The sequence below is a fragment of the Quercus suber genome, unplaced genomic scaffold, assembly GCF_002906115.3.
Source record: "Quercus suber isolate HL8 unplaced genomic scaffold, Cork oak 2.0 scaffold_868, whole genome shotgun sequence".
NCBI lineage: Eukaryota > Viridiplantae > Streptophyta > Magnoliopsida > Fagales > Fagaceae > Quercus > Quercus suber.
The window spans coordinates 1-54,446 of record NW_027070298.1 but is presented as its reverse complement, the minus strand read 5'-3'; the positions used below and the strand labels follow the sequence as shown (position 1 = coordinate 54,446).

Here is a 54,446-nt window from a genome sequence, read left to right as displayed (position 1 = left end):
GTTAAGCTTCAAAATTTGTGGAGAGACTTTGATAATTTGACAATGAAAGAAACTGAATCTGTCAGAGATTTCAATTCAAGAGTTGCTGAGATTGTTAATCAAATCAAGAGCTATGGAGATACTATTCAAGAGCAGAAACTTGTTGAGAAGATACTCCGGAGTTTGCCTCAAAAATTTGATCATGTAGTAGCAGCAATAGAAGAATCCAAAGATCTATCAGTTCTTACCATGTATGAATTGATGGGGTCTCTTGAAGCACATGAAGGAAGGATGAGCAGATTTTCAAGCCAGCCATTGGAGCAAGCATTTCAATCAAAGCTGAATGTTTCTCATAATGATTTTTCCAAAGAAGAACAAGGGAAAAGAGGAGGCAATTACCAAAAGAAGGGTCAGTATGGAAAAGGCCGAGGCAACTTCAAAGAAGGGCAGAACAGAGGACGAGGAAAGATTGGACAAAAATACCAGCAAATACCAGGTACCTCTCTAGTGGTCAATGTTTTATTTGCAAGAAACCTAGTCATGAGTCAAGGGAATGTCGTTTCAGATGCACTAGATGCAAAATTCCTAATCACTCTAAAAGAGATTGCTGGTACCAAGACAAACAAGAGAAAAATGATGCAAATTTTGTAAAAGACAGTCAAGAAAATCAGTTATTTTATTCTTGCTTGAATGCTCAACATGAAACACAAGATACATGGTTTCTGGATAGTGGATGCAGCAGTCATATGACAATGAATTCCAAGTCTTTTGTGGAACTTGATCGGAGCTATACTTCTATAGTAAAGCTTAGAGATGGAAAGCTAAAGAAAGTTGAAGGAAAAGGAACCATTGCTGTCCACACTGAAGAAGGTAACCAAAAATTTATTCATGATGTTCTTATGTGCGCTAGCTAGGCATTTTGTACAAAAAGGAGAATGGCAACAATCTTGTTGGTTTCACTGACAGTGATTGGGCTGGATCACTTGATGACAGAAAAAGCACGTCTGGCTACATCTTTTGCTTGGGATCAAATGTGATTGCTTGGAGTTCAAAGAAGCAAAAGACAGTTGCCTTATCTTCAGCAGAAGCTGAATATATTGCAGCAACTGATGCAGCATGTGAAGCTATTTGGCTAAGGAGATTACTTTCAGATTTGCAACAAAAAATTGAAGAACCTACTGTTATTTGCTGTGACAATATGTCAGCTATTGCAATGACTAAGAATCTTGTTTTTCATGCAAGGACAAAGCACATTGAGCTTAGGCACCATTTTATTCGAGACTTGGTTGGTGAAGGTAAAATCCAATTGCAATTTGTCAGTACCAATGATCAGCTAGCAGATGTTCTCACCAAAGCAGCTACAGTTGACAGAATGGAGTGGTTCAGGAAGCAATTAAAGATTACAAATTAAGAAGGGGTGTTAGAATTAATTTGTAATTTTAATAAAGAAATTTCTAGATAATGGCTGTTAGTATTTCAAGTCTGTTGGTGTTCTATGTTCCTAAGGGTCAGTTACTTGTATCTAGAAGTCTAGAAGGCTCTTTCAAGTATAAATAAGTCCTATTGTACTGGTTTATGCAGATCAGAAAAATCTGCCTAGCATTGTGCAGGAGCAGCAGCTCTGCATCACAAAAAATAAGCCTTGTAATCCATTGCTATTTATCAATAAAAATACCTCATATGCCAACATAAGAAATAGGCAACAGTACAAAGGGAAACAGATTTTCCACATCTCACCCCCAAAAATAAAGAGAAAGATATTGTTATGGATGAAAAGGCGTGACTTCTTCACCAATGACAACTGGGTCTTTGTAAACCAATTTATTTCATAAATAGAAATCCGGTTGCTCTTTATTTTTTTTTATTTTTTTTATTTTTTTTTTTTTTTTGGAGAAAAGATTGCTCTCTATTCTGATTCTACAAGAAAAAACATTGAATTGGGAATTAACCTTAACAAATCCGAAAAACCTTCAGATCTATAGAACCCAAAACAAAAAACCCAAATGACTTCTTAAAGAGAGAGAGTTATTTGATTTCACATGTTTAGATTTTAATTTAGGTTTGAACCTGTTTGCGACTACGGTTTGGGCGATTTGGAACCGTAGAAACTCGATGCGAACCAGTGGTAAACAGATTCCAGTTCAACAGGTGTTTTCAGAAGTGCATAAGGCAAGAACGTCGTGGGTTCGAACCATCCCACCTCGCCCCCCTAAACAGTCCCCTCAAAGTGATCCTCGGTCTTTTTGGAAACCACCACCGTGGTCAAAAGCTAAAGTGAATTTCAACGGAGCCGTGTTGAAAGCCCTTCAGTTCGCCAGAGATATCAAGTTATCTTCAATTATCCTTAAAGGTGATTCGAAGATTACTATTGACGGTCTAAAGAGTGCGAATTCATTCCTGAATGAGTATGGTCATCTACTGGTTGAAGCGAAGGAAGTGGCAGAACAGATGGAAGTAGTGGAGTTTCAACACTTGCCAAGACAAGCAAACAAGTCAGCCCATAACATTGCTAGACATCATAGTTGTGAAATCCGGACCGGACCGGACGGTCCGACCCGGTTACTCGTGACCCGGGCTCCAGTTCGGTTCTTTAGTGAGTGAAAACCGGTTCTGAAATTAATTAGGTAAAACGCGTGCTCCAGGAATAGAACCAGCGACCTCCCAAGATTTTTGGACCTTTGTCCAACACGCTAACCACTGAACCACTAGGCTTCCTTGTGTTCTTCTTGAAACTTATATTTTATTTATTTTAATTCTACAAGATTAATAGTTTTGGATTTAATTTTTTCACTATTTACTTAATAGTATTTTCTTTTTCTTTTTTGGTTCAAGAATTATTCTTTCACATCAATAAATATGAATATGAAAATTGTAAATTTATGTTAAAAATGGTGTTATTTTAAATTAAAATGCATTTTTTATTTGAAAGAATAATAAATAAAATTTTTTAAAGCTTGTTTATATTTATTATTTTCTATTCACTTTATAAAAATAACGAAAATACATTTGAAAGTTGTTTTAATTGCTCAATATTTTTTTTAAGGGTAAATTTTCATATTTTTACACATTTAATACATTTATTTGTATTTTAATTAATATTAAATTAATTTTGACATCATCACGGTTCGACCTCGGTTGGACCTCGGTCCGACCTTAAAAACCTTGAACCTCTCCCTTCTCCGGTTCTTTGAACGGTCCAGATTTGAAAACCTTGCTAGACATGCGAGACATGTTAGCGAGTTTACGATGTGGATGAAGGATGTTCCTCCTCATCTTGTTTCTATAATTCAAGCCAATTCAGCTATTCATCAATAAAATTACAGTGTCCTTTCTCAAAAAAAAAAAAAAAAAGGATTTTAATTTGGGTTTAAATTTTAATAACTTGATGTGGTAGTACAATTAACCGTTGATGTGACATGAATTTTTTTTTTTTTATTAGTTTGTTTAACACATCATCTTTTTTCATCTAATAATAATGGCAATGATTAAATTGACACAACATTGAAAAGGCTATAAATCAAATTGACACAATTAAAATGTTAAAGATCAAATTGAAATATAGTGCAAAGAATAAGGACCAATTTTGTAATTTACCCATAATTACATTAACATAATAATTATGACATTGATATTTCAAATTTCAACAATTACAATACATTGAAAAACACAATAATACTTAATGTCACACACTAACAAGATCATTCTCCCCTTAATAAGTAACTAACAAGAGGAAAATAATTTAAGTAACATGGCGTTATGAATACTCTTGAATTGCTGAAAACTAAGAACCATGACATATTAGAAGCCTTGGTGACATATTTTATTTGGCCTCCATACTCAACCATTTTGATGGAAGCCATGAAAGTGGTGTAGACTTCTCTCTCATCCATTAGGTGTGACGTTCAATGTCAAACCAGAACCAGCTAGCTTTTGCTCGGTTATTTGATCAAGTCGCCTTGCCATTTCTGGTGTGAGATGATTCTTCCAATCTCCAGCCTTACCTTTCCTAAAAAATGAGTTATTTTTGAACTCATATGCGTTGACTCCATCTTGTGTGATTCCAAGCTCCAATCTTACCATTCCACTTTTATTCACCTCTAAACTAGACATGTTCTCAAAACTGCATAGGTCTATAATCTTTTGCACCGCACCTTTATTTTCCTCCTCCAAGGAGAAAGAGCAACCTATGAATTGAGCCATTTTCTTTACCCAAAATAAAGTATCATTTTTTAAATCTTCATACTTTAAAAATAGGATCATTTCTGGTGATTCCAAACTAGCTCTCCAATATCCTAATAAATGATCCCAATATGGTCCACAAGTAGTTAATCCTTGACAAAAGAACTCAAGTGCATCCTCCAAAGGAACGTCTTCCGTGGCTGAGACTTCCTGATCTTTAGCACTCATCTTGTGATTAAAGTGCCATAGAGACACAAATGCATCTTTTGGATCCCTGCATATGTAAACAATTTTACAACTAGAATTTGTAATGGATTTTGGTAAGGAGGTGTAGGGAATGTGTGTAGCCACAAGTGGAACATCTAGATTCAATTTTTGTGGGCTTGAGCAAATATTCACCTCAATGAAGGGTACGCAATCATGTGCCAATCTTGTGAGTAAAGGGTTTGTAGACTCATCAACATGGAATCGTGTCATAATGGCGAAAGTCAGAGCCTTAAGCCAAGTTGTGCCAGATTTTGGAGTACTACTCACAATCACCTGGTTGGGTTGAGGCTTGAAATGTTCTTGAGCCGACAACATTCCTTCTAACTGGAATGAACCGCACCAAAAACCTTCGTACTGGTAGAGATCAAACACCCAAGCATCCTTTCTTCTTGGAATGGTTGACATTATCTCTTTGAATTTGTTATGGGTCGTTGGATCAAACCTGTACTCTTCTTTCTCATTGCATTTTAGACTCTGGTTCATTTTGGAAGAAGAGGACTCCATTGTTAAAAAAAGAAAGGAAAAAAAGCTAGCTCGAAATATGTTGGGTGTGTATACCTTATTTTGAAAGGAAATATAGAAGGAGTGTGTACCTGAATGGGAAACAACGTCGTTATAAATAGGTAAATAGCAAGTAAAGCTCATCATTGTGCGCACTCATTTCCAGACTATTGGACAAACAGCAAGTTCACTAAGTTTGAAGTTAACTTTTAAAGTTTTCCTCGTCGTATTAGTACTATTTTTAGCCATCTTTTTAATTTATATCAATTTTTTATTAGATAAACTTCACAATAAATCATCTTTTTCCATATACTTTGTAATGCCCCTTAAGTTTCCCCTAATTATTATTTATATACAAAAACTATTCTAAAAGCAGGTGCCTGCGTGCTCTGGAACTATATGGTTGTGTTAGGTAGTTGCCCATTCTAAAAACATTAATTTTGAATTTCACGTGTAAAACCCCACATGTATGTATATGAAACAGATTTTTCACACTAGGTGTGCGTTTGAGTACTGTGGCCAGCATTTGTGTTTGCATTTTAACTGGTCTCATGACACTGTTTATGGACTAACTAAGTTGCACAAAACGTGTGAATAGTATTTTATCTGTTTAAAAAATATTTTTCTACAGTATTTTTAGTAATAAGTTTTCAGTTTTCAACAAATAAACAATATTCAAATAAACCCTAGATGGAACTTACATAACATGGGGATCCCACTATGATTCGAGCTTCTTGGTAAAAATAAAAAATAAAAAAAGAGAAAAAAGAAATAATCAAAACAATCGAGTACAGTACATAATGCCAAGGAAGGACGGTTTTTTGATTATGAAACAATAATTAACCTTGTTTTATACTTTTATCATTTTAATTTTCTATAAAATTTCCTTCTTACATAGTTAGAAAAAAGAAACAATTTTGTGAAGGGGTGCTACAAGTTTATTTGACTGAACTACTTTCCAAAAAATACCCCAAGAAGACAGGCATGGCCCGTATGGGATAAAATAAAGTTTCCACAACACGTGACTTCTATTGTTTAGCTCCAAAAAAAAAAAAAAAAAAGGTTTCCACGACACAAATGTGTGACAGCTCAATTCAATTATTTTGACATATCTTTTTTTTTGGTTTCCCGACATATCTTGTCTTTTCCCTCATGCGTTTCAGATTTTTTGTCTGCCATATGGAAATACTCTTCGTCGTTGTTGTTTTTCCTAAATTAATTAGGGTTAAAATCTATCTAATAATTTGATAGTTTCACAATAAGGAAATTTTTATTGCTGTTGTAGAGAAACAAAAGTAAATCTCTCCCTCACGTTTAATAATTTTTATGAAAGTGTTTAGGTTGCGTATTTGTTAATGTAACAAACATTACCATTCTAGCCCCTTCCATATAACAATGTAAAACGCTCAAAAAGATCCTGCTAATTTGTAAGATTTATTCATAAAAATGTACGCGTAGAAAGAATGCTTGTTTTTTTGTTTATAATTTCTGCGTTCCGACAGTTTCATATGGAGTAATGGGACATTCTGGCCTTTTGCCCCTCTTGGGCAAAATAAATGGCTTTATGACCCTGTTTTGAAATTATATAGGGCCGTGCCCCTGTTTCGATACTCGATCTTGCTATTAGCGAGTTACTTAAAATACTCGATTATTCCAGGGTCAAGTTATATGCAGGTTCCTGCAACGCTGGTCATCCAACGTGGATTTTGGGCAATAAAATATTCCCGCGTAACTGTTTATAACTCGGCATTTGACAAATCGAGTTACTGACCGGATTTAAGTGTTACTCGATTTCACAATAATCGAGTTGTGTCTGGTACGTTCTGACCCGCTATCAAATCACGTATTCTGCATGTGAAGCTTTACTCGATTAGTACGAAATCGAGTTATTAATGTTACTCGACTCTGGTGTTGTCGAGTTTTTTCCATATACCAACTTCTCATCCGGTTCTCCTCATCATTTTCAGATCAGCTCCTCCTCATTTTCAGAATTTTCTGTCAGAAGTTCATATTATCTCTCTATCATCTCAGGTGAGAAACTGATTTTCTTCTTTGAAATACATATATTTATGAAGTAAAAGTAGTTGTAGATGATAGATATTAGGTTCTATTACTTGTGCTTTGGTATGTTCTTAAATGAGTGGTATGTGAGTAGATTAGGGTTATATTAATTGTTTGGTATTGTTTGGTGCTACAAGAAATGTACATTAATCTATAGAAACAGTGATGAGTGTTATGTGTGTACATTGGGTTATATTGGGTCTTTATCTAGTGTAAATTTCATTGATAAAAAATGAAATTCTTTATATTTGCTTAAACTAATGAATAGTTAATCTTTAGATTTGTAAATGTTGAATGTATCATTGGTCGAGACATTAACAACAATATTTTGTATTGCACACAATGTGTAAACATTAACAACAACGTCTAATATTTATGGTCAATAGTTTAGAATGGTCTACATTGAAGCCCAAGACAAAAACTTCAAGTTCAGGATAAAAACAAATGAGTTACAAGCTGGTTGGTTCGATCGATCCAATCTAATTTTCGATTGATCGAAAATCGCGTATCAGCAAAATCAGCAAACGTAAAAAGGCCATAACTTATTCGTTTGAAGCCCAAATCGCGAGCCGTTTTTTCCAGTATTTAAAGGACATCATAAGCTAACCCTAGGTAGGGTTTTTGGAGCTTTTTAGAGAGATTAGAGTGCCTCTTGTGCCTCTTTGGTATTTTAGGGTTTTGTACCCAAACCTCTCTAAGGTTGTTGCTCATATTGCTGTTTTGTGTAAATCTCTTGTGAGATCTTTGAGGAGCTTTCCTTTACACAAAGCTTAAGGTTTTCAAGGTGGAGATATTATCAAAACCTTGATGATCATTCAGTTGCAAATTCAAGAACTTAAAGATACATAAGCAGGGGTGCTTGTACTTGATTGAAGAGTCCAAGAAAGAAGGAGTCCGTGGATTCGGAGCTTGCACGTGGTCGTGTCAGTAAGTTCTACTAGTGGGTAGCATTAGGAAGTCGAGCGGGGAGCTTGTAGTCCTTTTGTATGAACTTCGATTCTTTTATAGTGGATTCAGGTTTGCCTTGAGGATCGGTGAGTCAAATCCTCCCCAGGTTTTTACCGTGTGGTTTCCTGGGTGATCATATCATTGTGTTTTTTATTATTCCGCTGCTTTATTATTTTGATATGATTATTTGATTGCTTTAACCTAGAATTGCATAATTTGACTAAGTAACAACTTGGCTAATTAATCTAGGCTAACCAATCTGGTTGTGTTTTAAGGGGTCTAAAACCGTTCAAAGATAAGTCCCTAGAAGTTAATGATTCTCTTCCTACTGAGTATATTGGGAAACATAGTGAGGAAGAGCTATTGGTGTTGAATGATACAGTCTCAATACCATCAAGTTCAGAACCATCCACTCCAGTTCGTGACACTCGACAGATACAAAGTGAGCTCAGTCCTCCATCTGAACAGAAAGGGATCACAACATCTCTTGTCAAACATCCATCCTTTAGAGTGAGATTGAATCATCCTTCCACAAATATATTGGATAGTCTGAATGATAACATGAGATTAAGATCAAAAGCCTTGAATGTGATCACTCACTCATGTTATCTGTCCCAATTTGAACCGAAGAAGGTAGATGAAGCACTTCAAGATGCTGATTGGGTAAATTCCATGCATGAAGAACTTCATCAATTCGTTCGGAATGATGTGTGGGAATTAGTTCCTAGGCCGAAAAGTGTAAATGTGATTGGAACTAAATGGATCTTTAAGAACAAGTCAGATGAACATGGCACTGTAATCAGAAATAAATCAAGACTTGTTGCACAAGGGTACACACAAGTGGAAGGAATTGATTTTGATGAGACCTTTGCACCAGTGGCTAGGTTAGAATCCATCCGGATATTGTTAGCCATAGCAAGTCATCTAAACTTCAAGCTATATCAGATGGATGTCAAGAGTGCTTTTTTGAATGGAATGCTACAAGAAGAAGTCTATGTTGAGCAACCTAAAGGCTTTGTTGATCCTCACAGACCTGATGATGTCTACAAATTGAAGAGAGCTCTCTATGGTTTGAAGCAAGCTCCTAGGGCTTGGTATGATAGATTGACTGCATATCTCACTGAGCATGGATTCAAAAGGGGATTTGCATATACAACTCTCTTCATAAGAAAGGATAAGACTGGTTTTGTTGTAGCTCAAATTTATGTTGATGACATTGTTTTTGGTGCTACTAATGATTCTCTTGCTCATTCTTTTGCAGATGAAATGAATGCAATGTTTGAAATGAGCATGGTTGGTGAATTGACTTATTTTTTGGGATTGCAGGTGAAGCAAACAGAGTCAGGAATCTACATCAATCAAGCTAAATATGCAAGAAATTTAGTCAAGAGATTTGGCTTGGACAAGGCTGCTCATGCTAGAACACCAATGGCTGCAAATGCAAAATTAACAATTGATCCATCAGGTGAGTCTGTTGATGTTACTTTGTATAGAAGCATGATTAGATGTCTGTTATATTTGACTACTAGTAGGCCTGATATATCTTTTAGTGTTGGTGTTTGCTCTAGATTTCAGTCCAACCCTAAGGTTTCTCATTTAAATGCTGTTAAGAGAATTATAAAATATGTGAGTGGAATATGTGATTATGGACTTTTTTATAGTAAGGAGTCTAATTTGTCTCTTGCTGGGTTTTCTGATTCTGATTGGGCTGGGAATGTTGATGACAAAAAAAGCACCACTGGGGGGTGTTTTTATGTTGGAGCCAATCTTGTGGCTTGGATGAGTAAAAAGCAAAATTTTGTTTCTTTATCCACTGCTGAGGCAGAATATATTGCTGCTAGGAGTTGTTGCTCTCAGCTCCTTTGGATGAAAAAGTTGTTGAGTGATTATGGGATTCCTCAAGACACCATGGTTGTCTATTGTGATAATTCCAGTGCTATAGATATATCTAAGAATCTTGTTTAGCATTCTAAGACCAAACACATTGAACTTAGATATCACTTCATTAGGGATTTGGTTGAAAAGAAAATTGTTGTTCTTGAGTATATCCCTACTGATCGTCAAAGTGCTGACATCTTTACCAAACCGCTTGATGGAAGTAAGTTTGAGACACTTCGTCAAGTGATTGGTGTGCTTCGATGTCCTTAGTCTCTTTTGGCTTTCTTGGTCCTTGTGCTTCATTGCTCATTCCTCTAGGACCATTGTTCTTTGGTTTTTTGTGTTTTTGTGTTTTTTTTTTGTTTTGTTTCTAGGATTTGCATTGCATTACATTCATGCATTTCATTCTAGGATTTATTTTGTTTTCTCTTAAATTAAAAAAAAAGAAAAAAAGAAAAAAGAAAAGGAGAAAGCAAAAATGTGTTTGACATTGTTTTCTTGGTTTTTGAAAAGAAGGTTGGTCAATTTATTTACACATATCATGTCCTATGTACCTTGTTTAGCTTTGATGAGCTTATTTAATTGCACTTTACTATTTGAGCTTTGTAGTGCATGTTGTGTGGGAAAGATGTGTATAGTTTTTAATAATTTTGTCTTGATCTTGAAGTCACATGTTATTTGACTGTCGGACTTGATCCTTTTGAGAAAGGCATAAATAACCATCTCACCACTGTTCACTAGCCAATCATGAACACCTTAGTGCATATCATAAGATTCTGTGCTCGAGAAAGTGTAGCACATGCACAAAAAGAACATAAGGTGTTGCCTCGGCTTAATTGCTTAATGATAAAATTGGTGTGTACTATTAGGCTTGATGCCATCTCACATAAATAAAATTGGTGTGTACTATTAGGCTTGATGCCATCTCACAAAAAAAATGAGGCAAAAATACAAGAAACTTACATGATTGCAAGTTTTTGTTCTAGGAGATGTGGGAGTTATAGGATGTAACTCTTTAGGTGATAGTCTCTTTTAAATTCTATGTGATGGATTGTGTAGACTATGTGATGGATTGTGTAGACTTTGTGATTGATTGCTATTCACATATCACCTCACATGTTTCTCAAAGTTTTTGCTAGTTGCACACACTACACAAGTGACTCTTTGTTAAACTTTGTACATGTTATTGTGTGTGTTTTTGGTTTAACCAACTAAGTTTGAAAATACTTTGAGAATTATGCAAAACAATTTTTTTGCTTGAGAATTTATAAAATGAGAATGGCTGAAATTTTCTTTGGAGAAACTGGGATTAAATTTGGGTTTTTAAAAAATCATTCCATCTCATACTCATGCATTTTGTTTTCATTATTTAATGCTTTGAGGAGTTGTTTTTCAAAATGAGGTTTGTGTTTTTCAAAACTGTGATTTTTCTAAAATTTTCGTGAGCCTCTGCCTAATTCGAACGATCCATTCTATTTTTCAATCGATCGAAAAAGTGCTTTAATTTGTTTAAAAATGACTGTCTCATTCGATCGATCGAATGTATTTTTTCGATCAATCGAAAGTCGCGAATCAGGTTTTTAAAAACACTGTTCTTGACCTTTTCAAACACTTTTTCAAAAGTTTTTTTTTTCAAACTTTCTTTCTCTCTCCGACAAGGCAAGGCTCCACAGTCAAATTTTTGTCGTTTTCCTTCGAATCTTTTGCAAAATTTCTCTTTCCTCAAGCCGATAAGTTTGTTTTGTCCTTCCTTTTTGAGTTTATTTACATATTTCATGCATTTTTCATGCATTTATGCTCAAAATTTCGGACCCTTTACTTTTGGGATTTTTGATGATTTAAGCCTAATTATGTGTAATTGATCAATGGGTTTTTGTGGAGACATGCTATAAACATGATGGTTTAATCTGATCAATTTTGGGTTTTGTGAGAAATTGAAAATTCTAGGGTTTGTAATTGATCCGAATTGGGGATTTTTGTTCAATTGGGTTTAATTGATGAAATTGGCTTGTTGGTTTGATGAAATTGGCTATACTAATCTGTTTTCAACAATGTGTGATGATCAATTCATCAATTTGTTTCAAAATTATCAAGTGGTTTTTCAAATTTTTTAGGGTTTTTGTTAGAAACTCTATATTCGAGCCAATTTTGTGAAATTGAACCTAATTAGAACTGTGTTTACTGCATTAGTTTATGCATCACAACATTGTTATTGTTCATGCATCATATAGATTTTTTATTTTTTTATTATTTTTTTTAATGTTTTTATTGTGCTGATTTGCAGTCTGCCCTTGGTTTTGTTCTATTTTGGTCTTTTTGGTTTTCTCTTTGTGTTTCTGTCCTTTCCTTAGCATCATGCCTAGGAAAACTAGAGCCCGTAGGACTATCCCTTCCTTTTTTCCATCCCCTCATTCTTTTGATTGTGAGAATTTTCCGAGTGAGAAAAACCAAGAGATTTTTGAGAAGCTAAACCTTAAGAGGAAGATTTGGGCTGAGCGTTTTGTTCTCTTAGATGAACTTGATCCTGCCATTAGGGCAAACTTTGAGCATCGGGGCTGGTTACCCTTGGTGGATATTTCTGATCCTTCTCCACCTTCTGCCTTGATTAGAGAGTTCTTTTCGAACATCTCTATCCGCATCTATGATTCCAACACTTTGGTAAAGAGTTGGATACGAGGCGTAGAGTACACCATTACTCCCCGGGTAGTGGCTGATGCTCTAGGGGTACCTTTGGTCTAGAATCCTGTCTATCCTTATGATGAGTCTCCCGAGTTGAGTGATGTCTTGTCTTACATCACTGGGACTTTTGTCCAGTGGGGTTCTGATCCAGGATCACTTCTGCTGAGCTCTCCGGGTTGCACTATTTGTTCTTTAGGATAGCCTGTTATTCTATCTGGCCCAGCTCTCATGTTCACACCATTCTTCTTGAGAGGTGTGTATTTTTGTACGCTCTGGTTACTAATGCTCCTATTAGTTTTCCTCATCTCTTTCTTCGTTCTTTGAACGATGTTTATAGGAGTTCATCTACTACTCATGCTCTTGTGCATCCTATTTTTATTCATAGGATTTTGCTTTATCTTGATCTTAGTGGCTTTCCTTCCTCTGAGCCCGTTGATGTGATAGCTCCCATAGGTGCGTCTTTTCTTAGACAGAGGGCCGCTCATCTTCGAGCTGGTTCTAAACACCCTAGGTCTGAGCCGTCTGGTAGCGCAACTCCTCCTTTTTCTTCTACAAGTCTTGCTGGTGAGGATGTTCCTGATCCAGTTGGTGATGATGCTGCTGCTGTTGATGTTCCTCCACCTCTTTCGACCGACTTTGATGTTCGTCGTACTCTGGAGACTGTCATGACCGTTCAGGTGGCTCATGGTCATATTTTGGTGGACTTGCTAGATGAGATTCGTGCTCTGCAAGCCGACTTTGCGCGTCTTCATTCACCCTCACCTCCACCTTTTGATGGCAACTTGTGATTGCCCTTTGGCATTCCGTCACAAAAAGGGGGAGTGGAGTTTTTGACTTGTAGAGGAGTTTTTGTAGTTAGGGGGAGATTTTTTGTTTCTTGAGGAGCCTGTGGAGTTTTTAGATTGTATCTAGGTGCTTCACTTTGTATATCATTTTTGGGGATATTCATGTTAGGGAGAGTAACATTGATTGATATACATGTTATATTCATTGATTCTTGTTGCTTTGTGATTCACTGCTTATTGATTTATATTTATGAGTTGTTCATTCATATATGTCTTTATTTTGTGTTGTGTGAATCTTACAAGAATGTTATACCTGTTGTTTTACTTTTTTCTGTCACACATGCGTTTATGCGTTTGTTGAGTATTTCAGGAATATACAGGTTGATTCAACAAAGCTGCTATCTACACTTGCAACCGATGGATAGTAGTTAGGGTTGAATTTGAGTTTATGAGCATTATTTTTGTAAAGGGTTTTTTACTTGTAAACTTTGAGCTTTTAATTAGGGTTTTGTCATGGATTGCCAAAGGGGGAGTTTGTTAGGTTCTAAAGGTTTAGGAATTTATGTATTTAGAACTCTAATTTGTAATATTGGCAAACCATGATCAAAACAATATGTTTAGTCTTGTTAAAGTATGCTTAAAGTTGATTAATTATTGTAAAGTTGGAATTGAGAAACTGTAGATGCATTGGGGCATTTCGGTCTGGCTCGATCGATCGAAGAATAAATTCGATCCATCGAAAGTCGACCAGATTGCATTTTCTGCAGTTTTTCCAACTCAGCCCTAACTCATTAAATGTTTAGAGTTTTATGTTTTTGCCTTAGGTATATAAGGTAAAACCCTAGCCACGTTTTGAGAGTTGCTCCAGTTGTATTGTTGCTCATACATTGCTGTTTTGTGTAAATCTCTTGTGAGATCTAGAGGAGCTTTCCTTTACACAAAGCTTAGGGTTTTCAAGATTGAGATTACTTTAACATCTTGATGATCAACTTGGTTGCTACCATTGAAGCTTAAATAATATCAAGCGTGGGTGCTTGTAGCTGATTGAAGAATTCAAGAAAGAAGGAGTCCGTGGATTCGGAGCTTGCACAGGGTCGTATTAGTAAGTTCTACTGGTAGGTAGCATTAGGAAGTCGAGCGGGAAGCTTGTAAGTCCTTTTGTATGAACTTCGATTCTTTCATAGTGGATTTAGGTTTGCCTTGAGGATCGGTGGGTAAAATCCTCCCTAGGTTTTTTACCGGTTTGGTTTTCTTGGGTGATTATATCTTGTGTTATTTATTATTCCGCTGCTATATTTTCTTGATATGATTGTTTGATTATTTTAACCTAGAATTGCTTAATTTGACTAAATAACAACTTGGCTAATTAACTAGGCTACTCAATCTGGTTGTGTGTTAAGGGGTCTAAATTTTCCATCACAATCAACCCGAATCTACGAAATAGTGCTTACGTTCACAATACCATGAGACAGAAGTGGGCTTGGTTATTTCGTGAACAACAAATGTTTTATGATGAGTTGGTTGGTTTTAAGTTGCTAGTGCCTCTGTGACTCGCATCGCAAATGCCCAGAGACACGATCGACGAACTTTGTAAAGTATTGAACCGCATAAGAGAAGAAAATAATCGAATGAAGATACGTCTTAATCGATATCGAACCCAAGTTGAGATTTGAGAGTCAGTGAAGGGAGGGTGGAATGAGCACACACAATTCATGTAATCACTTCTTGCTTATCCCATTTATCAATCAAACGTGGATATGTCAGATGAAGAGTAAATGTGTTGTCGTATAATTAGACTTTGTTGGAGAACTATTTTGCTTAACTATGTTTTAAATGTATGTGCGTCACTGTTGTTGCATTTGTACTATGTAAACCTTATTATTGATTGTGAGGAGCACGTACGTTTTTCGTAATATAGATTATTCCCACACAACGTATAAAAGTTAAATATTCCCATACATATTGTTTTTCAATAAGCACCTATAACATAACACAGAAAACTTAAAATAACTTACATGAGGTCACCAATATGCAGGCATTGCATATTGAACACTAACGCTACTAACATTATTAACTTGACCCTAGACATAACACATATACCACATAGGCATTCACTTTGACAGGTAGTCCTCGTAGTTGAGGACATTGTTACGTTTCGCCGGAGTGAGTTGCCTGTTCGTTGTAGCGGCCAGCTCTTCTGCTAGTTGTAGCATGTGATACCTTGACCTACGCAGTATCATCAGATTGTTCTCTTTTTTTTTTTTTTTTGGTCACTGCACGCTCATATTGGTGCATATTTTGCCGTGGCAGTGTGATCGAGATACGGTCGACAAGAGGCGCTCCGAGTCGCACGAGATTATCGTGCAAAGCATTGGACTCATTCACGCGAAAATCCCACTCCCACTGCAATCCGGCATAGTATTCCCTCTCGTCGGAATCTCTCTCCCTCCTATAGTTATCTGGAAAATGAGGTAGCATCCAATTGTGCATTGACATTGGAAAATGTGACTTCTGATTGATATGTGTAGATGTTTTGCAAGGGTAGATGTAAATGGGACTTTATATAGGAGCTTTGCAAGGGCAAGTATTCACGTGGATGTGACTATATGTAAGGGTAAGTATTCACGTGAATAAAGATAATATGACTCGACAGTGTATTGTTTAGTGAGGTGTTGTGGAGCACATGCAAAACTGTGAACTGCAGAACTGCGAAGTCGATAGTAGCACCTGTTGGTGCATGTGGTTTGCTGAGGCAGTTGTTTGATATGGCTATAGCTTGTGCTATAGTAGCGGGCTGGTGATGTGTACTGCAAACGAGGTTATGTATTTATTCACATGAAGACTATTCAGCATTCCTATGCTTCATCTGACATGACTTGACGAGACAGTGCCGATCTGTGTTCAATGTATCATAAAATTTTTCAGGGATCCTTGAAAACGGTGCATTGCAAAATGATACATATCTGTGTATTGATGTGTGTGTAGGTGATATGACTAGACAGGGTTCAAGCGAAGACTATTCAGCATTCTTGTGCTTCATCTGACATGATTTGGTGAGACAGTGCTGAGCTGTGTTAAATGTATCATAAACCTTTTCAAGGATCCTTGAAAACGGTGCATTGTAAAAGGATGCATATCTGTGTATTGATGTGCGTGTAGGTGATATGACTAGACAGGGTTCATGCGAAGACTATTCAGCATTCTTGTGCTTCATCTGACATGATTTGACGAGACAGTGCTAAGCTGTGTTAAACGTATCATAAACTTTTCAGGGATGCTCTGCATCCTTGAAAACGGTGCATTGCAAAATGATGCATATCTATGTATTAACATGCGTGTGGATGATATCACTCGACAGGGTTCAACAGTGCAAAGCACTTGAGCAGCACATGCCAGTCACTGCAAACATCAGTGTAGCAATGGGAGACAGGTCACCCCCAAAATCAAAGCATAAACTTTTCAAGGATGCTCTATGTTTTCACGTCAGTGTGGATGGGTACTTGTGGTCAGGGTTCAACAGTGCTGAGCTATCCACTGTAGCTACACTCACTGCTCTCTATGGTGGTATTTGGCAAGTGGGATTGAAGAAAGCTGATAAGAACATTTGGCTTTGTAATGGATGGCAGGATTTCGTTGAATACCATTCTATCTGTTATGGTTATTTTTTAGTCTTCAATATCCACCGAGATTCAATATCCACCTAGCAAGAACTGTAAATTGGAAGATCATAAGGTAGAAATAATAGACTTAGATGAAGATGAAACAAACATATCCCTCAGATGATTTGCCCACAATACATGAAGTCGGAGAAAAGTTTGTTACGAAAAAATTTTATTGTACATAAAAACGAAGAGAGAATGAGTGGTTAGTTTGGTTTGGATGAGTCTGTATGTAATGTAATTGTATAAAGTAGTAGCAGGAAAAAAAATAAGCAATTGATTTCATATACACTTAGCCAATCCATTGAAAACATTGCAACATATTGACATAGCAATGTAATACATTACCAGTTTCATGTCACGCATGGTGGAAGGAAGTATTATTTTGAACAAATGTGAGTGTCTACGTTGGTCAATGATGGTCCCAGTTGGGCCCCACTCTATTCCGGCGAGTCCTTGCTTTAGGAGCCATATGGTTTTTCTGTGAAAGAGTGGTTGGTTTGTGTGGTTTGGATGAGTATGTATGTATTGAATCTATAACCTGGCTTTATTCATATTAAATTTTCATTTTTAGCAAGAACAGTAGGGAAAAAAATGAGAAACTAGTTTCATATAAAATTAGCCAAAACTAATGAACAATTAAATTTTAGATTTGCAAAAGTTGAACGTACATAGTCATCATTTGTCAGACATTTACAACAACATTTTGTCTTGCACAAAAGGTGTAGACATTAACAACAACATCTAATGTTGTAGGTAGAAATTTTTGGAAATCATCATTGCTTGAATCTGAGAAGTCTGAAATATCACTTTCATCATCTAACGCAGTAATTTCATTAATAGACTTCATGGCTCGCTCTTGTGTCTTCCCCTTTAGATGCTTCCTAGCTTTTTAGATTACGTGAAAACGGTCTAGTCGCCTTTGCATTTGATTATTCTCTTGTTCAAGTCGAGCAAGTATGTTGGCATGTTCATCTCTAGGTAACTCGGCTGAGCGTGCCTTAGGAACTCGTAACCCGTGCCATCAACAATACACCTCCAACTCACACCTCTTTTCGTATAGGGTTGACCATGGTGGTTTTGATACGGTGAACTCTATTGCGGTGGTATCTGTACTTAGTTTTGTAGGTTTGCTGACCATGATATGCTCGACGCTTTCAAGACTCTCGTACGTGTATATTAGCATATTAACGAAATCTCTCTTCTTTTCAACCCATTTCCCTCCATAGTGGTCTGTGTATGTGTGTAGTTGTTGATCTGCTGGAACTTGTGATGATCCACATGTTGAAGTAGATCCAAACTTTTTTCGCATTTTACAATTTGACGTTGAGTCACTACGACTCATAGCTTAGTCAATCTACGAAGTTAGTGGGGTAGAAAGAAGATATGAATTCCCTATCCATTTATAACCTCATTTCATGGTCTAAGCATTGCAATTTCAGCTATTAGGGCTTGTCATGTCAATATAGGTTGGAAAAACACTATATCAACATTGAAATGTTAATAAGGTTATGTGTCTAGATTCATGTGAGGACCACACCAATTTAAATATGAAATATAATAAATTTTCTAGAAATCCTACTAAATTTAACTGGGATTAGTTGTAATTACACTCACTTTCATATAGAAGTTAGGTGAAAGTTAGCTGTGCTCCCTTTTTTTTTTTTTTTTCCTTTCCCACACCCACGTATTTTCAAGTTCACCTCCCCTTCTACAATAATCAAAACCCAACATCATTCCTCTCCTACTCAGCTAATGGTGCATGTTCTTAGTTACCTCACCGATTCGGGCACCTTAACATACAGCTCCCCTCTTCATTTTCGTGTATAACCATTTCACCATCAAATTCATGTATAATCATTTCAAAATTCGTAAACACATTATTATTATGTATTGTTATTTAATATGATACTATGAACCTTAACAAATCATTTTATTATAAATAGTAACTGAAATGTTATAACACTATTTCAAAAAAAAAAAAAAAAAAAAAACACCAAAAAATGAATATTACTATTTCATTTATTACGGCTTGTCATGTCAATACAGGCTGGAAAAGCACTATATGAACAGGATTTTAACTATTCCCAGTGTCTTGTGTTTAGATTAATGTGGGGACCACACTAATTTAAATATGAAATATAATAAAATTTCCTCCATCCGTGTTTTTAGGTTCGCCTCCCCTTCTACAACAATCAAAACCCAAAATGGTTCCTCTCCTACACCATTTTCAGTAACATGTTCCCAATTATATATTAGTAAAAGCTGAAACGTAGCGTTTAATGCTGCTGCTGTCATGTTGCGCCACATCAGCTGCAACGTCATTTTCTTTACAAAAAAATAATATTTTCTTCAATTTTAAAATGGTTTTTTACAAATTTCAGCCCTGTAAGTCCTAGCCCTATAAATGCAACTCACTACTTTCTTATTTACTTCCGCTATCACCCTATAATAAATTTGTATAATTAATTTAGTCCACATCTTATTTATTTAGTTCTACTATGAAGCCCAACCCAAAGCCTTTTCAGTTCAGCTTAAAGGAAAAACAAATTAAAAATACGAAACGTGCAAGCCAGTTTGGAGGAAAGGGAAAAAAAAAATTCGATTAGGCGTTCAAGGTTTTGCATGACCAAAAAGAAAGGTGAGCAGAGAGAGAGCTTGAAGATTGTAACGTAGAGGGAACTTAAAGGGAGGAAACAAAAATACGTTGAAGCCTTCAGGTGAGAAAATAGGGAATTTTCATTTAGTTTAAAGGAAAAAGAAATTAAAAATATGAAATGTGCAAATTTCTCTGTAAACATGTTAAAAAGTCCTATTTCAGCTTTTGAACATATGTTCCCAATCAGCAAATTTCTTACACATGCAGCCACATAAGTCTAATATGTATTCATTCACTGAAAGTATGGCAGAGAAGCACAATTTTAACAATTAACATTAAATTTTCCAATAATTTCAGCCCAAGTTCTATTCATTGGGAGAATCGGGCAATGCCTTGCCTTACCTACAAGGCTCTTGCCATAATTTCATATTTTCTTTTGACAGCTAAAAGTTAGCATTATTAGAGTAAGGACAACAATTCAACATCTGAAACCCCATGAATAGTATAATTCATCAAAACCTGACTGAAATGACAGTAGATATACAGGGCATTAAAAAACAATTTTCCCTAATAATGAACACCATTGTCATGCCAAATGAACACCCGTACCCAAAACCCAGTTCAAAACCAAACCCAGCAAAGCTAAAACAGCAACAATAATAATGAATAGAGATAACTCTAACAGAGAAAAACTTAATAAGCCACACCCACACTCAAATCAGAGTACATGCACAAGCAAAACATAACTCAGATTCAATGCAAAGGGAAAACAAAATTGAACTCGGCAATTACAAATTACCTTAATATGCTTATAATCCTTTAACTCTGAAGATGGATTGGGTTCAGCTTCGCCGATGGTGAGGGTTATGGTGAGAGTGAAAGGTGTGGGTTTGGATGTGGGTTTAGGTTGAGGTTCGGAACGGGTATACTGAATGGTTTGGTTTGGGTACGGGTACAAATAAGTGAACTTCAAGATGACGATGTGTAGAACTGAGGGTGGCTACTGATCGGACTGAGGAAGGAGGGAGACAGACTGACAGAGAGACGGACTGAGGAAGGAGGAAGACAAAACTGTTTGGGAGACGTTACATTCAAAATAAGTTCTCCATATAACTCGATTTGTCAAATGCCGAGTTCTAAACAGTTACGCGGGAATATTTTATTGCCCAAAATCCACGCTGGGCAGGAACCTGCATATAACTCGGCCCTGGAATAATCAAGTATTTTAAGTAACTCGCCAATATCAAGATCGAGTATCGAAACAGGGGCACGACCCTATATAGTTTCAAAACAGGGTCATAAAGCCATTTATTTTGCCCAAGAGGGGCAAAAGGCCAGAATGTACTGGAGCAATGAAAGTGTACCTTTAGTGCTTTATGGAAAGCAAATCAAAAAGATCCTGCTGATTTGAATATATAATGCTAGTGCCTAATGGCCATTGATGGGAAACCCAATAAGCCGGCGCAAAAGCCTATGTTCTACATTGGTAACTCTGTGCAAGGATGTTCTTCCTGATAAAAGAGTAGCGGATATGGGATATCCAGTTGCAAAGTGTTCATCGTTTGTCAAGACACGTCGGCAAATTTCTTGAGTACAAACGATGATGCTTGGGCTCCCAAACATGTGGGCTTTATAGATACCAGTCTTGCCATATCTGTATCTCCAAGGGAAACATGCCACTTTAAGGCTGCATTTGTTTTGGCCGAAAATAATTTCAAAAAATCATTTTACACCAGCCTATATGTTTGTTAAGTACAAAAAATTGGGTTAATCAGAAATCAATTTCCGTGTTGACTGTAAAATAACTCTTCCAAGCCAGAAATAAATTTTAGTTTCTATTTTACCTTCAAATGATTTCCACCATAGGAAAATAAAAGAGGGAGAGAGAGAGAGAGAGAGAGAGAGAGAGAGAGAGAGAGAGAGAAACAGCAAGAAGAGATCGCACCAAAAGCAAGACCAGATCGCACCACCGCCCCTAACCCAAATCGCACCAGTCTCATCGTACCCCAGCACCAGCGAGATCACGCTGCATGAAGCACTGTCGAGATCGCGTCGCCACCTGCATTAGCGAGATCGCACCCATAGTCGCCATTGGAAGCTCATTGGCGCCACTATCTAGATTGTCACCACCCAGGACCGATTCACCCAAAACCGATCTCGTTCCCGACCCAAAGCTCATCGGCGCCGACTTTCTCATTCTCGTTCTCACCATTGTTCTTGTTCTTGACTGCCATCTAGATCCACCCAAAGCTCATCAACGACATCGTCCTCCATCCAGTCTGATCTCTCTCTCTCCTGATCTATCTCTCTTTCCCTCAATCTGTCACTCTTTCTCCCTTCAATCTCACTCTTCCTTCCTCTTGCTTAATGTTTTTATTTTGATTTTTGGTTATTACTTTATTTATTTTTTTAAATTCCTAATTATAGGTTATTGATTTAGTCGGATCAAAGTAAAAAGACCAAAAAATTTTGGATTCAATTTTTTTTTTTTAATTTAAATTGACTTTTTTAAATTTCTTGAATGAAGTATAAAAGTATATTTTTGTGATTAAATTTATTAATATATTTTTTTATTTACTTTTTCATTGTGCATGATATGCTTAATTAATTGTTTAGCCTAAAGCTTGCATAATTAATCTAATTAACAACTTGGCCTTAAAACTGGATAGATATTGTTTCTTCAAGGGTCTAAATCTAACACACTTGATTGCTAGAAGATAGCAACTTGAATCCACCGGTTCAATGAGTGTGTGAGTGATCACCGGCAGTGACTTTAAAAGAGTAGTAGGCACAAACCTTTAGATCTAAAATTGAGCTGCTATAAGTCCCCAAAAATGTGTCTTAGAATTTCCCTTAAATACTTAGTGAAATAAGTCTGAAACTGTAAACATCTGATGGGCTGATGGACTGAAAATCCGATTTTGGTATGTGACTTTCGATTGGTCAAAGTTTAGTTTTGACCAGTCGAAACTGTTAAATATTGATATCCTTGAATCAATTTTTTTTTTCTATTCTTGTACACCGAATACCAGCTTCTAGAGCATTATTTAATCAGTCCTGTAAACTCTATGAGCTATGTTTGTTTGTTTAGACTCCTTAAAAACAGATTATTTTAAAATAATGAATTATCCAAGTATTTACTTAGGTTAATTATGAAATCTAAGTTAAACACATGCAAACATATTACTTGGTGTGGAAAAGTAAAAAAGACAGTAATATGATGACCCAAGAAAGCTAATGAAACCAACCATTTCAAGGTAAAAATTTAGGGAGGATTTAACCTAACTATTCTTAAGGTAAACAAATTCACTATAATAGAATGGAAGATTACAATAGATTTAAGGCGAAACTATAATATTGATCCCTTAAATTTACCATATGTGCGTAATTGGTCCCTCAACTTTCAAGTAAAACTTACTAACATGAACACATTCAGCTCTAACTCCACGGACTCTTCTATCTTGAATTTGCTGAACACAAACTCCCCGTTTGTGACTTTAAGATCTCCCTCATCAGCAGTTGTTAATCTTGTAGTAGCAACTTTAGATCTACCGGTTCTAATGGTATGAACATGATTTCTTATAGTGACTTTGAAAGGATAAGACACAGTACCTTTTAGATCTCAAAAAAGCACCTCCAAAGTCTTCACAAAATGTGTCTTAGGGTTTTCTTTAAATACTATGTGAAATAGATCTGAAACCCTAATCACTTAATAGGCTTGATGGGCTATTGGGCTTTAATTAAATTCTGTAGAACCCATCTTTCGATCGGTCGAACCTATTCTCTCGATCGGTCAAACCTGGCATGTTTTGAATTTCTGAACCTGCAACTTTCTTTTTCTTGTATTTTGACTTGCAACACCTTGAGCATTGTCTAATCATACCTATAAAATCTAAGATTTATATGTAGACAAGTTTGTGCTCACGGTTTGCTAGTTGTTCAAAACTTTTAAAACCTAACAACCTATATCTAGACAAATTTGTATTCACGTGTTTTTCAACATAGCTATACAAGCATAGAGCCTAACACTTTTTATTAATTATTAAATGTTATCTTACTGCATTATAAAGATAGTATATAAGAATATAATTTTATTCTATTACATAGTATGGCTTGGATAATTTGGTGTTTATTACCATATCTTTTATTTTTACTCTTTTTTTTTCTCATATTATTTTCTATAATTTTGATATTTTCTCAGAGAGAGAGAGAGAGAGAGAGAGAGAGAGAGAGAGAGAGAGAGTCTCTCTCTCTCTCTCTCTCTCTCTCTCTCTCTCTCTCTCTCTCTCTCCCCCTCCTTTAGGGGGACAAATCATTGTGTTTTTTAGAACTCTATTTTGGGTTAATACATTTTGGTGTTGTATTTTTTAGTTCCCCATCACAAGTACTATCTCTATGATCTCTTACAACTTTGGTTTGATTTTATTTTGAATTAATACTTAGTTATTTTTGGAAGTGAGAATTAAATTTATATTAAAACATAATCTTGGTTATGCATTTAAATATGTCTATCAATTATTTGAGTAATATCAAGTGTAATTTAGTTATGAGTTTTGAATTTCATGATAATCTCCTTTAAGAGAGTGAAGAATTTGAATAATTTATTTGAAACTTAAAAATTTTAGTCATACTGGAAAAAATATTAGGAAAACATAGCACATTATAATATAATTTTGACTAATATGAACCACCTCAAAAAGAAATAATATCAATCAAAAAAATCTAAAATAATAGAGTCATATATTGGTATATATAGAAAGATGATAAATAATTTTAGATGTTGATTAATCTTTAGAGAGAAAAAATTACCATCAACAAATTTTGGGGAAAAAATATACATTATATCACAATTACAACATAATTATTTATTTCCACGTATCGCGTAGGTCTACGACTAGTGATAATAATTGTCCAATTATTGAATTGCAATAAAGCATTCATTTCTAATGTAGGTTAGACTCTCTTTAAGCCTCCTTAACAAGTGCACAAAGACAGTCAGTATCGTATTCCTAAAAATAATCTTGCATTGACCATAATCTCAACTTAACAATTTGTAAAAAATGATTAAAAATATGTTGTATTTGTAACTATGTTGCATGATCCATAGAAAGCACATATAGAACATAAGTTTATGGATCAAATGGTAAATGAAATCTGATTAGTATGAAATTTTATATGCATGTTAAGAACATATAAAACATGTAATTCAACAATGAGATTAATAAAATATTAATTCAATAAAAAGTTACTAGGTAGTGTAACAATACTTAGAGTTACTCCATGTATAACTTGAATCCAACCCAATATATATAACATATATTTATTATTTAAAACAATTTATAATCCAACAAGAAAGATATTTCCTTCAAAGTCACGCAATCATTAAACAAGAAACTTCAGCAAGTCTTACAAATATGGTACAGTGAATTTAAAATCTAAAGACATGCATATTCGCACAGAACGAATGTATTTTCATAGTAGGCATGAAGCAAGGCGAAGCTTTACTCTGCATTGAGTGAATATTCCAGCTAAATTTAGCTAAATGTGGTAAAGAATCACTTTCCTCTTCATGTATTGGTTTTTGGGATCCTTATGACTTGGGCGAGGCATAGGTCTTTAGGCATTGGTCCTTGTATGTAACTTAAAGGGGATTTTGGATTAACTCGCTTCAATCTGCACTCATAATTGTAAATTACTTTTTTATATAATTTGTGCATTTATGAAAGAGTAATTCTACAGTTACAAACTATTTCATAATACTTTTACAAATTATTGATTTGGCAAATTTTTATTGGTTCTCATCTATGTCCACTATACTAACATTACTTTTTCATTTGCCAATAACCATTTATCAAATCAATAATTTGTAAAATAGTTTGTGATTTTAACATTTTTCATTATAAAATCACCCCAGTAGAGGAAAAAAATTTTAGATATTCATTAGTATAAACTAATGTACTACATTGCCCAAAGATGGTGCACAATAACATTAACTTAAAATGAAGCAATTATTGAATAGTGGTAGTGATATTCTTTGTGGTGTCTAATATGTGTTTCAAACCCCACCTTCCCTAACCTTACCATATATATATATATATATGTATGTATGTATGTATGTATGTATGTATGTATGAACTTATTGGTTTGTCAACATACTTTCTTGGAATTCTAAAAGGAATATGTTTGGCTCAAAATATGTCTAAAGATTTGGACTCCAACCACAAATAGGAAGATGGTGCGTGTTAGATCATGTGCAATAAACATGACTCACTTGGTTGATCAAATTAAGTGAGTCCTAACTAGTACTAATGTCATTTTTCTACTGGTGGTTAGAGCCAAACTTTGTCCAAATTATAATGGGGCATATATATTGTACATGTGCGTGGTGTGTTTCATTCGCTTACAAATAATAAAAATAAAAAGAGTTTCCCATTTTTAAAAGGATTTTGGGAACTCATTTATAATTAATGAGGTATTGAATAGGAAAACTGTAATGTCAAGCTTGAGCTAACTTGCCTAATCAATTGATTTTCTACGAAATTCTGATAGAGCATATATACTGTGCATGGTGATCTTTTATTCGATAGATAAAGGAAAGAAAAAAGTGTTGCCCACGTAGTAAAGATTTGAGAAAACTTACTTATAGTTAAGGAGAAAATGATGTAAGAAAATGCTTATCACAAGTTTAGCCAGATCACTTCCAGGACAAGATCTGTTGCCCGCACCAAAGGGGATGAAAGCCTTTCCTTTGGCTTTTAAATTCTGTTTACAAGAAAAATAATATTTCAAATATTTCAATATATATAGGTAATTCTGGGTGCAAGGTGTGCTGCCATTAATAGGTTTGGTAAGCTTGTACATGGCAGCTCTAGAAATTTTTGTCAAGATGTTCATTAAGAAACTTAAATTAAACAAAATTTGGTAAAACTTGAACATATAGTCATCAAAAAAAAAAAAAGCGCAAATATATAAAGTTTTAAAATTTCCTTCTACGAGTTTTTTTTTTTTTTGAAATCATTGTATGACATCTTCCTGATTATTAATGCTAGTATCAATATCTTTTTAATGCACACAACTAAATAATCATTAAACTACTGATCTTTTATTCAACTGCCAACATCTTGCCTATATAAGTAACAATAAATAAAAAAACACATCATCCTTTTGTATGATCTGTTCCAACCAATTTTTGTATTTTTTTTTTTTTTTCTAATCAAGATTAAATTGATGAAATGCTCTACTAATTCCTCTTTTAGGGAAGTGATGCCCAAGAGGTTGACAATAACCTCTTTGTAAATATGCTCTTGTTATTTCATCTTGATAATTAGGATCAAAAGATGAGACATTTTCTCATAAACTAGAATCTAAAAGTATATTATCCAAGTTAATAAGAATTTTCTTAGAAGATTAATCTTGTAATACAGGTGATAGCAAAAGAATAAAGGGTAACTTATATATAAGTTCATTCAATATATTCAACTTAGCATTAAACCGCTACATTAATCATGTTCAATAAAATATTGAGGCATTGGTTTAGCGTATGTACAAATATATCACATAAATCCAACAAATTCAGCTAAAAATTAAAGCAAGTACTAACCAACAAGCTATTTGAAAATATACATTTTTATATTTTTTTTAATAGCGATTTTAAAATATACCTTTTGAAAACAATTTAAAACTTCACAATTAAACATTTGATTTGGGAAATTTTTGAAAAATTCTTTGTGCACAATATTTTTACAACAAAATTTAGGTGGCAATTTGTTATTGGTTTTAATTTACATATCACCAAAATTATTTATTTTTCTACCAGCAATAGCCAATAACAACTTATCACTTAGGGTTTATTGTGAAAATTTGGTGAAATTATTGTGATCATACATAGCATTTCTCACAATTTTTTGGTTCAATTTGCAACAGGCCAAAATTTTGGAGAGGAAAATTTTCATTTTTGATAGGCTCAAATTTTAATTTAGGATGTTCAAGGTTTTTTTAGGGTGGTAAAAATAAAAATAAATTCCTAGGGTGGTCAACAACCCATTTTAATTTAAAATTCTTATTTCTTTTAAGGTTTATAATTTTTTTTTTCAAGTCAAGGTGGTCCTATGACTACCCTAAATTACACTTGACACTGCCCCTGCTTGTCCCTCAATAACCTCCGAGGGAGCCGTGAGTATTTTGGGCAGAACCATGAGAGTTCAATAAGCTCTAAAATTGCGCATCTTGTATTTGAGTTATTTTCTTGAAGGAGACGAAACAGGAGAGCACTAAGGTAGTTTGAGTTATGAATAATTGGTGCTTTGACAGGTTTCAAGAGCTTGGTCTTAGGGGGATTTTTTTTGTTGCATGGAAGAATCACTAGTTTTGCTGTTTCTATAAGTGGGCAATCCATGCCTATGCTCTGGATGAGAGGTGGTTGTCAGTTGTCACATTTGTTTACGAAGAGTGGAGACCCAAATAGTTCTAAAGGGGGTTTGGGACTTGCGGGATGAGTTACTTGTTTACAGTTACCTTCTTGTGCCTTGTGAGTGTATTTGGAAGTGTGAGCAGTGTGTGAAGGCCCACCAACTTCCAACATTACTCAAGTTGTCTGGATATTGGAGGTATTTGAATATTTCAAAAAAGTGTTGCATATAAAGATAACTATCATTCAAGAATTCATTTTTTCGAGGAATGGAGTCTGCCAATAGGACAGGTTGATTGATATTCCTCATAAAAACATTTAGAAATGTGTTGAAGATTTTTTCAACATAGTGCGCATATTGATCTAGAGTAGAATAGATATCATAGCACAGGTTTTCTTGGAGTAGAAAGGGTGCCTAAAATCACGACGTAAGACCAAAAGGTACTAGTATAAATTATCAGGGTGACAATGTCAGAATTGCATAAGATTTGGCTAGCTAAAAGAAAACGTCTTCTAATCAAAGTCTATAGTTTATGATTTTCTATTTAACTCAATTTTGTCATTTTGGGCAAAAATCAATATTTTGTCTTCTGGGCGTTTTCCTAGTCACCCTAAGTTTTCTTTTACTATTTAAACATATTGTGACATCCAAGGAAATTTAGTTTTTATATTAATAAAATTAAGATTTTTGTCTATTACTTCCAAGGGAGTCAATTTCGTATCAAAGGCTGTTTCGGTTTGGTTAGGAGAACAAAATATTTTAGTATCGGTTGATACTGGTGTACTGTCTCCAAATTACTGCTATTTAGATATTTCTATACATAAATTTATATTTACTACCAAAAATTTACAATTTAGTTTATGTTTTATTAAAGAGAGTATCATGTGTATGTTTTTCAAGTTTTCACGATGTCACATATAATAGATTACTATCATTCAAGAATTTGTCGTTTCAAGGGATGAATTCTACAAATAGGGAAAGGTCATTGATATTCCTGATAAAGGTTTGACTTTTACTTGGATTAAAATTATGTGGTTAAATGATTAAATTTACTATTTTTCAACATATTAAATTTTTGGAAAAATTGGTAATTTACCAACTTGGATTGACAAGGGAATGAGAGGTGAAAGCAGAGACAGAGAGTTTGAATTGAAGACCACCTACTCTAATATCATGATAAATTATATTTTGTCTCAAAAGTTTAAATTATTAAGAAATAGTAAATTTAATTATTTAAATTTTATAATAGAAGCTTGGTGAACAGATTTGATCGATGTTTGACTTTGTCAACTGGGGTCAAAATTGAGTACGAGTAAAATAGGGTTTATCTTTTATTTAAAAAGTATAAGAAATAATAAAGAAAAAAATTCAAAATAAAAAGCACTTACATCCCATCTCGATGGATCAAAGTTTTGTGGGTTATCATAAATTTCAGGATCCATATGAACAGCTCCATACCAAACCAAAACTTTCCAACCTTTAGGTATAATGTAGTCTGGAAAAAAAGAAGTTAATTGAGATGAGACACAATATAAACAAGTGAACAACAATATAGTCTAGAAATATTGGGTATGACTAATTACCATTAATGCTAACATCGGCCTTCGCCTTTCGGAATAGTGAAAAGATATTTGTCATGCGCAACGTCTCATCAATTACCTATATCATAAAAGATCAGGGGTATGTGGCTTCTTACATGCACATTGAACACTGAATCAAAGTTTTCCGCATAAGCGGTTAGTTAGATGATGGTACATTTGGACTTTGGAGTCCCTTCTTATGTTTCATGGAGTCTTTGATATTAGAGAATTTGATTTGTACTTTTTTTTTTTTGTATCAGCAGCATATGATATGAAAAGTTTACATATAGATGACTATTTCTAGCTACCATTTATTTATGGTGAGTATCATTTTTGTTCCTTTTTTTATTTTTTTTGGATTAGACCATTATTAATGTTCTTTAAGATATTATTTTAGTGAAAATGCCTTAGCCAGCGTAATAGTTAGAGTTGGAAAAGAGCAATGACAAAAGAATGGAAAACTGAGAAACTCCATACCTTAGCAAGATATTCCATCTGTTTAATTTCCTTAAGGTTCAACCCTTTCTGGTTAGATGGTCTTCTCTTTATGATCTCTTCTTGCTCTTCCTGAAAATATGGATTATTTCATAGTAAATATCAATGAGCATCCACACATGGATGGGGATCTCAATACAGGAGCTGTAATTTCTTGTACAATATAAATATTTGGTGAAAACTCTGCAAGTCTAAGCTAATACTAGATAGTGTAGTTAACATATTAATTTATACCTTCCAACTATAAATAATTCTATTGACTTTTGAGGTTTAAGCCAAAGAGTGGTTATAAGACCACGAACTATTTTACAACTTCTTTGTCATGATTCTAAAATAGTAGACTGTGAGCAGTTGCTTATCACTTACGCATAAACTTACCATTTTTCTCTTCATCAGTCACACTCTATCACGTCACAATGGTGACAAACCAGTTGTGAAAAAATTTATGATCATAGCTTTTTTCTAAGTGAAATGCATCCACTTTAATTAAATTGTACATTTACCTTGGCTTTTTTGAGTGCCTCGGGATTTTCTGTTAGGTGTATTATTGCCCATAATATAGAAACTGCGGAGCTATCAAAACCTGCTGACAAGAAAAGGAGTATCAAATCTACAATATCCTCATCCTCCAATTTTCGACCATCCTCGTCTTCAGCTACCGAAAGCAAATCCATCATATCTTTCCTTCCCTGGTGTTGTTCACTTTCAGTCATCACCCTCTTTTTGTCCAAGATAGATTGAAGTACTTTCACCATCTTCTTCCGTGCCTAATGCATTATAGCCATTACTAATCTTTAATTTCTTTGGGGCTAAAGATATTGGGCCTGACTGAACCCGAATGACTATATCCGCATAACAAAAAATTAACCATATATTCCTAAAGGTTGTGAGTTGTGACCCTATGTTGGAAAGTATATGTCATTAAAGACCAAATCAAGACATCAAATTCAAGGGAAATTTACGGGATTAATATATTGTTTAGAGAAAATCGTGTGATTGAGGCAATACATGCAATTCAAATTCAAAATATTATTAACTTTTGTATGCAATCCCATTATAAGTAAGGATTCTGTTGTAATTTATTTTATAGAAAAGTATATGAAAAAATGTAATTAATTATTTGAGCTCTTGTCTTGTGGATGTATGCCACAAGGCCAACCACAAAACTCTTCTGTGTTCTCTCTCTCTCTCTCTCTCGCTTTCCCCTTCTCCACAATATTCTCTATTTCATATTAATTTTAACACTTGGTGAAAGGCTGTGGCATCAGGTGTGACTCTTGACAAAGAGTTTGGCCTTTGGTGAATAGGTGTAACTTCTGGTGAATAATCACAACGTTTGCTAAAATGTATATGTGTGTCTACAAATAGGATTTTTTTTTTTTTTTGGATAAAAATAAATAGGATATTAAACATTGTTGTTAGATAATTGATATTAAGGGTGGTTTTGTAAAGGGAAACAAAAGCAAATCTCTCCCTCGCTTTCAATAAATTTTATTAAAGCATTTAGACTATAATAAATTTTATTAAAGCATAATTTTTTTAGAAAATTGCAACATATAGCGTCTGCTCCTAATTATAACTCTTTATTAAAGCATTTAGGTTGTAGATATTGTGTATTTGTTATTGTAACAAATATCATCATATTACAATGTAAAACACTTAAAAATATACTACTGATTTATAAGATTTATTCATAAAAAGGTATATATAGAAAGCATGCTTGTTTTTATGCTTATAATTTCTGCTATCCAACAGTTTCGTAAAGTAATGAAAGTGTACCTTGAATGCTTTATGGAAAGCAAAGCCCGGGATATTAATGGCCATGGACATTAATCCCTTACGGTAATCAGCATACAAATTATGTGTTGTCCAGAGAGTAGAATCGTTAACAGAGCCCATGAAAATATGTGTCATTATCTTGAAAGTAGCCTTCTTTATCTCTGTGTAGAACTCAAATGGTTGCTTCATGCTAGCCCATTCATCGAAGGAATCAATGACAATGTCCTGTGTATGTTGGATATACATTGTTAGTGCCTCATGGCCATTGATGGGAGACGCAATTAGCCGACGTAGACGCTTGTGTTCTTCATTGGAAACCGAGTGTAAGGATATTCTTCCTCCTAAAAGATTGGTGGATTTGGGATAACCAAGTGTGAAGTGCTCATCATTTGTCAACACACGTCGGCAAATATCAGGCTCACATACGATGATGCTTGGGCACCCAAACATGTGGGTCTTGTAGATACCAGTATTGCCATATCTGTATCTCTAACTAAACATGTCACTTTGATTAAACGGTACTAAATTTAATTTATTGAGGAAATTTATTTAATTTACTTAGCACCCAGTTACAAAATATTGCTTTATTTGGATTGAATTAATAAAATAAAAATATTCGAATTCAATTTTTAATTTAAATTTCCTTTTTTAAATTACTAAAATGAAGTATAAAAAACTTTTTTTTTTATGAATTCACTATAATAGCACTTGGTTTTAGGATGACAGGGTTTAAGATATTGTTTTAAAACTAACACTAAGGGATGGTCAAAGTTTCCCTTCCCACTCGGCCCGTCATGTCCCCCCTATCCTGCACCAGTTTTCACGCCCAAAATAGGTGTCAGGATGGGGACGGATTTTGCTCACCCACCTCAACCCACCCCACCCCTCGATGTATATATAAATAATTTATATTTTTCTACACATTATTTATATTTTAATTTTCGTATGCATTCTAATTCTATTACTATCTCCAAAAATTTGCTTTCTTTCTCTCTTATCATTCTCAAGATTGTCCCTTCCCTTTCTTTTTCATCTTTATCTCTCTAGTGTCTAAGTCACTTCGTTAACAAAAGAAATTTACCTCCAACCCATTCCCACCCCTTCTAACTTGCCTCACTCCATGTCCTCCAGATATTTTTCCTATCGTGGATAGGTGGTGAGACACCTTCGATCCAAACCCACTTTGCCTTGTTGCATAAATATTTCTCAAAATCTATAATGATTTCTAATAAATAATGCCTATTTTCCATGAAGGCTTATGTTAATACTTCATATTTAAACTCTCCAATGAATTTGGGTATTAATAAATTTCAATTCTTGTGACATATAATTAAGAAAAAAAATTCCTATTACATCCAATGCATATTGTCACTAAATATATTTCTGTTAGAGCCCTATTTTTACTTCTCTTCAGTGAGCGTGTTTGTTTCTAAAAAAAGGGGACTGGGGAGAGGGAAATTTACACTGACTGAAATTGCATAGGCAAGAATTTTTAGGAATATCTTTTTTATTCTACAACTAACATGTATCTTGTTAGTGAGAACTACTCTATAAGAAACAAGTTCTAGTATGGAACTTGACGAGTCCACTGAAACCATAAAACTCATTTTCAACACAAGTTCAGTGTTCGAACTCACCTCTTCAAGAGGAGATTTTTTATTAAAAAAATAATAATAATTCTTTTAAAATAATTTCCAAATATTATTATTTGGTCAAATATAATTTTTAAAAAGTATTATTTAGTAAAAATAGTCGAGGTCTTGAAGACAAATAACATAATCAAACAAATTTTTGAAGAGAGAGAGAGAGAGAGAGAAAGAGACAGACCTGGAGACGAGGTTGTAAATGAATGAGTTAGTGTCAGCAGATCTTATAGATTTGAAGAGAGGCAACATATTACCAAGGAAAGGCCATCCCATATCACCTGGAGGAAGACGATATGTCGATTTCCCCACCATGCCAACATAATACCACTCATTCACTCTCTTGAGAAACCAAAATATAAAGACATAGCAACCCAATAAAGCTGAAACAATCAACCACAAGAAATCCAACTCCATGTTGAATTTTCCCTCTTCGTCAGTCACAAGATGCATTCAAATGGATAGTGGTGCTTTTTTCTTCTTTTTTTAGTAGTTTGTATTTGATGAATTATAGTTACTGACACTTACTGTATGTCTAATTCAAGAATTATTTATATTATCGATCCTGTCAATAGTTGACTTATTTTTTTAAAATTTATATATTCATTAAAGAATTAAGTAGATACATTGGTGTTAATCAAAGCATGCTATAACAAAACAAAGAAAAGAATAACAGAATTCTATGATTGCACAAAGAGGGAATTGGAGAAAGGAATTGAGAAACTTTCTCTTAATCTTTGTGATAAATGAATCTGTACATTATTTGAGGTTATATACACCTCTGTGCCCAAAACCCCAAAACAGAGAGTAACAAACTTAACAAACTCAACAACCCGTTTGTAAATCAGTTACAACACGTGTGAGAGACGGTTATAGCACGTGAGATGAAAGTGAATAAAAACTACAAACAAGAACTACATGTCGTTTAGTTTCTAACTTAAATACTCTTGTATCTTGTAGATGTCGTTTAGTTCTTTTCTTCTTCTTGCTTTAGTTCTTTCTCAGCTTGCTTCTTATTCTTCGATACTTTCTTCTTAACTGGTTTCTTCTCAAATATAATTTTTAAAAAGTATTATTTAGTAAAAATAGTCGAGGTCTTGAAGACAAATAACATAATCAAACAAATTTTTGAAGAGAGAGAGAGAGAGAGAGAAAGAGACAGACCTGGAGACGAGGTTGTAAATGAATGAGTTAGTGTCAGCAGATCTTATAGATTTGAAGAGAGGCAACATATTACCAAGGAAAGGCCATCCCATATCACCTGGAGGAAGACGATATGTCGATTTCCCCACCATGCCAACATAATACCACTCATTCACTCTCTTGAGAAACCAAAATATAAAGACATAGCAACCCAATAAAGCTGAAACAATCAACCACAAGAAATCCAACTCCATGTTGAATTTTCCCTCTTCGTCAGTCACAAGATGCATTCAAATGGATAGTGGTGCTTTTTTCTTTTTTTTTTAGTAGTTTGTATTTGATGAATTATAGTTACTGACACTTACTGTATGTCTAATTCAAGAATTATTTATATTATCGATCCTGTCAATAGTTGACTTATTTTTTTAAAATTTATATATTCATTAAAGAATTAAGTAGATACATTGGTGTTAATCAAAGCATGCACATGGTCAAAAACAGATCTATGATTTCAAAATATCGTTGATAATGGTGATGTTCATTATTTTATAGGTTTCTTGATTTAAATGATGGTGGTGATGATTTATTTGTTAGTATTATGTATGTAAGTTTCATTGATTCCGTCAACTAAGGCATTTTTACTTTTTAGTATATAACGGCAAATATGGGTGAGATCCACTTATTAATATATAAGATCCAAATTAGTATATAAAATTACGTACTATACAAGAAAAATTTCCTGGTAATCGATCGACACTTACCACGTGGTTCATTAATCACATAAATCTAGACTATCTAGTCATCACATCATATCAGGCCACCAGCTCACATCCGGACCATCAATAAGTCCAATGACACAATAAGCTTCATCATTCTTTTTTAACAACCGTTAAAGATGATAGCTTATGATTGATATGCAATAAAGGTGATGCTAGTATAACATATAAACATTTATGATTGATTCAAAACCCTTACCATCTAGGTTTTTTGAGATGTTAATATAACATATTAAGACACAATTTTACTCAAATGGCTTATTAAGTTTATGAGTTTGAGCCTAACTATGTTATATTAATCACCGCCTCCTATCATTCTTATTTGATGTGAGACTTCACTCACACATTATACCCAATAATCTCCCCCTCACATGTGAGTCTCTGTCTCTTTGTGAGTTTCAACCAAGTGCTACTAGCTCCCCCTTACCTATGGGTTTTTTTTCTTTCACCTTAATTAATAAGTCATCCATGGGTCTCTAATATACTATCCATAGGAACCACTTGTCAGCCTCGCACGCTCATCAATTAACCCAGCCCGCACTTCCATGTCCATGGGAACCTCGCACGACACTGTTATTTAACTCCATTGACAATATTCCTTTTCTTGGGTCTTTTTCCAAGGATTGTCTGTGTGGGCTTTATGGGCCTGTATACGCATTTCATTCCTGCTCCAACTGTGAAATAGATCAATCTTCGCTCTGTTTGTGAAGGGACAATGATAACTTTGTCCACACACCACCATAGGCTTTAATACTACTTTTTGGGCAAAGAACATCTTAGAAAACCTTCAATTGAATAGTTAATATAATATATTAAGACACTACTTGACCCAAAAATACTTAATGAGTGCTCTAGAACAATTGTTCCTAATGCAAGTGAGTGCCTCTTGAAACCTCCTTAATGAGTGTACAACGGCACTCATTAAAATATTCCTAAAAATAATGATACATTGACCATAGTCTATCACCTTAAACAATCTTGTTGTATCTTTATAACAATCTTGTACAGTCCATAAATGTATCTATACTCCCGACAAACTAATCATAATTGGAGTTATTTGTTATCAAAAGTAGGGGGAAAAAAAACAGCAGCTTACAAAAACCTTTGAACCACATAGTAAGTATAAATGAAAATTAAGAAGAAAACACAATTTTGACATCAATTACCCTATCAAAACAAATAGATAGTACATACACACCTCTATCATATACAATGTGTATAATTCGTATAATGGTGGCCTTAGAGCGGAGAATACGCTGAAAATTTCCCGTAACGTTGGAGCATTCACATACTCTTCTTTCTCGTTACTTTATGGACCATGGTTCATTTCGGAAGAAGAGAATCCTATTGGAAGAAAACAACGCTAGCTCGAAATATATTTGAAATGTGTAGTTGCATGTATACCATTGGGAAAGATCAGCATTATACATAGTTAAATAACACTTTGAGTTCATCAATGTAAGCCCCTCATTTCAAGAATATGGTATAAGTTCACTAAGACAGTTTTGGGGTTACATTGTTAGAAAACAAATTAAAAAATATAGTATAAAGTTATTTCACAAAACTATCCAAATAATACTCCACGAATCCATCAAATTAAAATAATAATAATAATAATAATAATACTCAACGAATACAGATTTGGGATAAAGTATAGTGTCCACGACATAAATGTGATCTCGTTTCAATTATTTTGACATATCTGGTCCCTCCGCGACACAAATAATCTATACTTGAGATTTTCTCTTGTTCCTTAACTTCTCTTTTCAATCTAGTGTTTCACATTTCTTTTGTCTACTATCTGGAAATATGCAGTTTTTTTTTTTTTTTTCAATTATGGAAAAGAGAATTTAAACTATAATTTTCTTATAAATGAGAATAAATAATACCACTAAAATATAAAGATTTTGGAAAAATGTACATTTTCCAAAAAAAAAAAAAAATCCATCAATTTTTTAAAATGCGCATTTCGGCGTGGAAAGCAGAACATGGCTGTTGGGCTGCCGTGGCCATGTCCGATACAACAGGGACACAGGACACGCATTGGACATGGCTGCACGCGTGGCCCAGCCCTTTTTTTTTTTTTTTTGAATAGTGAAGGACGCGGCCATGTAAGAGGGAAAAAAAAAGGGTAGAGGAAGAGTGAGCACAAAAATCGGCGGGTATAGGTGAGAAAGAATGATGAATGTTTATGAGAGAAATGAGATGAGAAATTTAAATATGAAATACAATGAGTGGGTGAGAAACAAATTGCTCTCACCTGGATGGGTTTGGAGAATGAGAAAATGAGTTAATGATGGTTTTATTTTTAAAATAAAACGATTGTTTTTTAATAACCATATACTCACTTTATTTTATTTTAAAAAAAAAACTATATAATAGTAGTAATAATATTGGTAATTTTAAAAAAATAATATTTTTGTTATAAAACAAATTTTGTAAGCTTTGAAATTTTATGGGGAAATTACACTTTACCCACCTATAGTTTGCTCAAAAAACACTTTACCAACCCGTGGTTTAAAAAATAACACTTCGCCTACCTGTGGTCTAATCCGTTAACCAAACGTTTACCCACCTCTATCCTGCCATTACTCTAACACTATTCCACTAAAAAAAACAATAGCAATTGAATCAAAACACTTTCCTGAGAAAAAAAAAGCTTCCTTTTACCCGCACACCGCTGTTCGAGATTGTGATCCACTCCCTCAAGATGAACCCGTGAAACTCTCAACATCAAGAGAAGAAGGCAGTCCTATCAAAACCCATGTGAAGGATATTGAAGATTTTCTCTCTTGATTTAAACAACAGGTACGATTTTGATAGTTAGGGTTCTTTGATTTCTTTTTCAAAAATTGCTGGTACATTTTTTGCATCTGGGTAGTTTTCGTTTACTGTGGATTCTGCAACAACAACAACAACAGTTGATTCTGCAGCAACGGTTGGGGCGGCAGTGATGATTGCCGTATTGGGGTTGTGGGTGGTAAGGGTAGCGGGGCTGCTGCTGTTGGGGTTTGGCAGTGGCCGATGTGGTGGTTGTGGGAATTAGGGTGGTGGTGTTGTTGTTGTTGTTGTTGGTGGTGGTGGTGGTGATGGGCTTGGACGAAGGGTAAACTCTGTCAGTCATTTTGTCAAACAACAATATACAATATACATTTTTTGCTGGTACATTTTAAAAGGTACAAACAATTCATATTGGCACTTGATACTCCTTTTTTTCCCATATATTCTTTTTGGGCTTCAAAATTTTTTTCAATAATTTTGCTTTAAATCTATTCCATATCATCCTACGTGTGCCCAATCCCAAATATTAGAGTTCTTATGGACTAGGCTAATCACAACTATTTACGCGATTTATGGTTCTACTCGTTGATACTACAAAGTGCCCAATCCCAAAGTGCTTTGTTGATACTACAAAGTGCTTTGTTATAATAATAAAAGACATTGGTCCATTTCTGTGTGGTTGCCTCCCAAATAAAAAACAAAGATTTTTTTTTTTAATATGCATATTCCGTTAGGAACCTGTAGAAAATTTCAATTGCTGAAATTTATATATTGTTTAATGAGCTAAAAGTTGCTAGTGGTTTGGTCCTTTGCTGTGTTGTGTTCTGTGTGGATCCTAGGAATCTTTTTGTATTGAGAAAAAAATGTGTAAATGTGGACTTTGTGGTCCATTCTCACGTGGTTGTCTCCCAAAAACAGAACAAACACTTTTGACTATTTCTGCTATGTTTGTGTTTTATTCTTTTGTCAAATAACGTTTTTATTTAAGCATTTATTTTTATGCAGATGGCAGATTTGAAGTTGACTGTTAAGATTAATTATGGTGGCAAGTTTGTGTGGAACCCAAACCTAGAATATATAGGTGGCAACATAGCATATGAAGATGTTGACTCTGATTGTCTAAGTTTTTTCGAAATACAAGGACTATGTGAGAAGTATGGTGCACCCCATACAAGTACATATCATTACCTAATTCCTGGAGGTAATTTAGAGGAAGGCTTAAGAATGATAACTAGGGATGCTGAGGTGTTGTATATGTGTGAAATTCACATAGCATGGCCTACAAATAGGTTGGTATTATATGTGGAAGGTGGTGAACAGCCACTTGCTGTTGAAAATGAAGTGGATGAAAATGAAGAAGTGAATGTGGATGGTGAAGGAGATGAAGTGCTAGAAACTGAGCAAAATGATAATGTGGACTTTGATTGGTTGGAGGAAGGGCTAGAAGGGCCAAATTTTAATGACGGTGTATTTGGGGAGACTGCAACCCCACAAAGGAGCAATGCAGCAGCTATTGAGGCCCCACAAAGCAATAATACTAGGGAAATTGATGGTGTGGATGAAAATGATTGGCTTGAACCACCTGTTGAGGATGACATGGAAAGTTTGGTAGGGTCTGATGATGATGAACTAGCTATTGGTTCAATAGAGAAGGTTTTTAATGTTCAAACTGGAATGAAAAAACCAAAGCTATGTAAGGGAATGAAGTTTCCTAATGCTAAGGTGTTTAGGGAGGTATTGAGGGAATATGCTATACATAAACCTATGGATATCTGGTTCAAATTGAATGAGAAAGAGAAGATATCTGTCTATTGCTAGAACAAGTGTGGGTGGAGGTGTTATGCATCTAAAGTTAGTGGGGAGTTGACCTTCCAAATAAAGACATGGATACCTGAGTGCACCTGCCCTAGAACCCTCCAAAACAACCAAGTAACATCAGCATATATTGCCAAGAAGTACATGCAAGATTTTAGCAAGAACCCTAATTGGACTGTAGAGGGTGTGCAACACCATGTGACATAAGTGTGAGTCAAGTGTATAGGTCTAAGAGGAAAGCCATTGATTTGATTACCGGGGATGAGCAGTTGCAATATGGGAAGCTAAGAGACTATGTAGAGATGATAAGGTTGAATGATGTGGGAAGTAGGGTTATTTTGCAAACTGAGATGGAGAATGAAAATTCCCAACCAAAATTTAGGAGGATGTATATAAGGTATAATGCACAGAAGGTTGGTTTCTTAGGAGGGTGTAGACCAATCATAGGATTGGATGGGTGCCACCTAAAAGGAAGATTTGGTGGGCAAATACTAGCTGCCACAGCTAGGGATGGAAATGATAATATTTTTCCAGTTGCCTTGACTGTGGTCGAACAAGAGAACAAGGACTCTTGGGTTTGGTTCCTTCAACAGTTTTCAGATGATATTGGGAATCCAAAGCAACTAAATTTTGTCTTTATCAGTGATAGGCAAAAGGTATAAACTTTGTATGTTCTCTTCAGTAATACATGCATGTATTTTCATTATTCATATTACTAATATTGTTTTTAACTTATCAAATAAAAAAAATGCATTGCCATACTAATATTATTCTGCAAGTAGGAATGACCAACCCTACCCAATGGTTTTGCCCACCATGATTTTACCGTAGGAATATTATCTGGTATACACCACACTTTTCTATTAGGAACAAAAATGCCACAGTAAAAGCAATGCCATACTAATATTGTTTTCTATTGAATTCTATGTGAAACAGGGACTTATACCTGCAATTGAGATGTTGTTTCCAACTGTGGAGCATAGGTACTGTGTGAAGCATATCTACAATAACTTCAAAATTGACTACAAAGGGTTAGAGTTGAAAGATGCATTATGGAAATGTGCTGGAGCCATAACTATTAAGGAGTTTGAGAAGAGAATGCAAGAATTAAAGGATCTAGACCCTAAGGCTTGGGAGTATCTTGCTGACATCAACCCTGCCCAATGGTCTAAGTCTCATTTTACTTGCAGGGCATTAAGTGATTGTTTAGCCAACAATCTTAGTGAATCATTCAATTCCATGATTTTGAAGGCTAGGGACAAGCCCATCTTAGCAATGTTAGAGTGGATTAGAGTTAGGCTAATGACCAACCTCTATAAAAAGAGGAAAGGTATAGAGAAGTATGTTGGGAAAGTGTGTCCAAATATTCAAGACAAGTTAGAGAAGTTGAAACAAGAGAGCATACCTTTTTGTGCTACTCCATCTGGTAGGTTCATGTATAAAGTTGATAATGACCGTGAAAGGCATGTGGTTAATTTGACAAATAAGACATGCAGCTATAGGATATGGGATTTAACTGGACTGCCTTGCAAACATGGCATTACTGCTATTTTTAAGAACCTAGAGAAGGTGGAAGATTATGTGCATCCTTGCTACCTAAGGGAAACATATCTTCAAACTTACCATGAGATTATTCAACCAATGCCTGGCCAATCAGAATGGGTTCAAACTGGACATGTTGCTCCTATTGCCCCTCATGTTTACAAGCCACCTGGTAGGCCTCCTAAGCTAAGGAAAAAAGCCCCTGACGAGCCAAGGAACCCATATAGGGTATCTAGAATGAACAAGACTATTAAATGTGGGAAGTGTCATAGAGAAGGGCACAATTCAAGAGGTTGCAAAGCTATCATTACTGGTGAGACTACATGGCAAAGGAGACAGAGGCTTCAAAAGGATAAAGTTGTAAGTATATTTAGAGTTCAACCCTAGTCACTTCATTCCTTGCTTCATATGTTTGTAAGCTGTCATTATTGTTGTCATATGTTTGTAACTTGTACTGCTGTGATATATGCATAGGGAGTTAATTCTGCAAGTAAGACCAAGAAGAATGTTACTGAGGCAAGACCTCAAATCACAACTCAACCTACATCCCAACCTGCATATCAACCTTTTGCTAACACCTCTAAATCTCAGCCTTCATCCTCACAACCAGCTAACAGAGCTTCAACTCCACAATCTGCCTCTAGGGCCTATTGGTACTCTTCATCTAGTCAACCAAACTTTCATGCGCCTAGAGAGACATGGGATTCTAGACCATCATCATCCCAGGTATTATAGCTTTATTTATATAATTTTTTGTTTTACCTTACCATCAATTAACTTGTCTATAATTATGATTTTGTAGCCAAGAAGTTGTGTTGCTGGTGTAGCTAGTGTGGTTGGTGCATCTACTGTTGCTGGTGTAGCTAGACAAATAAATGGTGGAGGAACTACTATGGGTACTAGAGGAAAGGGCAATATATCAAGTGCTGCAAAATCCAAGGCAATAGGTGGTAAGAGCAGAACATCAAAACCATCAAAGTTTCAACCGGTTGGTGGGAAGAGCAGTACATGATGACCAACAAACTAGAAGGAAGCTAGATGAGATGTTTTTATGTTTTGGTTGGGAGATGTGTTTCTGTCTTTGTCAAACAATGTTTTTACTTTTGGTTGTAATCTTGTTATCAAGGTGGAAAGGTTTTAATATTTTGGTATTGTTGTGTTATTTTTTGGCATGTGCCATTTATGATAGAATGATTAATATTTTGGTAATATATTAGCTTTTGGCAATGTGCCAGGTAATGACAGATTGGCTATGTTGTTAACTGTTATGGAAGAATTATTAATATTTTAGTCATATATTGCATATATCAGGTTTTGGCAATGTGCCAGGTAGTCACAGAGTGACTGTGTTGTTAGCTGCTATGGAAGAATCACTTATATTTTGGTCATATATTGCATTTATCAGGTTTTGGCAATATGCCAGGTAGTGACAGAGTGACTGTGTTGTTAGCTGATATGGAAGAGTGTCAATATTGTGTTGTTATGAACATTCCAAAATGTTTGGTTATGATAGTTTAGTGCCATCAATTTACAAATACCATCAATTTATTACCAACAATCAAATCAGGTGATTCTATTACCAAAGTTGTTATATTACAACAATACAACTTACAAAATGACCATTTAAGCATTCAACCTACAAAACAATACAACTTACACACTGAACTAAGCTCAATGATCCAACCAACCTCAACAAAACAAACACATAACCATCATGCTAGACCTAAATCTCTTAAATTCTGTTTTGTTGATGTAAAGCAAAACAAAAAACCAACATTACAAACACAAAAATCCCCATGACACCATTAGTGCAAGCTTGCACAATCTCTCATTATCTCTTGCCTTCATTGCTTTCTCCCTAGCTTCTACGTATTGTTCACGAGCTTTTATTTCCCTCTTAGTAGTTTTTTCTTCCATTTCCCTAGCTGACTCTTCCCTTTGAAGCATTGGTAAAAATGAGTTGTTGTAGAGTAAGTGCCACTTGATGAATACATTGCATAAGTTGCTCAAGACACCTTCACTGAAATTACTGCAATTTGAAAAAAAAAAATTCCCATTAGAATATGTATCTTTAGATTTAAATGATGGGGTAACAACAAAAGCCCCTTTCACAAAGGCATCCACATAGAGGCATAAAACTTGATATTGCCATAGCAACATTGCAAAAGATGCATTATAATGCACTAGTTACCTTCTAAATTTAGATTAACAAAAGGCAAAAACATTAGGATGTTGTTCTGACCATGCATCAAAACATTTTATGACCTATCACTGAAATCATTTAGAAGCTTCCTATCTCATTACTTCATATAAGTAGATTCAGGACTACCTTTGAAGATTGCTGAAATAAAAAGCTGGTCTGTTCCATTCCACTGATCTGATATGTACAACGAAGAAAATAAATACTGATAACAAAACCAGCAAGGAAATCATAGACTTGACTTACCAGGTTAATATTATATTTGCTAGTCACATACAGAAAGTGAACAAACAATAGGAACTTTAAAGAGCACTCTGTAGCACCTAACATTTTCGGGTTTGCATATTAGATGTAAAACTACTACATGAAAGTGACTGCTATTGCTCTACCAAATGATAAGCATTAACAAGTAGAACCATAAAACACCCAAGGGGCTGCACTATTACAAAGGCTATTTACATTCAGAAAGTGAACAAACAATAGTAACTTTAATTATAGCCTAAAACATAGTACTTTGTAGCATCCTAACATCTCGGATTTGCATATTAGATATAAAATTACTACATAAGAGTGACTACTATAAGCATTAACGAGTAGAACCATAAATCGCGTAAATAGTTGTGATTAGCCTAGTCCATAAGAACTCTAATATTTGGGATTGGGCACACGTAGGATGATATGGAATAGATTTAAAGCAAAATTATTGAAACAATTTTTGAAGCCCAAAAAGAATATATGGGAAAAAAAAGGAGTATCAAGTGCCAATATGAATTGTTTGTACCTTTTAAAATGTACCAGCAAAAAAATGTATATTGTATATTGTTGTTTGACAAAATGACTGACAGAGTTTACCCTTCGTCCAAGCCCATCACCACCACCACCACCACCACCAACAACAACAACAACAACACCACCACCCCAATTCCCACAACCACCACACCGGCCACCGCCAAACCCCAACAGCAGCAGCCCCGCTACCCTTACCGCCCACAACCCCAATACGACAATCATCACTGCCGCCCCAGCCGTTGCTGCAGAATCAACTGCTGTTGTTGTTGTTGTAGAATCCACAGTAAACGAAAACTACCCAGATGCAAAAAATGTACCAGCAATTTTTGAAAAAGAAATCAAAGAACCCTAACAATCAAAATCGTACCTGTTGTTTAAATCAAGAGAGAAAATCTTCAATATCCTTCACATGGGTTTTGATAGGACTGCCTTCTTCTCTTGATGCTGAGAGTTTCACGGGTTCATCTTAAGGGAGTGGATCACAATCTCGAACAGCAATGTACGGGTAAAAGGAAGCTTTTTTTTTCTCAGGAAAGTGTTTTGATTCAATTGCTATTGTTTTTTTTAGTGGAATAGTGTTAGAGTAACAGCAAGACAAAGGTGGGTAAACGTTTGGTTAACGGATTAGACCACAGGTAGGCAAAGTGTTATTTTTTAAATCACGGGTGGGTAAAGTGTTTTTTGAGCAAACCACAGGTGGGTAAAGTGTAATTTCCCCAAATTTTATATATATAACCATATTTATTTATTTATTTAATATATGTATCCCTGCCATATTCGTGTTCTAATTTTTCAAAAATTGTCATGTTGTCATACCGTATCTGCTTCCATACCCACACCCATATCTATGTAGGATCTTCCTAGGTTTTGGCCTTTTGGGTACACCATTCACGCAATATGTAAATATCACAAGTAAGCATTTAGTCCAAACTTTTGGGAAAGAAAATGTCGTTTTTACTTATGTCTGTTATGACCTGTTTGGTTGAATTTATTTCTATTATTAAAAAGAATAAATACTTGCAAGAACAAAGTCAAGAGTAAAAGAGTATAATGGGATTGAAGTTGTGCATGGTCATATTAGTAAGTATTTACTAGAGGTAGCATTAGAAATAGGTTTAATTCATTGTAAGCACTTCAATTCTACTAGTAGATTTGTCACCTTAAGGGTTGACAATAAACCCCTGGGTGTTTTTTTCCATTAGGGTTTTCACTTCTTAACCATATTTTTTGAGTTCTTTACTTTCAACACTTGTTTATTTAGCAAAATTTGTTTGTGGTCTGATTAACCAAAATTAAAAGTGACTATCAAAATTGGTTAATTAAACTGTTTGGCATAAAATTGGTTAAAATTTAACAAACACAGTCTAAATTTCCCAACAATCAAAGATCTACCAAGTAAACATTTGATATGAGACTCAACACACATCTACACAACACAAATAAACTCAAAAAATCTATTACAATCAAATCTGCACAATTTGAGTTATAAAAAATACAATACCACAAGAAACTTGTAGTTCAATGCAATAGTTAGTTCTTTGTCATGACAAGAATTATAGTTTGAATCTTTCCTCATTCAATGTTACAACTATCGAATAACTAAGAAAAAAAATAAACCAAAGAAAAAATAATATGTACATATAATTTATTTATAAAAAAAAAAAAATTGAGGAGAAAGACCACCATGCACCTGTGTATATATATATATATATATATATTAATATTACAGGCTCTCTCTCTCTCTCTCTCTCTCTCTCTCTGTTAGCCTAATCACGACAAAAGTCAGAAATCCAATCTCTTTTGGCCTAATCGGTGGTCTCAGCTCCTTATAGGTTCTCTCTCTCTCTCTCTCTCTCTCTCTCTCTCTACTATTTTCTCGGCAATCAAACATAGTTCTTGACTTCGATTGATTTGGCTTTGCTTCAAATTTACCATGCTGGTATCGTTACATCTAGATCTTGTATATATTTATACTTTTCCCTATCCAAGCCCTCCGATCAGGTATCTTCTATATGTTCATTGATGAACCTAATTTCTAATTCCCCTTTAAAACCTAACCTTCAATCTTTATATTTCTTTGTTTTTCAAGTCTTAAATTCGATTGTTTCTTTTCTTGAATCTTAATTACTGAATTTTTAATTTTGGAATAGTTGAAAAGATGGCCATTGATAGCATAAACATTCCTGTTGGTGTTTTATTTTGATTTTGGATTTTTTTTTTTTTCAAGGTTCTCTTTTTTCTACTCCTATTGACAAGTAAAATGTTGGGTTTGGTAAAGTCAAACAGCCCATTGTCTAGCAGTTGTTTCCAAAACTTCCAAATCGAATTCCAATTCAGTGTGTGCTTGTCTTGATAGTTTGTATTGATTGTTTAGAAGTAAGAACTGAACTGCTATCTCTAGTTTCTTTATTTTATTCTTTCTTACCTCTCTATACACTCTCTACATTCCGGATCTTAAATTGGTACCTTTAAAAGCTGGGCAAAAGAATATGGATTCAATCCAAGGTAAAACTACTAATGAATGGTCCAGCCCATAATAAACTTATATAACTTGGGGCTGCCCACGCTGCTCCTTGCTATTTATGCCACGTTGCCACTCTTGCTTGCTTTTAATAGCATAGAACCATTACTCTTGCTTGCTTTTAATAATTCAACTAAGAATTCATGTTTTCCATGTATTGCAGGTCACGTATTATAGATAACCAGAATTCCATTCTCTGTGACCCTTACTTGTGAAACAATATTTTCTTGCTACACACAGTACATGTGCTTTATGAGAAAGTGTCTTTGTTCTTACTCTTCACAATCGTGTTTAAGAAAATTTGAAGGATTCAACCTATGGCTAGAAGTATTAGAAACAATGGAGCAATTGCAAGAGAAGAATCGGCAGAAGTGCTAGAAAACTTGGAAGCATATGAGAATTAGACTGGTGTTTTAGTTTTTTTTTTTTTTTTTTAATTAATCATTTTGAAAACTTGGAACTAATTGAATACTTGAGAATTAGGCTAGTGTTTTAGATTTTATATGAGAATGGAGTTCAATTTGCAATTGCACAATTTATGTTTATGTTTATATTTTGAATCGGGTTATTAAATTTTGATCAATGTGAAAAAGTGCTTCCAAATTTATTTATTTATTTTTAAAAATTAAATGCTTATTTCAACCATTACAAACTATTGAAACTTATCTCAATACAATATATTTCAATGGTTTTTAATAATAGTTTGACTCATTTAGTAACTGTTTATAAAGGTGGAAAACATTTTTCAACGGGCAATAGAATAATGTATAGTAGAAAAAAGAAAACTCTTGACATAGTTTTTAGTGGTGGTTCTAGCAGTCATTTCAACCATTAAATGTACTTTTTTTTTTTTTTTCAACGATTTCAACAGTTAAAAATAGAATAATCTCTTGTAGTGAAAGATATTAGAAAAATTGTTGTATATGTAAACAAACGTTGCATAACCCATAGAAAGCACTAAGCACATCTATCTATACTCTCAACAAACTGATCATAATTGGGATTCTTTGTTATCAGGATAGTGCTCTCATTGTAAATGCTAATCACTTATGAAGTACACCCTAAAAAAGTTATACATAATTAGTATTCATTATAATCGTCTATATGGTCTAATCTACCTACTACATGTTCAATATGGGACTGAGCACACACCTACATAGCATCTTTGTAATCCGAATTCATACAATGTATATATTGAAATCTTTTTCATTTCAATTCTAGGCATCCACATCAAAATTCGTTATAGGTTATACTGCTCCTAAGCCAAATGATTTTAGCTAACCCAATTTTTCTTCCACACATTATCAAAAAATTTCTCAAGAACCAAAGCAAAGAAAGTTTTGTGGTGAAATCAAAAGGTCAATAAAGTTGTTGAACGGGATCAATTGCTTCAATTTGGTGTGAAATTGGCCAAACCTGGCCAATATTGAAGTTTTTATAGTAGAAAACTTTCACCGAGGTTGACTAAAGTTAACCAGGCTTGATTAAATTTGATCAACTTTTCCAGCATCCTTTACTTCAATTTTTAAAGCTAAACTTGGCAAATCCCAAAATTTTATAGCTAGCGAAACAGCAAAGTTGATCAAGTTTGATTAGAATTTGACATGAAAATCCAACTATCTAATCAAAACGAATGTCAACCCATCACATAAATATTTAAATCTTCTGTTAAATTATTGCTTACGGCGGGTTGAAATTGGAGTTAAAAATTGGGGTAGATATTTTAAAAAGATTGAAATTGCTTGACATTGGACTTAATTTGACATGAAATTGCTTGAATGTCAAACCAAGTTTCACGCGATTTGTTTCTCAAAAAAAAAAAAGTTTCACGCAATTTTTTTTCTAAAAATTTAAAAAAAAAAAAAAAAAAAAGTTTCACGCAATTTCATGGTTTCCTCCATAATAATATTCAAAAAAAAATTAAATAAAAAAAAAAAGAGATGAAAAATTAATGACATTGAGGTTCTAGAATATTTATGAACTAGAAATTTTATTAAGTAACATACGAGTGAAATATAATTTTAACTAGCATATCGTTATGTATAGCCTTAAATGCATATAACTAAATTGAAACCCTGAAATGGAAGCCATTTGAAATACTACAACATGCCTTGGTGCCGCATATTATTTAGTTTCCATACTTAACCATAGATTCTCAAAAAAAATAAAAAATAAACATAAACACTCAACCATTTTTATGGAAGCCATGAAAGTAGAATAGACTCACCACTTATGCATTAGGTAAGACGTGTAATGTCAAACCAGAACCATTTAGCTTTTGCTCAGTTATTTGATCTAGTTGCGTTGCCATTTCAGGTGTAAGATAATTCTTCCAATCTCCAACTTTACCTTTCTAAAATATGTGTTGTTTTCGAACTCAAATGTGTTGACTCCAACTTGCGTCATTCCAACATCCACTCTTGCCTTTCCACTTTTATTCACCTCCAAATTGGACAAGTTCTCAAAAGTCAAAACTACATAGGTTCATAATCTTTTGCACCACGCCTTTATCTTCTTCCTCCAAGGAGAAAGGATAGCCCATAAATTGAGCCATTTTCTTTATCCAATATTCAGTTTTTTTCTTCAAGTCTTCATACTTTAAAAACAGTATTTTCTCTGGCGATTCCAAACTTGCTCTCCAATACCCTAATAAATGGTCCCAATATGGTCCGCCAGGAGTGAGTCCTTCACAAAAGAACTCAAATGCATCCTCCAAAGGAAGATCTTCCCAAGCCGAGACTTCCTCACCCTTAGGACGCGTCCTGTGATGAAATTGCCATAGAGACACAAATGCATCCTTTGGCTCCCTGCATATGTAAACAATTTTACAACCAGAATTTATAATGGATTTTGGTAAGGAGGTGTAAGGGATGTGGGTGGCCACAAGGGAACATCTAGATTCAATTTTTGTGGGCTTGAGTGAAGTTTAAACTCCAAGAAGGGCACACAATCATGTGCCAATCTTGTGAGTAAAGGGTTTGTAGACTCATCGACACGAGATCGTGTCGTGATGGCAAAAGCCAGAGCTTTAAGCCAAGTTGTGCCAGATTTCGGAGTGCTACTCAAGATCACGTCGTTGGTTTGAGGCTTGAAATGGTCTTGAGCACGCAAGATTCCTTCCAACTGGAATGAACTGCACCAAAAACCTTCGTACAGATAAAGATCATTAAACATGAGCCAAGCACCTTTTCTTTTTGGGACGGTTGACATGATTTCTTCTAATTTGTTACTGGTTTTTGGATCAGACTTGTACTCTTCTGCCTCATTACTTTTTGAACCATGATTCATTTTGGAAGAGGAGGATTCCAATGGTAGAAAGCAAAACTAGCTGGAAATATATTGGAAATGCATGTATACGTGAATGATAAAGAAAGAAATCATTATACATAGCAAGTAGAGTTCTTCATTGTATGCATTTCAAGCCTCCCATTTCAAGACTATTGGATAAGATCTCTAAAGTTTCCTGTCCTCATTCAAAGAAAATTTAGATGTCATTTCAAAAATAGTCACATGTCCTAGCTAGTAGACATAACCAAGGGTCCTACTTTAATCTTTCGAATAAAGCTTGTCCGCAAAGTTCCAAAACAAGCACAGTTCCCAGCCCCAAAAGTTAAGATCTCATTTCAGTAAGATAAAAAAAATAATAAAAAAAAGGTTAATCAGGAGGTTTTACCGGATTTTATTAAAAATAACAAAATCTCTCAAACTATTTTATTAGTAAGGCAAGCTTTGAAACATATTTGGTTTCTAACAAATCGAGTGTGAAATACTCGATTTTGCCCTGCGAAAATGCACTTGAAAATCGAGTGTCTTACACTCGATTTCAAACTCAAGTTTGAGACACTCGATTTCCAAGTGCATTTTCACAGGGCGAAATCGAGTGTCTCACACTCAAATTGTTAGAAACCAAATATGTTTCAAACATTGCCTAACTAATGATATTGTTAGGGTTTATAGTTATTTTCTAAAAAAATCCGGTTTTACTCCCAAAAACCGATTCTTTTGTATGTATATATTTTCACCAAACCTTTCAAAAAAGAAGATTTTAACCATGAAAAGTTAGAAAGGATTTAGTGTATATGTTTTTTGAGGTAGTATAAAGAGATGAAGAGTATAAATTCTAATTTCGCAGACGCAAATACGTTGAAAAAGCCAGTTGTTAATAGCAACCATGCATCTTTGAATTCAAATTATTTTCCATTTAAAGGACTTGAACTTTGAACTTGTTAAAACAAGCGTCTCTGCTTTAGAGCTCTCAAATTATCTTACTAATTCTCACTAAATTCTTATGAATAAAGTTTTCCTCTAAATTAGTTTGAAAGAATATCCTTCAATTCAATACATGTCAATTTATAAAACCTATCCATATGTGTGATTTAAACAAATCCCATAATTTATTTAAAAACTCATATAACTAAAATTACATGCAAACAGATGTTTATTTTAACTGCCAAGTAATAAGTTAAAGGAATATGATTTTTTTCCCAATTCTAATACAAACAAAAACTAATAAAGCAAGCTCTGTCTTACGGCATTGCCCAATTCTAATGATAAAAAATTATTTCATGCTATATATATATATATATATATTTCAATTATTAATAGTATATAGAAACTATTATTTCTTAGGTTTTCCTCTTTTTTATGCATACAATTTCCACGTGATTTTTCTTTAAAACACCAAATCCTTAAAGCTTTAATTATATATAACACTTAATATGTTTTGGTATTGTTTTATCTTTAAATTATTAAATGTATAATTAACAAGTGCCCTAAGGGCAAACAAAGTTAATAATTAATAAATGTTCAATATTATGAGTTATAATGCACAATTTTTAAAGAAAAATAATACATCTGTTAATAATTCATTGACTTAATCGTGCACAAAATTATGAGCTATAATGCTTAATTAAGTGTACAGTTTAACTTTATTTTTAGAAAATTATATAAAATTTTATTTAATAAAATTTTGTATGCAACTTAACCATTGCTCATAGGAATTCATTAGCAAAGCCAATTATTAAACAAATCTTAAAATAAATGTTGAGTGACCACTTACCATTTCGTTTCCATATTTAGAACTATACTTTCACTGCTTCACATATCAAAAACAAGGAAAAAGTTAGAGATACAAATCTTTTTACAAAATATATAACAAAGTACTGATATGGTGAGTGATTATTGGTAATTAAAAAAGTGATATTTGTAGTAGGTTTAGATAAAAACTAGTAAAAATGTTATAAAATAATTTATAGTGGTAACATTACTAAAAAAAAACAGAGTGTACTATACGAATCTACATATATAGTCTAGGGGTGAGCAGAAAGTCACCGGCACCGATCCAACCGACTGATGCCGATCGTCCCGCACCGCCATTGCAACCGACCAAAGAAGCCGATGCCGGCAATCGGAGCGTGAAGGGAATCCCGATGCCGTTGCGGTGCGGTCACCGGAGCTGGAAATCTAAAACCGATACATGCCGAACCGAACCGATACCTGAGTTCTCTGTTCTTCTGATTTGAGTTCTCTGTTCTTCTCCCAAGTTTTAGTTTGTTTAGTTTAGATGGTAGATACGGCGTCATTCGAACACAGGTTTTCATTTTAATTTTTTTTAATAAAACGTTGTCGTATGATCTGGGAGTTATTAAAAAAAAAAAATAAAAGACAAAACGGTGCCGTTTTGGTTTAGGTTTTTAGATTCTACCCACTATAAATTCATTCTTTTATGACCATAACCCTGTCGTTCTCACCTCTCGCCTGAGTCTAAAGATGGGACTGTTCGTATATGGCATTCTACCACTTTATAGGTACTTTTCTTTTCCAGTAAAAGTATGTCTAAAGTTTTATATGCCTCTGAGGTTGGCTTGGTGTAAGAGCCTCTTTTGTTGACTCTTTTCCTTTAGAAACTTTTTTCTTTTGTGGTAAATCTAGAGTTGATAAAGGTGTTCTTAGATAAGGTATAGGAAACAACTGTTCAAGTATATTATTTTAGCATTTCATTTCTTTCGTGGCCTATATTTTCCTTACGTATCCTTAGCAAATAGTATTCCGTCACAAGGAAGCCACAAGGTGCTGGGGCTTTTCAGATTGTTTATCCATTCTTGAGTTCCTTGTTTCTCATTTTAATACTCTAATATATCTTCATGTGAACAGAGTTTTTGCTCAGGTTTTGGATCATTACTAATTGGGTGAACATATTTTTTTATAAAGGTTCTGTTGAACATATATATTTTTTTTTAGGTTGAATAGATTATTTTTATAAAAAAAACAAAAAAAACAAAAACAAAAACAAAAACAGATTGTTAATATTTCAAACCGACCAAACCGATTAAACCGAGCCGATCAAACTGCACCGCTATAGGTTGAAAAACCGACCCTAATCGATATGCATCGGTTTTACTTATTACAATACCGATCCCTATCGGTTCGGTAACAAATTTGAGAAAAAACCGAGCCGACCGAACCGCGCACACCCCTAATATATACTAACGGTCCTTGTCTCATTGATCTATATATATTTTAGATTTCTGATTTTTAAAATGTGCTTTTCATAGTTAGAAAACAAAATTAAGAAAAATGGTAAAATATGGGGTTTACAAAAATTTAGTCGATTGACAGTTTGACACTAACTACTTTCCAACTAAGGCTCCACAAAGGCAGTTTTGGGACAAGGCAAAGTGTCCTACTCGACACAAAGTTAAATCTCATTTCAACTATTTTGACATTTCTGGTCCCCCCCCCCCCACACCACAAATGGGGCCAAAAATAATCAATAATTGATGACCTTTTCTATTGCGTAGTTTTGAAATCCGAACCGTTCAAAGAACCAAAAAAGAGAAAGGTTCAAGGGTTTTAAGGTTAAACCGAAGTTAAACCGAGATCGAACAATGATGATGTCATAATTAAATTAATAATATCTATTACAAAATAATTAGAATAAATGCTTAAAATTATGTAATATTGACTAAATTAGTACTTAAAGAGATTCAAATATATCTTAATTTAAGATAAATATGATATTTGTTAGATTTTCTCTTGTTATTTAAAATATTTTAAAACATTATATCTAAAAAATAATAAAAAAATATAAATAAAATAAAAAAGCTTTAAAAAAATATAACTAAAAAATAATAAATTAAACTTTAATAATTTGGTTGTGCTAGATAAAAAGAGAAGAAAAAAAACTTATAACTCATAAGATCTTGTGAGAAACCCAACCCCACTCACGCATTTCCTAAGCATCATGATCAAAGTTCACACGTTTCCTCAAGCCACATGATCAAACTTCAAACCCTACGGACTCTTGTCTTCTATTCTTTTAGCTTTCCCCTACAGCCTCTGCCTCTCTTTCCCTCTGTTATTTCTTCCACTGTTTTCAAACAAACAGCAATCTCCTTCCACAATTTTTCAACAAACAAAAAGAAGCAAGCGATGCAGAA

The 54,446-nt window shown here is 34.4% G+C and overlaps 3 protein-coding genes, 1 long non-coding RNA gene and 1 pseudogene across 4 annotated transcripts; 1 reads left to right on the top strand and 4 right to left on the bottom strand.

The window, feature by feature from the left end:
* Window positions 1-3,539: 3,539 nt before the first annotated feature.
* On the bottom strand, window positions 3,540-5,019 carry LOC112022260 (flavonol 3-sulfotransferase). Its single transcript, XM_024054830.2, has one exon. It carries the CDS (start codon window positions 4,927-4,929, stop codon window positions 3,862-3,864), a length of 1,068 nt encoding a protein of 355 aa, XP_023910598.1. The 5' UTR covers window positions 4,930-5,019; the 3' UTR covers window positions 3,540-3,861.
* Window positions 5,020-24,839: 19,820 nt separating this feature from the next.
* LOC112022261 (beta-amyrin 11-oxidase) lies at window positions 24,840-33,889 on the bottom strand. The gene is made up of 8 exons (XM_024054831.2): window positions 33,625-33,889; window positions 31,798-32,278; window positions 30,522-30,785; window positions 30,001-30,090; window positions 29,527-29,602; window positions 29,332-29,438; window positions 26,176-26,297; window positions 24,840-25,208 (listed from the first exon to the last, which is right to left on the bottom strand). Exons 1-8 carry the CDS (start codon window positions 33,855-33,857, stop codon window positions 25,103-25,105), a joined length of 1,479 nt encoding a protein of 492 aa, XP_023910599.1. The 5' UTR covers window positions 33,858-33,889; the 3' UTR covers window positions 24,840-25,102.
* Window positions 33,890-38,045: 4,156 nt separating this feature from the next.
* Window positions 38,046-41,884, top strand: LOC136065161 (uncharacterized). The gene is made up of 3 exons (XM_065767944.1): window positions 38,046-38,167; window positions 39,146-40,611; window positions 40,892-41,884. The coding sequence occupies exons 2-3, from the start codon at window positions 40,258-40,260 to the stop codon at window positions 41,882-41,884; spliced, it is 1,347 nt and encodes a 448-aa protein (XP_065624016.1). The 5' UTR covers window positions 38,046-38,167; window positions 39,146-40,257.
* Window positions 41,885-43,041: 1,157 nt separating this feature from the next.
* On the bottom strand, window positions 43,042-45,101 carry LOC136065166 (uncharacterized). Its single transcript, XR_010626792.1, has 3 exons — window positions 44,854-45,101; window positions 43,827-43,874; window positions 43,042-43,526 (listed from the first exon to the last, which is right to left on the bottom strand). It is a non-coding gene; the product is annotated as an uncharacterized LOC136065166 (long non-coding RNA).
* Window positions 45,102-49,033: 3,932 nt separating this feature from the next.
* On the bottom strand, window positions 49,034-50,429 carry LOC112022278 (flavonol sulfotransferase-like; annotated as a pseudogene).
* Between the last annotated feature and the right edge of the window lie 4,017 nt (window positions 50,430-54,446).

Bases quoted from the DNA above. Each gene is read 5' to 3' on its own strand.
- LOC112022260 (XM_024054830.2), bottom strand. From the start codon at position 4,929: ATGGAGTCCTCTTCTTCCAAAATGAACCAGAGTCTAAAATGCAATGAG.
- LOC112022261 (XM_024054831.2), bottom strand. From the start codon at position 33,857: ATGGAGTTGGATTTCTTGTGGTTGATTGTTTCAGCTTTATTGGGTTGC. The intron at 29,603-30,000 runs GTATGGAGTTTC...TTTATGATATAG, and splicing joins AGATGGAATATCTTGCTAAG to GTAATTGATGAGACGTTGCG. The intron at 29,439-29,526 runs GTAATTAGTCAT...CTTTTTTTCCAG, and splicing joins GGCCGATGTTAGCATTAATG to ACTACATTATACCTAAAGGT.
- LOC136065161 (XM_065767944.1), top strand. From the start codon at position 40,258: ATGATAAGGTTGAATGATGTGGGAAGTAGGGTTATTTTGCAAACTGAG. The intron at 40,612-40,891 runs GTATAAACTTTG...TATGTGAAACAG, and splicing joins TTATCAGTGATAGGCAAAAG to GGACTTATACCTGCAATTGA.